The 53,821-nt window shown below is 39.2% G+C and overlaps 2 protein-coding genes and 2 long non-coding RNA genes across 4 annotated transcripts; 2 read left to right on the forward strand and 2 right to left on the reverse strand.

Annotated features, from left to right (window-relative positions):
• On the forward strand, nt 16,347-28,383 carry LOC109208479. Its single transcript, XM_019371625.1, has 11 exons — nt 16,347-16,764; nt 17,542-17,666; nt 17,754-17,936; nt 18,011-18,110; nt 18,201-18,228; nt 20,002-20,044; nt 20,156-20,308; nt 22,733-24,776; nt 24,917-26,327; nt 26,895-26,978; nt 27,970-28,383. The coding sequence occupies exons 2-11, from the start codon at nt 17,608-17,610 to the stop codon at nt 28,032-28,034; spliced, it is 4,170 nt and encodes a 1,389-aa protein (XP_019227170.1). The 5' UTR covers nt 16,347-16,764; nt 17,542-17,607; the 3' UTR covers nt 28,035-28,383.
• LOC109208640 lies at nt 31,739-40,018 on the reverse strand. Its single transcript, XR_002065230.1, has 4 exons — nt 39,927-40,018; nt 39,622-39,822; nt 39,370-39,512; nt 31,739-32,323 (listed from the first exon to the last, which is right to left on the reverse strand). It is a non-coding gene; the product is annotated as an uncharacterized LOC109208640 (long non-coding RNA).
• LOC109208558 (ABC transporter B family member 19-like) lies at nt 34,245-42,366 on the forward strand. Its single transcript, XM_019371708.1, has 8 exons — nt 34,245-34,297; nt 34,389-34,564; nt 34,741-34,905; nt 35,242-35,537; nt 39,205-39,521; nt 39,612-39,835; nt 39,935-41,854; nt 41,940-42,366. The coding sequence occupies exons 1-8, from the start codon at nt 34,255-34,257 to the stop codon at nt 42,285-42,287; spliced, it is 3,489 nt and encodes a 1,162-aa protein (XP_019227253.1). The 5' UTR covers nt 34,245-34,254; the 3' UTR covers nt 42,288-42,366.
• Nucleotides 41,336-43,535, reverse strand: LOC109208687. Its single transcript, XR_002065242.1, has 3 exons — nt 43,391-43,535; nt 42,852-43,224; nt 41,336-41,419 (listed from the first exon to the last, which is right to left on the reverse strand). It is a non-coding gene; the product is annotated as an uncharacterized LOC109208687 (long non-coding RNA).

A 53,821-nucleotide genomic window follows, 5' to 3' on the forward strand; every position in this document is an offset into this window, starting at 1 on the left:
TGGACCCCCAGATTCCCCTACGCGATCGCATTACAACCCACGCGATCGCGTTGACCATTCCGTGTAACCCTTCGCGATCGCATCCCTATATCCGGGATCGCGTAGGGCAAATTCACCCAGTTATTTTAAAGCCTAAAAACAGAACCAGTGACGGGATTTCTTCATTCTTTTCACACGGGCTCTCCTCTTAAACCCTCCATAGACGAAATTCAAGCTCTCCTTCCTCCATAACTCTTTGGGTAAGTAATCTTAACATCTTTCCCTCATTATTTCTTCATCTAATTACTGAAATCCTAGCCCTAAATCATAAAATCAAGGTAGAAATTATGGGTTTTGGGTAGAGTTAGGGTTTTGAGAATTTTGGGTGATTCAACCTCAATTTGAGGTCGAATCTTAAAACAAATTATATATTTGCACTCGTGGGGTTATGGTGATCGGGTTTTGGTCCGAGCCTAGAGTTTGGACCATGTGGGCCCGGTGTCTAATTTTTGGAATAATGCTAGAAAAATTTATATCTAGGCTATGAGAAGTTGCCATTGAGTCTTTATTGATATTGTTGAATAATTATGCCTAGATATCACTGTATTGGAGGTGGAATCACGAGGTAAAGCGATAGTTGAGGATTAAGTGGATTTCAAGGCTTTGAGGTAAGTGTTTGGTTTAACCCTAGCTTGAGGGAATAGGAGTTGAGTCTTGTTGCTAATTGCTATGTGATCGAGTACGATGTATAGGCATGGTGACGAGTATCTATACATTGGTGTCTAGCATGACCGTGAGTCCTTATAATGTGATTATCATGATTTGGTTGTGAACTCCGTGTTTACTGGAGGATTTCTATATGTTGTGAATAACATGTGAACGGTAGTAGGATCATTTGATTCCTGGAGCATTGGTTCGAATTGTGATACGAATATTGAAAGTATACGAAATGACTTGATTCTTTGGAGCGTTGGCTCAAAATAGTAAAGTGAATTATAAGATAAGGAAAGTAAGAAAGAGAAAGCGTTGTTGATTATTCCCTTGTCGGGATGTTTGGTTGAACTTGTTGGATTCTTTCCCTTGCCGGGATGGTTGTCAAATATTTGCTTATTTTATGCCCCTTAATTGTGACTGTTGTTTGGGAAGTCAGACTGTTAAATGATATTGAGGATCGGGTTGCACGCCGCAACAATGATGTTGAGGATCGGGTTGCGCGCCGCAACAATAATATATGAGGATCGGGTTGCGCGCCGCAACAATGATATATGATAAGTGATATGGGTCGGGTTGCATGCCGCAACAATGATATTGTGGAGCGGGTTGCACGCCGCAACAATGGTAATTATGGAGCGGGTTGCACGCCGCAACAATTATTGAGGCTATGTGTTTACATTTGAGTATTGATTCCTTGTTCACTGTGAACCTAAGTTGCTTTAGTTGTTACTCTGGATTATTGTTATTATTGTAACTCCCCATAGCATGTTTCCCCTCCCATGTTGGTAATTGCTTTGTATTCGATTTCTGTTGTATATCTATAACTGCACAGGTTTATGTGGTGTCCAGTCTAGCCTCGTCACTACTTCGTCGGGGTTAGGCTAGACACTTACCAGCATATGGGGTCGGTTGTGCTGATGCTACACTTCTGTGCATTTTTGCACAGGTCCAGGTTTTGAGGAACAGCAGCAGCAGTAGTTCGGAAGCAGGCGATTCATATTCACGAGACTGAGGTAGCCTTGCAGGCGTCCGCAGGCCCGGCGTCTCTTCTCATTGTTTTCTTTTAGACTGTTGCCTCCTTGTTTCAAGACAGACAGCTGTTATATTTCTTTCAGACCTTTGTATTTAGTTTATTCTTAGTGGTTCGTGAGTAATGTGACACCAAATCTTGGGTAGAAGTTATTTTTTTTGACTATTCCGCTATTGTTCTTATTAGACTTTGTGTTCTATATGGATGTTATCAACTGTTAAAGATAATTGCTAGTGATGGAAAGGTAATTAAGTTGGCTTGCCTAGCTACCACGAGTAGGCGCCATCACGATCCCGATGGTGGGAAATCCGGGTCGTGACATTAATGTATATTCACGAAAAAAAATATAATCTTAAATACCAAATATAATATTATTTATACTTATAAAAATTTATAGGCATATATTTATTATATTAACTTTTAAGTTTTGATAATTACTTTATTTAAAATTTAATCTAACTGTGTAATTATACTTGTGCAACCAAACAGTAAACTTGTAATTACACTATGACAAACAAACCGGCCGTCGTAATTACACAACTGTGTAATTACTACCCCAATAATTATAAGAATTTCAATTACCTGGTGAATTTCCAAACCGACTCTAAAGGTCTTCAGATAGCTTTGCTAATAAATTAAGTTTCATTAGTTCGTGGGTTAAGATAATGAGAAGAACATGATCTTTAATTAATGAAGTCAAAGAAAGAACATCTCCTTTGCCAGCATGTCAGAAAACTGAAGAAGCAGATACAATTAGTTGATACTGCTACGAAACATATCATTGCACGTTAATATATAAATTTTTAGTGTCTGTAATACATTTATCTTAATAAAAATATCTTGGACAGTTACTAGTTACTACCTAATACATACATGGCGTAATTTTATAAAGCCCCATTTATATGTTAAGATTAAAATCTGGTAATATTCTTTCCCAAGATGCAAGTTATTGTACTCCTAAATGTTTGTGGTCTGTGGATAATGGATATTTATTATTAAGGCTATTAGCAATTTAATAGTAAAGAACTGCAGACTAAGTACACTGTGTATGTTTCAAACCCGATTAAAAGTGTATAAAATAGTTACTTTATACTAGCTAGCCGTTAATAGTTGATTGGTAATTTTTATAACATGGTTTTGCATTCTTAAGTTGGCCAATTAAATTACTCCCTCTGTTCACTTTTACTTGCCACGTTTTGACATTTCACGCCCCTTAAAAAATAATAAATAAAAAGCATAATTTACCATGATATCCATATTAATTGATGCATATTTTATTGTTCGAAAAAAAGATTTGAAATGAGTAATAAATATTGTGGGTATAACAGGAAAAAGATTTTTTGTCTTCTCTTGATATGCGTAAAGTGACAAATAAGAATGAAAATCTATTTTTAGTATACATGTTGTTACAAGGTCGATTTTAGCACAATTGAAACTGCACGACAGTAGCCAAACTCTCAGCCACTCAACCTTACTTTTTTCGCACACAGTTTGACACTTAGAATTATTTCAGACTTAGCAAAACGTAAGCAACACACAGTAATACGGGTAAAATCCAACCTTTATTCAATTCTCGCATAATGTACAAAGGAAACTCGGTTGGAAGGCTCACATATGCTTCTCGCCTTAGACCAACGAAATACAACATATAAAAGGGGGCTGCCTATGGCAGATTACAAGGGCAGTTATACAATGTGCCTTGCACATGCTAAGCCTAAAAACAAGCATAACTACTTAGTCATAATTTGAATTCAAACTTTCCTACGAAATGAATCCCTCTTCAGCACTCTGGCCAACTGCAACACGTGCATTGCACATGGCAAAACTTCCACAGCACATGCACAGAACACTTCTTTACAGTCACATGACTTGCACACTTGTTCCACAGTTTTTGCCACATTTTACTTTCCTGCCTTGCCTTGTCTTTGGACCATGCCTCGCCCATAAGCTCATGACAATTTCTTGTCACAACCTTTGCTGTCCCACTGATCCGCACGCATGCCTTAGTCAAGTGCCATGCACCTTCATTTGCCATAGCTGTTGCCCACAATCAAGGTTGCCTTGCCATCACCCAAGACACCTTGCCTAAGTCCATGCACTAACATAGACATACCTCCAGCTCCGCACATTGCTTGCCAACACCCACACAAACCTATGCCAAGGGGCAATGTACAAGCCCTTGACATAGATTCTGCCCGACATCCGTCATGTCTCAATATTAGGGGCTAACAAACCACCCCCACTGGTTGAACTCGACGCCCTCGTCGAGGCTGATTTCAAGTAATCCTCTATTTGATGTTCGAGTTGCCACAAAGAAGCACCCTTTTCCCAAGTTGCATCTGCCTCGGGCTTCCCTTTCCACTGAATCAAAAATTCTGTCCGCCTATTCTTCTTGTGCATCCCTAGAACCTGGTGGTCTAGAATCTTTTCAATTTCTTCCTCGAGCTGAGTGCACACCTCAGGATGAGCTCTCTTTATTTTGTGCATGTGCGGATCTTCAACATAAGGCCTCAAAAAACTCACATGGAAAGTTGGATGTATCTTTATTCTTTCCGGCAACTTCAATCGGTAAGCAACTTCACCCACATTTTCGATAACTTCAAAGGGACCATTATATCTTGAAACCAAAGCTCTATGCCTTACCCGGCTATCAATCTTCTTCCAATTTGAGGAGTAAGCTTCAACAACACTTTGTCGCCTACTTTGAACTCCAATGGACGCCTGTTCTGGTCAGCATATTTTTCATTCGTTTTTGTTCCACGTTCAAACTATCTGTTTCTTCTTCCATCATGACTTGTCGATCCCAACCAAAGCGATAGGCAGCTGGACATTTACCTCCAGATTTCTGTTGCGTAATCGCCATTGGAAGTTTAGGCTGCTTCCCCAAAACAATCTCGAATGGACTCTTCTCTGTTGCTGAAGACTTGTGCAAATTATAAGAGAATTGTGCACAGTCTAATAAATTTGTCCAGTTTCGTTGACTAGTAGTCACGAAATGCCTCGAGTATTCTTCCAGCAAATGATTGATTCTTTCGGTTTGGCCATCGGTTTGGGGATGATTTGCCGTTGAAAACTTCAAGTTTGTACCCATCAAGATTGAACAAATAAGTCCAGAACTGGCCTGTAAACCGTGCATCCCTGTCACTAATCACATCCTTTGGCATTCCGAAATACTTAACCACGTTTTTGAAGAATAACTCAGTAGCAACCTTCGAGGGACATTCAGTTGCGGCAGCAATGAAAACAACATACTTTGAAAACCTGTCAACCACAACCATGATTGAAAATAACCCATTAACCTTAGGGAATCCGCTGATAAAATCCATAGATACAGATTGCCACGTTCTTCTGGAATAGGCAGAGGTTGGAGCAAACCCGCCTCCTTCTTCCGCTCGATTTTGTCAAGTTGACACACAAGGCATCTCTTCACATAAGCTTCCACATCATGCTTCATCTTTGACCAAAAGTAGTATCGGGACAACAGAGCCATCATCCTTTCAATTCCCAAATGATCATCCCATAGAGTATCATGCGTCTCTTTCAACAGTTCGTGACGCAACCCATCACCAAGTGGCACCATGATTCTCCCCCATTTGAAATAGAGGAGATCGTCCTCGATCCAGTACCGCCTTATTGTCCCTTCTCTCACATGATTCATTATTTTGATGTACAATGGATCATTAGCAGCACACGACTTGATTTTATTAAGAAAATCATATTCAAGTCGAGTAGTTGAATAAACAGCAGCAAACACCTCTTTCCGACTCAATGCATCAGCAACTTGGTTGTGTTTTCCCAGCTTGTGCTCCCAAATAAAATCATATTCTGCCAAGAAATCTTGCCAACGAGCATGCTTTGGACTTAGCTTTTTCTATGTCTTGAAAAATGTATTAGCCACATTATCCGTTCTCACAACGAATTTAGTTCCAAGCAAATACACCCTCCAAATCTGCTAGCAATGAATCACAACAACCATTTCTTTCTCATGAGCCGAATACCTTTGCTCCGCTTCATTCAATTTTCTGCTTTCAAACGCCACTGGGCGGCCTTCTTGAACCAGCACACCTCCAACAGCCTTGTCGGAAGCATCGGTATGAACTTCAAAGGGCGGTTCAAAATCAAGAAGCCGCAAGATAGGTTCTGAGGCAATAGCTTCTTTCAGCACATCAAACGCATCACTGCATTTTTCAGACCATGCCCACCTAACATTCTTCTTCAACAAATCTGTCAAAGGAGCAGCCTTCTTTGAATAGCCAACAATGAATCCGATAATAGTTAGCTAACCCGAGGAAAGACCTCAACTCTTTCACTGAATTGGGTGCATGCCATTCCACAATGACCTGCACCTTATTCGGGTCCATCCGCACCTGATTTGGCTCACCAAATGCCTAAGAAACTTTATCTCCTGTCTTGCAAACTCACACTTTTCCATCTTCACATAAAGTTGGTACTCCCTCAAACGAGACATCACCTTAATCAAGTGTGACATATGTTTATCCAAGGTCCGACTATAGATAACAATTTCAACTAAGTAGACAACGACAAAATCATCCAAGTACTCATACAACATCATCATCGGGTTGCAAAAAGTAGCAGGGGAATTTGTCAACCCGAACGGCGTAACAAGGAATTCATATGAGTCATACCTCGTAACACATGTAGTTTTAGACTCGTCGCCTTCAGCTATCCATACCTGCCAATAACCAGACCTTAAATCAAGCTTCGTGAACCAGCAAGCGTTGCTCAATCTGTCCATCAAGTCTTGCACCAATGGAACCGGGTATTTGTTCTTCACCGTCACCTTATTCAATGCTCGATAATCAACACACATCCGTAGCGTCCTGTCCTGTTTCTTTTGAAATAAAACAGGTGCACCAAACGGAGCTTTTGAAGGCTGAATCAGTCCCGCATCAAGCAAATCATTTAATTGTTTCCGCAACTCAGCCAACTCTTTTGGCGCCATACGATAAAGAGGTTGAGCAGGATGCATTGAACCCGACAACAACTCTATCTTGTGATCAATAGCCCTCCGTGGTGGCAAGTTTTTCGGCATTTCAGGTGGCATTACATCAGCAAAGTCACTCAATATTTGAGCGACGCAGTCCGGTACTTCAACCTGCACATCGGGCTTCACTTCAACCATAGCATCAAGGAAAGTATCATCTCCCTCTTTCAAACCCTTTTCAACCATCATGGAAGAAATTAACGAAGCCCTCCATTGAGTCTCTTCTTTTTCATAAGGATGAACAACCTTTACAAAACCAGGAGCCGTTTCATTCATGATCATCACTCCGTCCAAGTAAGGCATTGGAACAAAGCGATTTTTCTGCATAAAGTCAATTCCAAGGATCACCTCGAAATCTTTTAGGGGAATCACCATCAAGTTAACTTTCCCTTTCCAGTTCCCAACAGACATAGGAACATTGTAAGCCATACCCACAATGACTTGTGCTTTGGCATTCACTGTCTTCATGTAAGAGGGACATTTGCTCACACTCAATCCATACTTATGCACCAAATTGGCCGAGATAAAGGTGTGAGTAGCGCCAGTATCCACCATAGTTATTGATCACGCCCAACTATGCCTTATAAAAAGGACTAAGCGGTCGTTGCAAATATAATCCGGTTTACAAGTCCGGAGTCGAATCCCACAGAGAACTAAGGCTTAGCTACAACTGTTCAATATTGCTAAGAAGACAAGCTCGAACAAATCATATGTTATAAATATTAAGATTCTTGTATCTAATTAACTAACAAATTAAATTAGTAGATTAACAACTACAGATACTAAGGGTTAGAGACAAGATCAAGGAGGTCTAGAGTTATGATTTCCCCAATAGTCGGAATCCTTCCTGCTACATTTTCTATAAATTCGCCTAAGTATTCTCTACCGATCATGAGCGCTCAGACTGTCGTAACTCTCTCCCGAGTAATTACCACAATTTACTAGACATATTCTCCCGAATTATGCTAGCTGGCATTAAGTACGGCTCACTCAGATCGCACCCAAGGTTTCGTTATCTCTAATTCCACCTTTAAACCCTCCGTATTGATCCCTCGTATACGTTAGGAGTGATGTTGTTCAACAACTGCCTAAATATGCACTCTCTCCCGATTAATACACACTAAATAGGCACAGTCAATTAAGAACTCTTCAACCAACCACAATAATAACGTAGTTGAACAAATAGAGAAAATACTACAATAAATCTATATTAACGTAACAGGAAAATCATCCTCCAATAGGTTTCATCAAAACCCTAGATAACAAATTAGCTATTCATAATAGTATGTATAACTATAATACTAGAATTCATAGCCAATAATAGAAATAGGAAGAAGGAATTGAAAAATTCGTAGAAGAATTTTCCACCTCGCTCCTAGTGTGTTCTTGCCTCCGTAGGTCTCAAGTGTGTCCAAACTCGATCTCCCTCTCGGTCTGTCTAAAAACCCTCAAAAGTGACGTTTTTAGGTCTATTTATATGTTTAGGACAAGACCTAAACATGTAGGTCAACTCCTAGTCAAGCCGGAAAATAATTAAAACCTTCAAAACTCGGACTGGACCTGGCCTTAAGTTGGCCTCGCCTGGATAACGCCAGCCTAGGCCTAGCTTTAAGCTGGCCTCGCCTGGATAAAGCCTGGTTAGGCCTGGCTTTAAGCTGACCTCACCTGGATAAAGCCTGGTTAGGCCTGACTTTAAGCTAGCCTCACCTGGATAAAGCCCGGTTAGCTGACTTTTGCCCGGCTTCTCGTTTTCACCGTCCTCGAGCGTCCTTTCGACATTTAAGCATCCCTTTAGCTCTACTTTCATATCCGATGCACCTACACATAAAATAGCCTCCATTACGCTCAAACAAAGTGTACTTTAACATTAAAGCATGTAAAACGCAAAGCATATAAAATGCAAAAACCATGAATTATAGCCACACATCAATACCCCACACTTAAATATTTGCTCGTCCTCGAGCAATCAAGCTACACTTATGGACACAATCTTTTTAAATAATTCTCCTAACTCAACACACCAAGAATCTTTAAAATAGACTAAGCACAAGGGTGTAACATCTCCACCTCAGGATTTGACTCGCAAGTACCATGCATTATTCACCACTCACTCACCTACTCTAATCATAGAGGTCAATGACATTACCTTTCCTTCATGAATCAAGTATCCTCACAATACAAAAGAGAGTAGTTCCACACACACAATAAAATTTAAGAACAATTAGGAACTCAAGATAGAAAGAATTCACTGACTCTCAGAAATAACATTCATATGCCACAAAAGATGCACCATAGGCTTGCCCGTAGTGTACTACTCTACTGATCGAGCTCATTCAGTCTAGGATCAAGTATGACTTTATTTGGTTGTAATGTAGGCTGGGTAGGATACATTTAGGTATAAGAGTGACTACACCTCCCTAAGAACTTTAATGCATATACTTTAACATTCAAGCTCGTACTTATGTCAAACCATAACTCCACCTTCACTTCAATTTATATAACTCCCAAATTATTTAAGCACAATTACATCAAGAGTTACCACTTAGCAAGGACTGTTTTTTCCCCCACAACAATACAACTATTTTTTTCCTTTTCTTTTTCAACTCAAGTGGCTCTTACTTCTTTTTATCAACACAGCGCACCTTTCTCCTTATTTCATTAGTTCCACTTAAAAGTCAAACCAACCACCCCACACTTTAACTTTTACATAAATTATCACAATTCAAGTGCTCGTGAGAGGTGACAAGGTTCAAGTATATATTTAATAAAAACAAATGGGTAAGGCTTGTAATGTGGTTGCCAAAGAAACATGATTACAAGCTCAAAGGGGTTAACTACGATACATAACAATTAGGCGGGTAAAACATACATATCTGGCTCAACAAAGAAACGCCTATATCATTTCCAAGACTGAAGAAAACTACTATTTCGTTTTGCAAACACACGGGGCAAGTTCTAGACATCAAATGCAATGCACAGAATACAACAAACCTTACACGCACATGGCACATGACTCACTCAAGATTGGATCATCAAGACACTCTAGTCAAAGCAGTTAAGCAAATTAAGGTCATACAATTTAAGGTACTTCTACAAGAGTCAAAAATTGAGCCTAAGCGTCACAACCAAAGTACTAACTATTCTCAAGGCATAACAAAGTTAAGAGATATCGCTGCAATTCAATTAATCTCACACTAGCTCCTACTCCTAACAAAAATAAAACTAACTACACCCGGTTCAAACAAAACCCTTGGAAAAGAACCGCGGCACAAAGAAAAACCAAGGGGGAATTACTACACTACCTACAAAAGAAAATCTTTTTGTCCTTTTTTTTTTCTTTATACTTAAATCCCTCAAGAAAATTGTGTAGGATATCCATCGTCGGGAAAAGTCCAATCTTTTTTTTTCGTTTTTCTAAAGAATAAAAAAATTTATTCAATTAAACTAACACAACTAAATAGCATAGAATGTCACCCAGACAATCTCCTCACCCCACACTGAAAATTGTGCATTGTCCCCAATGCACACCATACTAAGAAGAGAGTAAAAGAAACTCCCTGGTAGGCCAAAGGCCGAAGCACTAGCAACTCAAGGGGTACTCAGACTACTCCCAGGCTTTGTCCTTCGTGCGGGTACCTCACACATAGTTCCAACCATCTGGTTTGCTGTTGCATTCTTCCAATAGCTTTGCTTTCCATGCTCCTAGAAAATCAAAAATTGGCACTACAAAGATAATACAATTAAAAAATAATAAAAAATAAAAATAAAAAAAAACTGTAAAGCTGGGTTGCCTCCCAATAAGCGCTTGATTTAACGTCGCGGGCTCGCGGCACGGCGTGAATCACTTTCTGTCTCGACTTCGAACTTATGAATTGGACCCCAAGTTTTGATTCTGCTCTGTGATCATGCTCCTGAGGTGGTAGAACGAATCTGACTGGCCCAATAAACAATGTAGTATTCTGCACTTCTTGGCCTTTGGATGAGATGTGTATTCCCGACTTTTCTGGCACGAAGAATTCCAGAGTGTATGCACCTTGTTCCTCATTCCTTGACTCCTCAAGTGGCTCGGATGACTCTATTTCTATATCATAATCCACAAACAATGTGGAAAAATGCTTGGAGTGTGGACCAATGCGCTCTACTACATGAACATTGGGATTGTCAACATCCTCAATATCGATGACACTAGAGTCAACTAAATATGTATCCTCAATATCCTTGGTTGACTCTAGTATCTCTTCTACGACATCGATATCCTTAAAATCTAGTTCGATTGATTGTTGGTGTTCTACTCTGGCCTTCTCCTCTAGCTCATCCCCGTATTTTTTTAAATCCTCCAGTATAATGGCAATTTCTGCAGCCAATTCATACTCATATTGGCTACTATCCACAATGTCAACTTGTTGCGCTTTACAAGGTTCAATTAATTTATTCGCTTGAGCCTCCGAGTTGTGAATAGTTGCCTCTTGCCTTTGTATCTACCGTGGTTTCTCATCATATTGTTCCACATGGCACTTTGGCATATCCTCGATCTTTTTCAGGTCATCATCCCTGGGTTCTTTGTTCCTATTAACTTCACAAGAAAAAGAAGAACCATCAAAGTAAGGGGTTGGGGAAGATAAGAAATATAAGCACAACCATGAAAGTGACCATCTTGACCACCACACGTATCGCACACATTCCACATATAAGATTGAGTTGGTGCACATAACTCGCTCTTGGGAATATTTTGATAATTTTGCCCTGGGTGGTTTCCTCCACAATATGCATAAGAAGGATCAAAAGTAGAATTACAAACATCAAAACTCTCATAATTCCAAGATGTCATGTTTCTTAAATTAACAAGTAAAATAAAAATAAATTAAAAAATCAAATACAAAAAAAAAATAAAATAAAATAAAAGTTCAAACTTGAAACCTAACAATATGTACACCTACAGCTACACCGTTAGTTCCCCGGCAACGACGCCAAAATTTGATCACGCCCAACTATGCCTTATAAAAAGGACTAAGCGGTTGTTGCAAATATAATCCAGTTTACAAGTCCGGAGTCGAATCCCACAGAGAACTAAGGCTTAGCTACAACTGTTCAATATTGCTAAGAAGACAAGCTCGAACAAATCCTATGTTATAAATATTAAGATTCTTGTATCTAATTAACTAACAAATTAAATTAGAAGATTAACAACTACATATACTAAGGGTTAGAGAGAAGATCAAGGAGGTCCAGAGTTATGATTTCCCCAATTTTCGGAATCCTTCCCGCTACATTTTCTATAAATTCGCCTAAGTATTCTCTACCGATCACAAGCGCTCAGATTGTCGTAACTCTCTCCCAAGTAATTACCACAATTTACTAGACATATTCTCCCGAATTATGCTAGCTGGCATTAAGTACGACTCGCTCAGATCGCACTCAAGGTTTCGTTATCCCTAATCCTACCTTTAAACCCTCCGTATTGATCCCTCATATACGTTAGGAGTGATGATGTTCAACAACTACCTAAATATGCACTCTCCCCAAGTAATATACACTAAACAGGCACAGTCGATCTAGAGCTCTTCAACCAACCACAATAATAACGTAGTTGAACAAATAGAGAAAATACTACATCAAATGTATATTAACGTAACAGGAAAATCATCCTCCAATAGGTTTCATCAAAACCCTAGATAACAAATTAGCTATTCATAACAGTATGCATAACTACAATACTAGAATTCATAACCAATAATAGAAATAGGAAGAAGGAATTGAAAACTCGTAGAAGAATTCTCCGCCTCGCTCCTAGTGTGTTCTTGCCTCCGTAGGCCTCAAGTGTGTCCAAACTTGATCTCCCTCTCTGTCTGTCTAAAACCCCCTCAAAAGTGACGTTTTTAGGTCTATTTATATGTTTAGGACAAGACCTGAATGTGTAGGTCAACTCCTAGTCAAGCGGGGAAATAATTAAAACCTTCAAAACTCAGACTGGACCTGGCTTTAAGCTGGCCTCGCCTGGATAACGCCAGCCTAGGCCTGGCTTTAAGCTGGCCTCGCCTGGATAAAGCCTGGTTAGGCCTGGATTTAAGCTGGCCTCACCTGGATACCTGGTTAGCTGACTTTTTCTCGGCTTCTCCTTTTCACCGTTCTCGAGCGTCCTTTCAACATTTAAGCATCCCTTTAGCTTTACTTTCATTTTCGATGCACCTACACATAAAATAACCTCTATTACGCTCAAATAAAGTGTATTTTAATATTAAAGCATGTAAAACGCAAAACATATAATGTGCAAAAACCATGAATTATAGCCACACACCAGCTATCACACCTTTTTCTCCAATTTTCATTTCGATGTGCATTAGCAAGGAATGAGGGTTCGTCTCGTTGCTTGTACCATTAACCAATGAGATAACATTCAACAATTGCAAAGGATTTATCAACGCAGCAGCAACTTCTCTTCCTTCTCCTTCCCGATTATTTACAGTAGCAAGCAAAGCATTAACACGTCCCCGATTCGGACAGTTTTTGACAATGTGAGGTCGCTCTTTTTGTTTGCGATGCCTTTGTTTCTAGCAGGTCCATCAACGACAGCCTTGCCCTTTTTCACGACGTCTTTTCGAACTTCCTTCCTACATTCCCCTTTCTTCTCCACCTTTTTCTTAGGTTTTGAAGTAGAGGGAATTTCAGAAAGACTCCGGGTAATGCGGTAATCCACCAAAGAATCCGCTGCAGCAATCGCACTCGGGAGATCCTTCACGTTATGTCTCCTAAGTTCGTTCTGCGCCCATGCTTGCATTCCAGAAATAAGAATTATGCAATTTGTCATCCTCCGACATGTTTTGAATATCCAACATCAAGGAAGTAGATTCCTTAATGTAGTTATGAACTGTTCCGGTTTGCCGCAGGCGTTTCAAGCGATCCCTAGCAAGCCAAGATGTGTTGCTAGGCAAGAACCAGTCCTTCATTTCCTTTCGGAGTTTCTCCCACGTATCTATCTTGGGTCTGCCCGTACTTTCGTCATCAGCCATGCGAGTTCTCCACCACAATTTAGCATCTCCCGTTAGGTACATGCTTGTAATTGTGACTTTCTCCCCGTTTGGAGCTTTGGCAGCAATGAAATATTTCTCCATATCCCACAGAAAGTTCTCCAGTTGTTTAGCACTATGCGCTCCACCAAACGCCTTCGGATCAGGGATCTTTACCTTAGTGCGTTCTTCACTGCCTTGGCTAAGAGCAGCCAACGCCCTCCGAAGAACAGTAATTTCCAAGTTCAGAGTTTCGATTTCCTTCTTCAGATCCACAACTTCAACATTCGTGGCCTTACACGTTTTTTGAATACCTTCACGAAACTGATCCATTCCATCCTTTAGACGATAGATCTCAGTAATTAGATCAGCCAGATCCAAAGGATCATCAGTCACACCAATCAACGCCTCCAACCTTTGCACACGATCACGCAAGTCTGAAGTGGATCCACCAGCCATGGTCCCGATTCACGAGCAAAGCTCTGATACCAGTTGTTATAAGGACGATTTTAGCACAATTGACACTGCACGACAGTAGCCAAACTCTCAGCCACCCAACCTTACTTTTTTCGCACACACTTTGACACTTAGAATTATTTCAGAGTTAGCAAAACGTAAGCAACACACAGTAATACGGGTAAAACCCAACCTTTATTCAATTATCGAAGCATGTACAAAAGAAACTTAGTTGGAAGGCTCACATATGCTTCTTGCCTTAGACCAACGAAATACAACATATAAAAGGGGGCTGCCTATGGCAGATTACAAAGGCAGTTACACAGGGCAATTATACAATGTGCCTTGCACATGCTAAGCCTAAAAACAAGCATAACTACTTAGTCATAATTTGAATTCAAACTTTCCCACGAAATGAATCCCTCTTCAGCACTTTGGCCAACTGCAACATGTGCATTGCACATGGCTAAACTTCCACAGCACATGCACAGCACACTTCTTCACAGTCATATGACTTGTACACTTGATCCACAGCTTTTGCCCACACTTTGCCTTCCTGCCTTGCCTTGTCTTTGAACCATGCCTCGCCCATAAGCTCACGACAATGTCTTGTCACAACCTTTGCCGTCCCACTAATCCGCACGCATGCCTTAGTCAAGTGCCATGCGCCTTCATTTGCCATAGCCGTTGCCCACAATCAAGGCTGCCTTGCCATCACCCAAGACATCTTGCCTAGCTGACTTGCCTAAGTCCATGCACTAACTTAGACACACCTCCAGCTCCGCACATTGCTTGCCAACACCCGCACAAACCTATACTAAGGGGCAATGTACAAGCCCTTGACTTAAATTCTGCCCGACATCCGTTATGTCTCAATATTAGGAACTAACACATGCCAAGTAAAAGTGAACGGAAGGAATATGTTATGTGATAGAAATAGCAAGGAGCTGAGGCAATTGCATGCTTGAGTACACGACACGCAATTAGTCCCTGTTGTTAAATGCTACCATTGCTCTTTCTTTCCGTCTTAAAATTGAACTACTAGTGATGATTCATCCACTTCTTGATCCTGAATTAATGACTACGTAAAAAAATAAATATGACTACGTACGTCAGTGTTGGGTGTGTTTGTGACATCTTAATTCTAAGTATGTTAAAAAAAAATAAAATTCTAAGTATTTATTAAGTATATTAAACCAAAAATGACCCCCTTGGTGTAAAAAAAAAAAACTCTACTACTTCTTTCCATGCGGAGAGGAAAAAAACATGCCAGGTTTATGAAAAAAACACGTACTCAGTTACAAAATTTATTTTGTACACATGCCAGGTTTTGTTTTTCTCTTAATGAGAGTTTTGAGTGTTGCTTTATATGGTTCTATGAACAAACATTAGATTTTGAAACATAAGTTAATCAGTTATATCCTATGATTTTAAAAATAATATTCTATATTGAATTTTTTATTGGTTGGTGTCAAATCATCCATTATCCTAGACACATGGTGCATGAGTTGATTTTTTTTTTTGAAGAACAATTTTTTTTAAAATATAAAATATTGTATTTAACCTAGACTACATTGAACAATCTAAATAAAAATTTAATTTTAAAATATAAAATGATGGCAAAGATACATTCATAGAAAAATATACTTGGTTCTTCATAATGACACATCTCACATATTATGACATGAGTAATTTGAAAATTGTTAACATTAAATTTGCTTTTTTATTATCATGTTTTATCGCTCGTTTTGATATAGTATCGCAATAAAAATGGTTCATTTATAATTAGCAATTTTCTTAATATTCACCCATATGAATAATTTTTCTCATCTTAAAGAGACAAAAAGAGTGCGATAGAAAATGTATAATAATTAACTATACGTCCAACTTTTTTAATTAGGAAACCAAATGCAACAACAATAAAACTTTGAAATAAAAAGGAGCCAAAAGGAGTAATTTAAAAATTGTTGGTGTTGATTTTCTTTCCAAAAGGGGATATAATAAGTTAAACCTTAAAGCAAAAACTGTACACAGCTTGCGAATAAAAATATGGGCGACAAATGACAGATGTCACTCAATCATTGGCTAATTTGAAAACATCTACCCGCATGAGACTTTTCTCCTTTGTCTTTCATCTTAGTTAAAGATGAGTACAAAATACTGTAAAAGATTGCTTATTTTGTCCGAAGCACTGCACTCTACGCCTCCACTCAAACTATTTCTTCTCTCTCTACTGTATCTACTATTCACTCTCCATTTTTTTCCTCTGTAACTGTGTGACTGTGTGTATATACATATAAATAAAGGGAAAAAGAAATAGAGAAAGAAAAGATCATTTGAGAAAGGAGTAAAGCGAAATCCATTTGACGACAGCTAGAAGTTAGTCAGAGTACATTGTAGGGTTTTCCTGAAAACCCTTGAAAACACAATCTTTGGGAAAAAATTATAAGGGTTTTGAATTTTTTTTTTCTAACTGACATTCAGCTTAAAGAAAATCAAAATGTCGGTTCGGATATGAACCGGATATCCGCCGATCTAGCTCGGCAATTCAAGATCTCCGCCTTCACATTGCTTATGTGAGTTTTGATTTCTATGTTCCTCTATCATTTCTCGCAATTCCTAATTGTTAGGGTTTTTGTGTTCAATGAATAATTTGTTTCATTTTTGCTCGGTTTGACTTGTGAAGACTTCAATGTTTTACTTTATATATTTACAATGTCGTACATTGCTTTTTTGGCATTTGAAATTATGTTTTGCCTGTAACTGGATCTGAAGAAAATGTGCTTTTGAGCAATGCATATTCGGTTATCACCCATTTTCAGATAAGATCTATCTATTAAATTGTCCCACATTGGTTGAGGGAGTGGGATGTTGTCTATTATATGGTATTGGGAAACCGCCCCTTCACGAGCTAGCATTTGGGTTTAAGTTAGGCCCAAAATCCATTTTCCTGACATGGTTCCAGAGCTAGACCCATCCATATTCTCGGTTTACTCAATGCTGGCCCCTTATATTATGCTTTCCACGCTCCAATTAACTAAGGCCTGAGCATGCAGAGGGTGTTAGATTGTCCCGCACTGGTTAAGGGATTGAGCTGTTATCTCCTTATATGATCTTAGGCAGTCTCCCTCATGAACTGGTTCTTGGGCAAAGGTCCATCTTGTTGACACTATTATCTTTTTAAAGCATGTCTCATTTCCTTCTTTTGTTATGCTTATGAAACCACTGAATACTACTGCTTCTGAACATAAACTTTATTTTCTTTCTATTATATACCTGTGGAACAGTTGTGTGCTTTAGATTTGGAAGTGGCTTATGCTCATTGTTGACTATATTTTTCTGAAATTTAAAAGGTGGGGAGGTTATATGAAAGAAGCTAAAGGGAACATTGTGCTGATTTAGTGAGGGTGAGGGCAAAGATGGAATCTGATTCACTCCTTGATTATGCGGTCTTCCAGCTGTCACCAAAGCGCTCTCGGTGAGTGGTAGATATGCTTTTGTTTATTTATGAAAAAGGTATATGAATTCGCTAATATTTCTTGTATTGTTGGAATTGCTTGGGCAGATGCGAATTGTTTGTTTCTCGTGGTGGAAACACAGAGAAACTGGCATCGGGATTGGTAAAGCCCTTTGTGACTCATTTAAAAATTGCAGAAGAGCAAGTTGCATTGGCAGTTCAGTCTATCAAGCTTGAAGTTGAAAGGCGCAGAAAGGCTGAATCATGGTTCACAAAAGGAACCCTGGAGAGGTAATGGCTTTTGTAGCTTGCCCGAAAAAAAATGGGAAAATGGAGAATGATTTGATTTTGTTTCTTCTTTGCAGGTTTGTGAGGTTTGTCAGCACGCCAGAAGTTCTGGAACTTGTCAACACATTAGATGCGGAGATGTCTCAGCTTGAGGCAGCCCGAAAATTATATTCGCAGGTGGCGAACACTATCATGAACTCACTGTAACCTTCATTTAGAAATGACTAGAATTATCAGATAATAATAGAATTTTATCCTTTATTTCAGGGAACGGGCGACCAGTTTAATGGGACTGGTAAGATTACCTCATAACCAAATTTGGCTTTCACATTTTATTAAGTACTTCATGCCTGTAACCTCAGAAGAACAAGACTGCCTGTGTCACCTCAAAATGATCTTCTGTGCTGGCTAAGCTACCTCCCTCCTCGTCTAATTAGTCATCTCCTTAAATTTCTATGCATTCTCTCTTGGTGGTTGTTGCTGTTTCCCTTTTAGTATCACATCATGCTATTCATAATTTTCACCAAAAAGCATATGTAATTACTGAAATAATCTCTAGATTCTGGTTCTCCATCTTACTAGGGTCTACATTATAAGCCAAGGTTAGGATTGTCAGTCGTGGGAGATGTGATGGTGTCTGCATGGTTTATATGTCTGTTATCTGCTGAGATATGTTGAGATCAGACCATAAAACCTAAATAAACTACCAAATCAATTTTCATAAAGAAATATCTTTTACTTTTAGTTTGATAGAGGAGACATGGAAAAATTACTGACAAATATAGTTGTGTTTTATACCTCTAACTGATTTTGTTCTCAAAAAAAAAAAAAAAAACGGGGGGGGGGGGGGAGGATGAGGAGACCTAGTCCTCCTCTATTTATTCGTCCTCATTAAGAATAAAAGTGGCATAACTTATTTTTGGTTGAATAAATTTTTTTACTTTTACCAAAAAAAGGTAGCATAACTTATAAGGGTCATCTATTGCCTGCTTTTTGTTAGTTCAAATTTTCAATTGAACAATAAGAAGAATGAGAACACAAGGAGTTTGCTGGGGCATTCTCTCTTGAAATACCTGAACTAGGTATTTTCCTAAAGCATCTATCCTTTAGGAGTGATTATTAGGTATAATGCAATCTTCCATAATATAATTGCATCCATGGAGGACTAGAATACTGTGTCCTTCTACCTGTGCCAATCTTGTTGAGAAAACTGCAACCTGCTCCTCATGGATTGGCAAACTCATTAATTACCCTATTGGTAGAGAAGAGGTTCACTATCTCCAATACTTTAGCATTTTTCGCTGTTCTTATATCTTAGCTGCATATGTGTTAGATCATGCATCCCGTGCACTGTCTTCACGACCAGGATTCTTAATACCTAGAAGCTGCATAAGTTTGGGGCTTAATTACTCTTCTCTTCCATAGAGATCAAAGGTTAACCTTTGTCTATAAATGGATTAGCCTCACCATCCATGATCACTTTGATGACCAAAGATGCCACGGGAACTAGCATTTTCTTCTATTTCTCGTTGTTCCCTGTGGACACTAAACAGTATTGTATAGTTGAACTGTAAAGATCAGCTTACAAAATGAATAATCCTTGTATCACACTGGTAATTAAAGGTTAGAAATAGATTGCATGTTGTTAGATCCTGTGATCAAGATGATAAAGCTTACAAAATGAATAGACCGCTTTTGGCGTATTTGGGTAGTCGTCAACGTCTTTTATAAACATCCAATAAATGTTAGTTTTGATTAGTCTTTGTTTTCTGTAATACTGTTGTAGCAAACCGTGAAGTAAGTTTTTTCTTTATGTAGCTGTACCAACTCTATTGATTCCATTTTTCATGTGGAAATGATCAAGAAAGAAAAAATTTCATGCCTCATGTGGAAGCTTTGCTGCCTGGCCCCCGAATTAATTGTTTCATCTTATATATCGCTGTTGTTAAATTTGGGCATGAGAAGTGAAGACTGAATTTATTAAGAATTATCTTGTTTAAACATCACTGATTATACGGCCCTATAGTGATCTTTATCTGACAACCTTTTTGCTTTATTACTTATCCAGGTAGTGGTGGATCTGGGGTTACAATAGCAGCTGATGCGACAAAGTAACTTCCTCACTCTGCTTCTTCACACATCGATTGCTTGTTACTGTTGGTTTTTTGGTTTGCTGCCCAGTAAAGCATCTTCATTTCATGTTCACTACTACCTATTTACAGGAAGGAGCTACTGCGAGCCATTGATGTGAGGCTTACTACAGTTCAACAGGACTTATCTACTGCTTGTTCTCGTGCAGCAGCTGCTGGTTTCAATCAGGAGACAGTATCTGAACTTCAAACTTTTGCAGAACGGTTTGGTGCCCCTAGATTGAAGTAAGATTCTGGTGCTTTGACTTTGTTCATAGATTTTCTCAGCCCCTCCATCCCTCCCTGCGTATCTGCTCGCAGAAGAATTATGGCTTGTCAAAATATTCTAGTTTTTGTAGTTCACGTAGGAGGGCATTGCTGTTCGGATTCTGTGTTTCTGCCAAATGGCAGCCAGCTGACCATTGTGTTTAATTTAGCTGGTTAACAAAGAAAGGGGAACAATGTTTAGTTCAGGGTATTCCTGTGAGATGCAATTTTGGTGGTTAGGTGATGTTGACTGAGAAAGCAAATAACTGACCAAGTGCAGTTGCTTCCGAGGCGCATTAAAGCTTCTTTTTTCCTGAAGGATCCTTGACCTAGTTCAAATGAAACTTGACTCGTTGAAGCCCAAAATAGACTATAGTGATGGCCAAGAAATAGCAAAGTGTTACCAATATTGTGTCCTTTTATCGCATGGTAAGAATAGATATATAAAAGTTCTCGTTCTTGGTTTCAGAGTGGTAATATGTTTTCTAAGATCAACAGGATTGGAGAACTGTATACCTCTCTAGTCCAGATGGTAGTGAATTAGTTAGATACTCAGCACCTAGATAAAGGTAGGTCAAACCCTGGGAGCAGCTGGAAGGGGTCACTGAAGCAAACCCTGTTTCCAGAAACTCCAACTGAGCTATCTCCAAGGTCCAGGGTAAAACACACCGACAAGACCTGAGAGACCTTAATCAACACATCAAAGATAAAAGACACCTATCTGATTATGAATGTTAGAACAAGACTGAGGAAATAAAGTGAAATTAAGAAAAACGAGATCTGCTGTATTTTGGGCTTAGCTGGCAAATGTTCATGGGGAATTATTCAAGGTCATATAGCTCTTAGTATTCTATTTTATTTACATTAATATAATTTGTGCCACATTTTGATTTTGAAGTAAGATGCTGATACGGTGATACCAACCACTTTAATCATTTGATGAGTGGGTTTTGCTTCTTAGATGATGCACAAACTAGTGTCCATGACTATTTTGGATTTAAAACATCCGTTGCGAAGTATGGTGAATTTAAAATGAAAGGGCGCAATTAAGATTCTTTCTCTGATGTCGGGAATGCAGAAGGTGTATCTGATTTTCTCTTTGTTCCTAGTTTTCCCCACGTAAAATTGGAAGAGTGATTCTGACGTGTCTATAAGGACATCCACTGCACAGTTGAACTTAACCATGAACGCCAAGTCTTTTCTTTACTTGCACAAAAAAGTTTGGTCATAGCAATAGGATAACCTTTCTTGCTCTGCTGTTTGTGTCGGCGGGATATATTCAATCTAGAGTTGACTGCTGAGATTTAAAGAAATGAAATCTTCTTGAGCTACTTTATGTATCACTTTAGTGTCAACGCCCTTTGGTTGAAACAACTGATTGCACTGGTTAAACTAGTGAGAGGCTATAACCCTCAGGGGTTGGCCTGGTGGCAATAGACTTGAGCCTTGGGGTTTGCTCCCTTTCAAGGTCTCAAGTTCGAAACCCACTGGGTGCAAACAATTTCTGAGGGCCATCGGACTGGGTAAAACCTGAATTAACCATGGTGCACTTGCGGGAAACTCCTTGCCGAGGGCCTGTGCACCCCCGGGATTAGTCGAGTCTCTTAGAGACTCGGACACCCGGTGCAAATCAAAAAAAAAAAAAAAAACTAGTGAGAGGCTATACTCCTTTAGTTTTTATTCCTGAGTATTTAGTTTATCAATGAAGTACTAGTACATTCCTTCGGTTTGACAGATTCTAGGGATGGTGCAGGAAAAGATAGTGGAGACTGAGAGAGGAAAGAAAACTTTTACTATGTTGTTTTCTTCCTGGTCAGTTAAATAACTGGAGAATAAGAGAGTGATTTAATGCCACTTTCCTGTCTATTTGGCAAATTGATAGGAAATAAATGGATGAAAAATTAAATAGAGCTAAAATTGAAGAAATTATATGTTGTTTGACAGGGGGAATTGAAACAAATAGCTTCTTTTTAATCAAACCTATATCTGCTTTATATAATACTGTTTTTGCCTCTCTGCCTCTCGGGTAGGGGGTAAGGTCGGCATACACACTACTCTTCCGGACCCCACTAGTGTAATTTCACTGGTTTGTTGTTGTTGTTACTGTGCTTGTTTTAAAAAAAAAGAGATTATTGCTTGCAAATTTTAGCTTAGTTTTTTTATATTACAAACGTCAATTAAGAATCATAAAATGTTTTGATAATAATATTTTCCCCCTATATTTGTTTGTCCTATTTTTTTTTGTTTTTTCGCACAGGGTTAACACTAAAACAAACTAGGGCGTATATATTTTTATCCGTAATATATTTCTGGTGATTGCAAAATAATTTTTGCACTGATTAAAAAAGTAGATTTGCGTTGACGACTGATCAGGTTGTATTGTTTCTATTTTTTTTTTTCCAGCGAAGCCTGCAACAAATTTTTAACATTAAGGGAAAGGCGACCAGAATTGATCAAGTCACGAAAGGTGTCTGAAAGAGATGACGGAGCCGTACGTTGCTCTTATGGATCCGACATGTCTATCGACGAGGACCCCACTACTCCAGACCAGCGACTTTCTGGGTCCCACTCTGCCGGCCCCCAGAAGTCCTCAACGTGTCAGCAACCAAAACCTCCTTTGGTTGCCTCCACTTCGCAATGTAATAGCAGAGAGTCCAGCGTGGAACCATTCGAGAACAGCAACGAAAGAATCTCCACTGCTGAAAAAGGGAAGGAGGACGAGAAAGAGGAAGAGAAATCCTCTGATCAACCTCAAGGTCCTCAACTGAAAAGGAGGCTAAGCGTGCAGGAACGAATCAATTTATTCGAGAACAAGCAAAAGGAGAATTCTGGGGGAAGTGGGAAAGCTGCTGTGGCGAAAGCCCCAGAGCTTCGTAGGTTGTCATCTGATGTGTCAGCCCCGCCGGTGTTGAGAAGATGGAGCGGCGCCAGTGACATGAGCATTGATTTGGGTGGTGACAAGAAGGATATAGAGAGTCCTCTATGCACCCCATCTTCTGCCTCTGTTTCTCAGTCTAAGTCCAATGAGCAGAAGTCGTCGAGTTTGACTGATGCAGCAAGTCTTGAGACTAATGCTAATCTGCAGGTTCCATATACAATTGGGAAGGAGGAAGCTGATGGGGTGAAGCTTTTGACTGATTCTTCTAGGAGTATTCAAGATTCTATCAAGATCATATCAAACTCAACTTCGGGCATCTTTGATAGTGATCAGGGTCGTGGGAAGATCAGGTCAAGCTCACATATCAGCGGGGCTGAGGATAGGAGTGCTAAAAATCAACTGGATTCCGGAGGGTCATTTGTTGAGGTTGGTTTGACTAGTAACGCAAACTTCAAAGTTTCTCAAGGCGGTAAGGAGCTTGGGCGGAGCAAAGGACAAACTAGTCATCAGGTTATTGGCCTGAAGGATCAGAGTACTCTACTAGAGCAATCTGGAGCTGTGCAGGCTGAGATTTGGCATCAGAAGGAGGATAGTGTATCAACTGATCATTTGGTTTTTAAGAGCGATAAAGCTCCTCAAAGGACCGCAGTGGCCTCTGCTCAGTTGGTTAGTGGTTCAAGCTCAACAGTTACAGAAACTCCCGCTGCTCAAGTCCTTGAAGGTAATACACCGTATCTGCAGTCAAGACGGCAATCTCTTCCTGAATCTGAGGAAGTTGAAAAAAGTAAGTTATCTCCATCTGAGAAATTAGCTAGTGTTTCTCAATCAAAGGTCAAAGAGCTTGGACATGTACCAATGAAATTTAAGAAGCAAGGTGGTGCTACTGAATTGGTCAAGAAGACTCGAGATAGGATGGACGAGATCATGGCTGGAACTAGCAAAACACCGCTGTCAAGTAAAATGGTTTTGGAGCCTGAGGGGCTTGACTCATTTTTGACACCTCCTATTGAGCAAGTTCAGAGGGTACGGCAGCCCAAAGCAAACCAAGAAATGAATGATGAGTTGAAATTGAAAGCTAATGAGCTAGAAAAGCTTTTCGCTGAGCACAAATTACGTGCTCCTGGCGATAAATCTAATTCTACCAAGAGAAGCAGGCCAGGTGACGTCCAAAGCCGTCCAGTTGCTATTTCATCCTACAGGAAATCTGTGATAGATAATTCTAATGTCGGAATTTCTGACAATTACACGTCCAATGAACCTGCCTCAAGTTCCAATGATGTTTTAAATAAGAGTTTCTCTGAACTAAGTTTTTCGGATGGTTCTCGAGGAAAATTCTATGAGAGCTATATGCAGAAAAGGGATACCAAACTCCGGGAAGAATGGAATTCTAAGAGAGCAGAGAAGGAAGCCAAACAGAAGGCTATGGAGGATAGCCTTGAGAGGAGTAGAGCTGAGATGAAGGCCAAGTTTGCTGGATCTGCTGATAAAGACAGTATGGTTTCTAGTTCTCGTCTGCGTGCTGAGAGACTCAGATCATTTAATTCGAGGTCTATTCTGAGGAGAGACCAGGTATAGTTCTTTTTCTATTCTGTAATAGATGCAGCAATACCTACTCGTACAAGCATAGCCATTTCTATTTCTTGTTCTGTCTATTGGTTTGGTTCTCTTGCATTACATGTAATTGACCCTGAAACAATTTGTTTTTGCAGCAACAGTTAGTTTTTGAGCAAAGTGATGACGAAGAAGATATGTCTGAATTATCAAAGCTGAAAAAATACGGTGAAGACAGGTCTTTTGACGAAACATCTTTCGGGGATGATGTTCGTAAGAACACTCGGAGTAAGAAGCCTTTACCTGTCAAAGGTTTGTCTTCATCAACACCTCGCACTACAGTAGCACCTGTTCCGAGGTCTTCTGGGAAAGCTTCTAGTAATACATCAGGTAGGCGAAGAATTCAATCTGAAAATCCTCTGGCGCAGTCTGTCCCAAACTTCTCTGATATGAGAAAGGAGAACACCAAGCCTTCTTCCACAGCTGGTAAGACAACTCGTTCACAATCTAGAAACTACACCCGTAGCAAAAGCACAACTGAAGAGATACCCCTTGTCAGGGAGGACAAATCTCGAAGATCACAATCCTTGAGAAAAAGCACCGCCAATATGGTGGAATTTAGGGAGACATCCACTTTTGATTCTGAGGGTGTTGTTCTGACACCTCTCAAATATGACAAAGATGAGATGGAGCGGGGTATCATTGAAAAATTTCCAAAAAGTTCAGGTTCAAAGACTTTACTAAAGAAGGGCAAGAATACTGACTTCAGCTCTAGAGGTGGTCTGACTAAGACAAGACCTTCTGCTGCATCTAAGATTGTGGATGACGATGACGAGTACGATGATATGGTATTTGAGCCGGAAAACTCAGAAGGCAGGGGCCAGGATGAAGAAGAGGAAGAATTTGAGAACCCGACAGCTGATATTCAGGAAAACTTTGACAATGGGGAACCAAGACTGAGCCATGATTCAGAGAAATTGGAAAACTCCGGATCAGAAAACGATGGTGTTCTGAGATCATTTTCTCAAGTGAACTCTGCTTCAGAAGCTGTATTGCCTTCTGTTGTCACTTCCAAGTTGTTATCTGGTGGACTTGTACAAGATTCACCGGGGGAAAGTCCTGTCTCATGGAATACACATGCTCATCACCCATTTTCGTATCCTCATGAGATGTCTGATGTTGATGCATCCGTGGACTCTCCTGTGGGAAGTCCTGCGTCCTGGAACTCACATTCTCTAAGTCAAACGGAGAGTGATGCAGCTAGAATGAGGAAGAAATGGGGAATGGCTCAGAAACCTATGCTCGTAGCAAATTCTTCTCAAAATCAATCGCGCAAGGATACAGCCAGAGGATTTAAACGGTTTTTGAAATTTGGGAGGAAAAATCGTGGCACAGATAATTTAGTTGACTGGATTTCTGCTACAACTTCTGAAGGAGATGATGATACAGAAGATGGACGTGACCCTTCTAATCGTTCTTCAGAAGATCTGAGAAAGTCAAGAATGGGCTTCTCACAGGAGCATCCATCTGATGATAGCTTTTATGAGAATGAGTTTTTCAGTGAACAAGGTGAAATAATATGTTTCACTCCCTAAAACAAAACATCTAGTTTCTGTATGGTGAATATTTATTGTTGCCTCAAGAATAGCTTGTGATGCTTGATTCTGTTTGTTGAGTTTAACAGTTCCTATTTCTCTTTTTGTGGGTAGATTAATACCCGGAAAGTTAACTGCCAGCACCTGACAATAGTACAGATTGTGCTGTTTTCTTGTTTATTAAGGGAAGATCCAGGGAGGATATCAAAATTCTTTTACATAATAGAAAAATAATAGGAAATGTCGGGAAGCAAAGGCGGCACTCAATTCTAGCTTTATCTGCTATTGCTGGTAGTTTTGCAAGTGGTCTTTGTGGAGAATGAAGCATATTAAAGGAACTTATCAATGTGGCTTGAACTTTAGTTCATACCTTAAACTAGGATAACTGGAATTGAGATTGTTTGGGAATTGCTCAACTGGTGCTCTTGCTTGTTCACTTTGCTTTTGATTCCATCTTTTTGTTTGTTTGTTATTCTTCAGTCTTTCAACTTCAGCATAGAGGTTCTTCAAGTCAGTAATCAATGATCTTTTCTTCTGGCAGTTCAATCCTTGCGCAGTTCAATCCCGGCACCTCCAGCTAACTTCAAATTGCGGGAGGATCATTTATCAGGGAGCTCAATAAAAGGTGACCAGCTAGTATAAGAAGTTTGTCCTTCCTGTCTTATTGCTTGTGTTTTGTGCATAATAAAATGTCATTATGTGAAGAAGTCATCTCGGCTGAAGGAGAAAAACTAAATGTAAAAAATTTAGAAAGCCTCTTGTATTTGGCCTATTTGCAACTTAGCTCCATGAAATTGTAACCATAAAGTTCATTTTCAATTTATGCATTTAAGTCACAATCCTGACTTACATTAGGAGGAACATGGACTTACATTAAGAGATTAAACACGGAGGAAAAATAAAGCTTTGTTTTGTTTGGGTTGGTCAAGAGCACTCCTTACTAGCTTCATCTGACAGAGATGGTTTTGACGCTTCTTTTTGGTCTTGTCAGACATATTTTGTTGGGGTTTGCTCCTTTAATGGAAACTAATCTGTTTTTAAACAGATATCCTTGTGTTTATGTCACCAGCTTAAATTATATGGAGTCTATCTTGCTCTAGTTCTGATGGGAGTATGGCAAAATTTGGATTCTAAAAGGTAATGATTATACCATCGCGAACTGTTCACAAGAAGCAAAACTTAGCCAACAACCTAAACCTTGCAATATTCTGCTTAGAACTCAAGAATAAAGTTGTATGAGCCTATAGACAGATCCTGTTCAACTAAGGTCGTAACCTTGCAAAAGTTCTGCTTACTACCAAAAATGTTCTCTTTAAGACATTCTTCTTATTAGCAACACACATCACTCTTAATCATCTGTGTGTAGTGTTAGCATAGACAAGCAGAAAGTTGGACATAAACTTGTGCGAATCAGACTTGGTTATTTTCTTCCACCATGAGTTCTTGTGTAGCACTGATCCAATCAGAGGTGATTATCAAAATATATAATACACGGAATATATAACTTACTTAATGATCACACTAGTTCTGATTTAGAATTTATAAATAAATCTTAATGCTTCCATAATTTGAGAATACGCACTCTTAACTTTTGTCACTTCCTAATTATTTTACAGCTCCAAGATCCTTCTTCTCCTTATCGACATTCAGAAGCAAGGGAAGTGACTCAAAGCCAAAGTGACTATCCGAAGCCAAAGATAACTATTTCAAAGGATCAAGTTCCACTAATGCATGCTTGGAATTGCCAGACAATATTTCTCAGTAAGAGGTTGAGGTAGATGAGCTACAATCATCCAAATATGATGTATACTTGTACTTAGTAATCACCGGGCTTCTGAAGCCTTTCTTGTGCTTAGCTGTTTCTAGTAGTTGTCTCAGAATATATGTTGTATATTGTCTTGAGAGGACACTGGCGGAATATTAATGTGATTTTGGTAGTCATAGCATTCTTTCTTATGTTGTTATTTTACTCTCGATTTATGGTAAATATCAGAAGCTAAATTTTGTTCAATCAAATATTGACAGTCTAGAAAGGTCCAGGGTTGAACTATTTGATTATGCTACCTTTACCTTTGTATGATACATACTATGACAGATTTGATGTCCTTGTTATCTGGTTGCACAATTTTGTTGCCTAGACGGACAGACCTAAAAAAAAGGAATTTTCATAAAGCACTATAGTTTAGAGCGTAGCAACTATAGTTTGCCTAATTACCATTTGTAGCTACTGTTCAATTGATACCAGCTTGTATCACTTGTACGCGCAACATGTACCAATTGTATTCGTTCGCGTAACGAACACAACATGTATCAACTGTATTCGTTCGCGCAATGAATACACCAGGTAAGAGTTGAACTCAAGACCTCCGCTAACTAAGCAGACACTCTAATGCTCTAACCAATTGAGTTACGAGAGTTTGTTGCTCTCTTATTTCAGTTCAAAATAATTTATCTCTTGTTTAATGGATTTGCTATAAATTCAAATATAGCTACAAATGGTAAATTGCTAAAAGTATAGCTATGAATGATAAATACAGTGTATATGTTTTATGTGTCGCGCAATTTTCCCTAAAAAACATTTGTGTTCATGCTAAGTACAACATGCTGTCCAAATTTTGCATATATTGTTGAAGGAATGTCTTAAAATTATCTTTTTTTTAATCCCAATTATAGAATGCTGTTCAAATTTGCATAGAAATTGTAGATGAAATCTCTAAAAATTATGTTTGTTTTCATACCAAGTATAGTATGCTGCCAAATTTGCATAGTTGTTGAAGGAATGTCTAAATCATCCAGTCAGAGCCTTACTCATGTTAGGGAAATTTCTTTAATCCTTTTTGCATAAGTTAATTAGAGCTGATTCTAAAGCATCTCTACGGAGTTATTGAAGGGTGCTTTGTGAGGATTAATTATTTTTGTGGTTTGTTAATTTCTATGTAGAATAATTTATTTACGTTTAGCTCTTGGATTTGAAATATGTTGAGTCTCAACGCCAGAAAATTGCCAAATTTTATGCCAAGTGCAGAAATAGAAGTGTATAAATTGACCACTTAAATGTTGTGTATTCGAATGATTCGAACTCTTCCAATTTAATGCTAAGTGCAGAACTAGAAATGTTAAATGCACCATCGAAATGTAGTGCAGTGAGATAATTGGAATTCTTTCAATCATTAGTTAGAAGTTTTGAGTTTGAGCCCTTACCCCTCGGTGGGCTCACCTGGCACGCACAATTATTGGACTTATTGATTTCGTGAAAATAGTATGGGCTAGCCAGTTTTTGGACTGATAATTGAAAAATAGCCAATATTTGTAAAGTCATTGAAAAATAACCACTATTTTGCTGCAACACAGAAAGTTCCAGCATAATATACTGGAGATTGGTGCACATGTGTATGAACTTCCACCATATTATGCTGGACCAGTATATTATGCTGGAAGTCCAGTATATTGTATTGGAATTCCAGTATATTATACTGGAATATTTTCCGGATTTTGAACAGTGTTTTCGTTCAGATTTATCTTTACATGAAATTTCGATTACTTTTGAAACTGTGGCTATTTTTTAATTACCACTTGTAAATCCGGCTTTTTTTGAATTTCACCGATGGATTTCATGTATCCACTAGTTAAATCGAAAAAGAGAAATATGTAAAAGAATTTTTCCCCCTTTAAAATGACTCCCCTGAGTCTTCGAATAAGATAGCGAAGTAACAAAATAAGAGTCCATTTCAAATGATGCTTCATTTACCACTTCCTATAATGAAGTTATTTTGACAAGAAGGAATTACAAAAATAGAAACAACGTCCTCTTTCAAGTGAAAATATAGGAAATGATCACTTCAAAAGACAAGATACAGATATGAGCAAAGGTAAACAAATAAAAGACAAAAAACAAACAACTAAAAAGACGCTAATTCACTAATTCCTAGTACGTTTTTGCATGGAAAGTTGACCTCATGAGTCATGCCAAAAGGCCGACTCCAAGAGGGACATCTTTCATTTTTTTTTTTATTTTAAATAAAACAACTGGAGTTAAATGCCACTTTAACCAAAACGACCATGCAACCAAATTACACATTTTCAAAATTAACAGAAGCCACTACCTTGTGACTTGTGACTAAGGGCTCGTTTGGTACGAGAGATAAGGAATAATTAATCCCGAGATTAAATTTAAGAAGAGTTTATCCTATATTTGGTTGCGAGAAAATTGCGGTATAATTAATTCCAGGATTAGTTATACGGGGATTGTAGTGCCGCATGGAAATGTGGAGTAATTAATCCTGGGATAACTTCTTTCCAATCAACCCTGAGAGTTTGAACTTAACATCAACATATATAAAAAATAATTTGGAGTACTAAGCTCTCATTATATGCGGGATTCAAGAAGGACTGGACCATATTAGATCTATTATATGCTGCCTTGCAATTTTGCAAGAGACACAAAAGTTAATTCTTAATATTATCTCACATTATGAGATAAGTATTTCTTCCATCATGATATAAGTACACACTTATTACGGTCCAAAGCTTCACTAATTGATCTTTACGACGCTATTTCCACAATTTGAATTCAGATCTATTTACGCAGCCTTATCTTGCAATTTTTGCTAGAGGACGTTTCTATGTGAACCTGTAACTTCATGGTTATATGACGATAACTCTTACCATTGTGCCTGCTCCTCTCGAACTTAACATAAATATATATATTTCTAAAATATTCACCAATTGTGCTCCATATACATCTGCCCAATGTCTAGACCACAAATCATTCTCATGCCGGCTGGTCAGTATATCCTATAGACTAGAAGCCGGCCTACCAAATGTCACCAAGTGTGTCTTTGTTTTTTTCTTAGATAGATTACGAGAGCAGTAGACAGTAATCAGCTTTATTTATAGAAAATGATTGATTTGTCAATCATAATATTGTCCTCAGCTATTTAACTTGACAAAATTTGACAAACACAAATGCAAAACCACTTATTGTTGGTCTTCGAGAAGTCAGAAGGGATCTTAATAAGGCGGATTGATCAAAGGCATTTTGTTGTTCAAAAAACATTCATCCTAGGGAAAATTTGCTAAGAGAGAGCTGTAAATATACCTTTTTATATTCATATTTGTCTACCATCATGCTATAACTTGAACAGAGCCACAATAAAAAATTCTTCATCATCAACAGCATTAATCCAAATGGCTCATTCTGAGTTTTCATCTTCCACTAGGCAGAGACGCCATACTACACCTGTGGTGTCACAGCAACCTTCCACATCATTCTCAATGTCAATGTCTACCTCCTACAACAACTTTAGTCGTGCGCGCAACCCCACACCCGCTAGTCCTTTTGCCTCTGATGATGACAGGTCAGTCGCATAGCTAAGTGTATTGAAATAGGTTCAATTGAATTCCCATTGTCGGAAAGTCATATTGTACAAATAGGCTAAAACAATGTTTTTTTTCGTATATATAAAATTGTTGAAGTAAAAGTGACACAAATATTTTGACAGGTCATGGCAAGGCGAGCTCTCTTGGCAATTTGAGCCAACAGGGTGGCACGATAATCGCAACCTTAGTGCAGCACTAAGTCCATGGACAACCACTGATGCTTCTTTCACTTCAGCAGCAAATGGGAGTAGGATTTTCAGGAAATCAGCTAATGATTATTACTTATCGCGGACGAATAATGGCGTTTTTCATAGCTTCATTAATCCATCATATGATCATTCTTATTCTGGCCTCCAGCCTTCTGGAAGGCTTGAGCTTCAAAGTTTTGATTCCAGGGCCAACGGGAATTCCTGTGCCTCTCGTGATTATAAGGGCAAGCCCCGCAAATCTTCAAAATTGGCAACTATTACAGAAGGGACCAGTGCTGGGAAAAGTGGTCCTTTGGCCGTGAAAGACGAGCTCCATTCGATAGAGTTTGACAGAATAGAAGATCTTGAAAGGCAAATCCAGATTGACGGGTCAGATACCAACCTATATCATCAGTAACAATGTTAAATTGTGTGACTATATCATCTAAAAGCTAATACTGTTAGAAAGAGCACACATTCATTTACGTGCATGTCTGATTCTTTTTACATGGGCTAAGCATGTGGAAGAGCACACTTTTAATCACCCCTTACTTAATGAAGAATTAACCTAAATAGCCACCCGCCTAACCACTTAAAATAGGAATAGCCCACGGATGTATAATATATGTATAATCCATGTATAAAATGTGTATAACCGTGTATAATCAGTGTATACAGAGGCTAGAAAAAGTAAACAGTGAATCCAGTCGACTATTTGTGTAAAGATCCACTTAATTATATTATGTATTCAACAAACACAACGACTCAAAATGGTTTCAGTGTCAAAAGCTTATACACAGGCTATAATAATCATGCTAAACTACGTTGCAGGTCAAATGCTCATAATCATGGCATCGTTAGAGATCATCATGGACACTTTGATCAGATGGAACATAGCTTCAATATTAATGATACCTCTGATTGTGACGTGAAATGTGTTGATCATGTTTACGATAAACACAGCCACCACGTTCAATATTCTAGGCAATCAAATTTCCAGCCGTATGGAAATGATCTGTACAATGATATTGACAAGAATCCTATAATACACGAAGAAGAAAATGATGCAGAGGATGAGGCAGCAGCTCCTAAGCCAGTAGGGTTGTTGAGCTTGTTCAAATACTCAAGCAAGTTGGATATACTATTACTGCTGTTGGGTTGTATTGGGGCTCTAATAAATGGAGGATCTCTTCCTTGGTATTCTTATCTTTTTGGTAATTTCGTAAACAAAATTGCCCTGGACAAAGACGAAGACCGGATGATGAAGGATGTGGAAATGGTAATATATACTTACTATTTCATTGTATGCTCCCCCTCAGGGGCGGAGCTAGCCCATGAGCTACGGGTTCGGCCAAACCCAGTAGCTTTGGTCCAAACCATCTATTTGTCTTATGAAATTCATTGAATATGTACTATATTAATTTGGAACCCAGTAACTTAAAAGGATTAGAACTCCGAACCCATAACCTTCAAATCCTGGCTCTTGCTCCCCCTTCCCTGCAATTTTTTATCCGATATAAAAGTTGACATAGAAGAATGGGAACCCAATAACTTAAAAGGATTAGAACTCCGAACCCATAACCTTCAAATCCTGGCTCCACCTCTACTCCCCCTTCCCTGCAATTTTTTATCTGTAGAAAAGTTGACATAGAAGAATTTGGTAGAGGTGTAGGTGGCAAAAGGGCGGGTTGGATCAACGGATCAAATCAATAAGCTAGTCATAACTCAACCTACTGAAAGTTTGCTTGGGCCAAAATGGGTTAAGTAACAAGTCATAATCCAACTTGTCTAAGATGACCCAACTTTCCCTCCTTTTTTATTGTTTTTTTGAGAAAAAATGTGAAGCTATTCCTTGTCAAAATAAAATAAAATGTGAAGCTATTATATTTTTCTGAAATTATTAGTTTAAGTTCTTTTAAATTTACATAATTACCGATCTCCAAATTATATTGTATATTTGGGTTTGAGTTGCTACCCGTCAGTTATATTGTTTTGACCCATTTTGGATCAATAGTTTGATCAGCCATTTCGGGTTCAACCTGTTCAGTCTAGTCAACAAACGAGTCAGAAGCAAACCACTTAAACTTGGGCGGGTTACTAAAAATGGGTTGATCTTGACACCTCCATATGGAGGATTTTAATAGAGTTAGAGTAAGAATGAAGACTCTGTCAAGGATCTCAGTAAATAACTCCTTTCTCTCCTGCTAGCAGTTAAAAGAGAAAAATGAATGAATATTATTAATCCTAAATAGAGCAACTAATTGCCTATAAATTCATTATCTAAATCTCAAGAGATCTTATAACAATTGATATAATCTTCAGGTGTGTGTGCTTATGACAGGGCTAACAGCAGTAGTCGTGGTTGGAGCATACTTAGGTAATTTAGACATTTGTATTCTCATATTATTCTGGATTTTAGAGTTTAAAGGAGAGTAACCACAGTTGACACTTTAATCATCTTATGCCAGAGACAACTTGCTGGAGATTGGTGGGAGAAAGATCAGCTCATAGAATAAGAACAAAGTACCTAAGAGCTGTTTTACGACAGGACATTGGATTTTTTGACACAGAACTGAATACTGGTGAAATTATGCATGGAATTTCCAGTGATGTGGCACAAATCCAAGAAGTGATGGGAGAAAAGGTACTGCTTTTTGCCCATTGATACTCTAAACTGATAAGTTTCACTTCTTAATAGTGAAATAAGCTGTGTGTTAACCTTTACCACACTTATACAATGGCTATACTAATCCAAAGAGAACTCACACCAAATGCATACAACAGCCTTTGTGATCCTGTGTAATTTTGTACTTCATGCAGATGGCACATTTTGTTCACCATATCTTTACTTTCATCAACGGCTACGCAGTTGGTTTTAGAAGATCGTGGAAGGTTTCCCTGGCAGTTTTTGCAGTCACACCACTGTCTATGTTCTGTGGCCTTGCTTATAAAGCCATCTATGTTGGCCTAACACAGAAAGAAGAGGTGAGAGGCATGCAATGCAACTCAGCGTAACTCCTCCTCTCCCAATTTATATGACACTCTTTCTGTTTGGACCGTCCAAAATTGTTTCGCAGCATTCCTAAAACCTTTACAAGTTCCCAAAATCAGCTAGTATTGACGTGGCATTTTCTCCATCAAACTAACAATTTCGTTGTTATTTTAATACTTTCGAGTTTCGTCTACTATTATTTCTGTGATAAATGCATCAAAATGTCGTCCCTATTCAAATAGTTTCACAAAGAAGTATAGTATAAGTTAATATTTCTCTGTTTAGTTCAGTTTAAACTGCACACTGAGTTTTGTTGTTCTTTTGTAAAGGAATCTTATAGAAAAGCTGGCAGCATTGCAGAGCAAGCAATGAGTTCAATTAGGACTGTAACTGCTTTCGTAGCAGAGGACTTTTTAGATGCAAAATATGTGGAATCTCTGGAGAATTCGGGGCGTTTGGGGGCAAAGGTTGGTTTTGCTAAAGGAGCAGGAATTGGAGTTATTTATTTAGTTACTTATGCGACATGGGCATTGGCTTTCTGGTATGGTTCAATCCTTGTAGCAAAGGGAGAGCTTTCAGGTGGTGAAGCCATTGCTTGTTTCTTTGGGGTTAACGTCGGGGGCAGGTAAATAATTCTGTCATTTTTCTCTCTATCTTCCCTCCACCAGAAGAAGATTTAATAAGCTAATCAACTTAAATTAATAAATGAAATTTGAGGAAGTCTCAAACTTTAAAGGAAGCAAACATTTAACAATCATCAATGTATTGCAGCAGAATTCAGCTTATTGACAACTATTCCATAATAGGGAAATCATAATAATTTACCAATTGATGTAAACAACAACTACAACTACCCAGTATAGTCCCACAAGGTGGGGTCTGGGGAGGGTAATACGTACACAGGCCTTACCCCTGCCCGAAAGGGCAGAGAGGCTGTTTCCAATCGACCCTCGGCTCAGGAAAAGGAAAACAAAAACAAAAAACAAAAAGCAAAAGAGCATTAGTAACTCCAGCAGAAATCACGTAAATAATTATCTAAACATAAACCATAAATAAAATGACATGCAAATATATCGACCAGTAACTACCATAAGGGGGCACAATACAATACACACGATCATCTACTGAGAGCCTACTAACCCCACACCCCCCCCCAGTCCCGGGATAGAAGTACGAAAAATTCTAGACGCCCCTATCCTGCAATCCTGATACTAGACCTCCAGACTTTCCTATCCAGGGCCATGTCCTCGGAAATCCGCATTCTAGCCATGTCCTGCCTAATCACCTCTCCCCAATACCTCTTGGGCCTCCCTCTGCCTCGACTCGCGCCAACCGCCACCAGCCGCTCACAACTCCTCACCGGGGCATCGGGGCTTCTCCTCCGCACATGCCCGTACCACCTGAGCCTCGCTTCCCGCATCTTCTCATCTACTGGGGCCACCCCCACCTTCTCCGGAATAACTTCATTCCTAATCCTATCTAACCTGGTGAGCCCGCACATCCACCTGAGCATCCTCATCTCCGCAACCTTCATTCTCTGGACATGGGAGTTCTTCACCGGCCAGCACTCAGCCCCATACAACATGGCAGGTCTAACCACAGCTCTATAAAACTTCCCCTTGAGTTTCTGTGGCACTTTCTTGTCACACAAGACTCCTGATGCAAGCCTCCATTTCGACCACCCCGCCCCTATACGGTGAGTGACATCCCCGTCGATCTCTCCGTCCCCCTGAATCACCGATCCAAGATATCTGAAACTGTCCCTCTTGGCGATGACCTGAGATCCAAGCTTGACGTCCCTGCCTACTTCGCTCGGCTCGGCGCTAAACTTGCACTCCAGGTACTCTGTCTTAGCCCTGCTTAGTTTGAAACCCTTGGACTCGAGAGTCTGTCTCCAGACCTCCAACCTCTCGTTAACACCGATCCTCGTCTCGTCTATCAGGACTATGTCATCAGCAAAAAGCATACACCATGACACATCCCCTTGAATATGGCGTGTTATAGCATCCATCACCAAAGCAAATAAGAGAGGGCTAAGTGCAGATCCTTGATGAAGCCCCATTACCACCGGGAAATGGTCTGAGTCGCCACCCACCGTCCTAACCCTAGTCTTAGCTCCATCGTACATGTCCTTGATCGCTTTGATGTAGGCTTCCGGCACGCTCTTCGCCTCCAGACATGTCTTTTTTCTAAAGTGAGGGATTAAAAACAAATGAAGAGATATAGTATCATTGACCATGTTATGGATAGATTTAGAAAGGGCATAACATGCACACAATTACTATATTTGTTGTTTCTGTCATGTTTAAAAAAAATGATAGAGCCTCACCCACCTTATAGTATATTTTAGAAAGATGCTTTTACACCTTGCTATTATAAGTAAAGTATTTATGGCGGGGTGTGGGTGGATTGGGGGCTTAGATTGTTCTTATTGCTACTCTAGGTTTATTGAGATTTGAGACAATACTTATCTTTATTCTTATTTTAAGCTAGTATTAGCAAATAATTGATAAAGATTACACTAATCGCACATTTTAAGACGAGATACGTCAAGAAACTTTCTCTTTTTGTGCATATATATACATGAAAAGAATAGAGCACCTTACATGGTGTTTAATGCCTTAAATTAAAGAATTGAATGTAGCTCAATAATAGAGTGTTGTGGTAGAGCTACTACTTTACACCTTACGAGTTCAAGGTTTGATACTCACATTACAAGAAAACTGGCATTTTTCGTCCAAGGCTTATCGACCGAAATCGGCCAGAAATTAAGTATTTGGTCGTAAAAGTCAACAATTTTTTTTCTGACAACGAAAATAGTGGTTCCACAGCAAAAAAAAATAAAAATTTCGTCCGATTTCGGGCGAAAATTGGTCAATATTTGACCAACACCTGGTCATACTTGTATATAATGTACAAAAATATTTTTTTATAAAAGTTTTCCAAATTTCCGACCGAATTCGGTCGGAAAGTTTGAAACTAATATTTCCTGCCCAAGACAAAATTTAATATAGCTTATAATTAAATATTTCCGACCGAGTGCGGTCGGAAACATGATTTTAAAATAATTAAAATATAAATTTAATAATATTTTTGTGTATAAATAATAAATATCTTTTAAATAAATAATATTTAATACTTATTTTATATATATATATATAGAAAGCTACTCATATGAAAAGTCATGACTGTCATATCTTCATAAAAACCTTAATCCCTATTGCATTTTGTGGTTTGCCTGAAAATATATGGAAACCCATCACAGAGATATGTTTGTTCTTCAAAGACTTATGTTCTACCACATTAAAGGAAGAAAACATATTTCAAATGAATCGGAACATTCTTGTAATCAGTAATAAGCTGGAAAGGATTTATCCATGTGGTTTCTTTGATGTGATAGAACACCTTCCAATTCACCTTGTACACGAGGCGCGACTTGGAGGCCGGTTCAATGCAGGTGGATGTATCCATTCGAGAGGTAATGATCAAATCTTAATTTATTCTTGTAATTTTCTTTAACGTTATCGTCTATATGACGATGTGCAGGACTATCGACAAGTGTAAACGATTTGTTAAACAGAGGAATATGATTGAAGGATCCATATGCGAAGCCTATCTTGCAAAGGAAACTGCCCATTTTTATTCTTACCACTTTGACAGTCATGTGCCATGTGCTAGAAATAGGCCCAATCGGCACAATGTCGTGATTGAGATTGATCCATTATATCCACCAATGTCCATATTCAATCAACCAGGCCGAGGTTCTAAAGATCGAACAAAAAGGGGCCTAAGAAATTTTCCTTCTTTCTTATATGGATAAATGTTTTTTTTATAGTAAAAGATCTCGGTAGCAAAAACAGCGAACGAGGGCACGGGGAATAGGAAAGATGTTAATACATATCCAGACAGTAAGACTAGCTTAATAAAGCCTAGAAGTCTAGTAAATTTGGATGATGGTAACATACACTTACTTTTGTAAAGTAAGAGGCTGCAAACATGGATGATAAATATCTTCAATTTCCAGCATTTATGAAAGTCAAGAAAACAGTGGAAAATGAANGATGCCCACTCCATTCTTACCCCTCACGACCCCAGAATACCACAGCTTAAACCCGTCTACATTCCTCGCCTTCGACCCTTTCCACCTAGTCTCCTGCACACAAGCTATGCTGACCCTCCTTTTCTGAAGAATCTTCGCCAACTCAATGGACTTACCCAACAGAACTACTAAATTTTTGCCATTGGCAGCATATCTAGTCTGGCTTAAGTAAATCATATGTCTATTTGTGCAGGGGCTTGGCTCTATCCCTATCTTACTTTGCTCAGTTTGCACAAGGAACAGTTGCAGCTACTAGGGTGTTTGAAGTTATAGACAGGATTCCAGAGATAGATCCCTACAGTCCAGACGGAAGGAGGTTGTCAACTGTAAGAGGGAAAATTGAATTTAAATGTGTTACCTTTGCATATCCGGCTCGTCCAACTGTCCAGATTCTCCAGTCTCTTAACTTAGTCATTCCAGCTTCTACGGCATTAGCATTAGTAGGCACCAGTGGAGGTGGAAAGTCGACGATCTTTGCTCTTATAGAAAGGTTTTATGATCCTGTTCAGGGTAAGTGTATGAATATTTCTTATATAGCAAGTATAACTGTTTGTGGATATTTTTCATGTCTGATTAAGGAAATTACAAATATCTGGGCAGGTCTAATTACCTTGGATGGTCATGATATAAGAACATTGCAAGTGAAGTGGCTGAGAAGTCAGATAGGTATGGTTGGTCAAGAGCCGGTACTATTTGGAACAAGCATACTTGAAAATGTGATGATGGGAAAAGAAAATGCTACCAAGAAAGAGGCTACGGCTGCTTGCGTTGCAGCAAATGCTCACAGCTTTATTGCAAGACTTCCAGAAGGCTATGATACACAGGTGCAGTATAAGGATTATCAGTTCAAATTCCACAATAATCTAACAAGATAACGATATACATATTAAAAGGGTACTTGTAAACTTAATGTACCTGTACAGGTTGGAGACCGAGGAACCCAACTCTCTGGAGGACAAAAGCAGCGGATTGCTCTTGCTCGAGCAATGGTTAAAGACCCAAAAATTCTTCTGTTAGACGAACCAACAAGTGCCTTAGACCCCGAGTCTGAGGCCATTGTACAACGGGCCATTGACAAGATCTCCAAGGGCAGAACCACGTTAGTGATTGCCCATAGATTAGCTACAGTAAGAAATGCTCACACTATAGTCGTTCTTGATCGTGGTTCAGTTGTTGAGACAGGTAACCATGATCAGCTAATGGAAAAGGCTGGGGTCTACTTTGGTCTCATCAAGCTTGCTTCGGAAGCAGTCCCAAAACCTATGTCAAAACAGGAAGACGTGGAATTCTCTGCCTATGAGAAATCAACTTATGATGTATCGAAAGTGAAAAGTGTATATGAAATCTCAAGATCAAAGTACCTAGAATCTATGCAAGAAGGAAGCCACAGAGAAGAGGTAGAAGAAGGAGAGCAAGCAAAGATGAAGAGCTATCGTCTCTCAGAATTATGGAGCCTGCAGCGACCGGAGCTGATAATGCTATTAGTAGGGCTAATATTGGGTATGCTTGCAGGTGCAATTCTCTCCCTCTATCCCTTAGTTCTAGGGCAAGCACTTAAAGTCTACTTTTATACGGACATGTCAAGATTGAAAAGGGAAGTTGGATACCTCTGCTTGATACTAGTTGGTCTTGGATTTGGGTGCATATTCACTATGGTAGGACAGCAAGGCTTCTGTGGTTGGGCGGGTACCAGGCTCACCATGAGAGTTAGAAGTTTCTTGTTTAAAGCTATACTCAAACAAGAACCTAGTTGGTTTGATCTTGACGAGAATTCAACTGGAGTTTTAGTGTCAAGGCTTTCTGTTGATTGTGTCAGTTTCAGGTCTGTTGTCGGTGATAGGTTTTCTGTACTGCTAATGGGGCTGAGCTCAGCAGCTGTTGGACTCGGTGTGTCATTCAAACTTGAATGGAGATTAGCTCTTTTGGCCACTGCTCTCACACCATTTACTCTAGGAGCAAGCTACCTCACTTTGATTATAAATGTAGGAGGAAAACTAGACAACAGCTCTTATGCGAAAGCTAGCAGTATAGCTGCAGGTGCTGTGTCAAATATAAGAACTGTGGCAACATTCTCAACTCAGGAGCAAATAGTTAAATCATTTGAGCAAGCTTTATCTGAGCCCAAGCGAACATCAGTAAGAAGGTCACAAATGCTTGGTCTAGCACTAGGCCTTTCTCAAGGTGCAATGTATGGAGCATATACCCTGACTCTATGGTTTGGTGCTTACCTGGTAAAGCAAGGTTATACCAATTTCGGTGACGTATATAAGATTTTCCTAATACTTGTGCTGAGCTCATTTGCTGTTGGACAACTTGCTGGACTTGCCCCAGATACTTCTATGGCTTCAACTGCAATACCTGCTGTTCTTGCTATCATTAACCGTAGGCCATCAATAGGCAATGACCGTCTGAAAGGTAAAAAGATTGAAATGTCAAAGCCATTTGATATAGAGTTTAAGATGGTCACATTTGCATATCCGTCAAGGCCAGATGTCATAGTAATGAGAAACTTTACACTTAAGATCAGAGGTGGGACGATGGTAGCATTGGTTGGAGCAAGTGGATCTGGAAAATCAACAGTGATATGGATGATACAGAGGTTTTACGACCCAACACAAGGGAGAGTACTAATGGAAGGGGTTGATCTGAGGGAGCTGAATTTGAAGTGGTTGAGAAGGCAGACAGCTCTGGTCAGTCAAGAACCAGCCTTATTTGCTGGCACCATTAGAGAGAATATTGCATTTGGTGAGCCTAATGCTTCATGGGCTGAAATTGAAGAAGCAGCAAAGGAAGCTCACATTCATAAATTTATCAGTGGGCTTCCTCAAGGTTATGAAACAGAGGTAAGCCTCACATATATTTTTTATTTTAATGAGTAAGCTGGGCATGACTTGACTAATCTCTAGAGTTTGGCATACTATTTTACAGGTCGGTCAGAGTGGTGTTCAGTTATCAGGCGGACAGAAACAGAGGATAGCAATTGCAAGAGCCATACTGAAGAAATCAAAGGTGCTCTTATTGGATGAAGCTAGTAGTGCACTGGACTTGGAATCAGAGAAGCATGTTCAAGATGCACTCAGGAAGATTTCCAAGAGGGCTACCACAGTAGTGGTAGCTCATCGGCTTTCTACAATTAGAGAAGCCAGTGTGATTGCTGTTGTGAAGGAGGGCACAATAGCAGAACATGGAAGCCATGACAAACTCATGGCTTCTCAACTTGATGGTCTATATGCTAGCTTAGTTCGGGCAGAAACAGAAGCCTTGGCATTTTCTTGAACCCGATTATGAGTATTTGGAAGCTCGTCAAAACATTGTCCTTAGGAATTACTTCATCATACAGATTAAAAAATCCATTGCTTATTCAGTAATCTCAGAAAGAAAAATGTAAACTAACCCAGCTAGTCTAGCCAAAGTTTACGATGAACAACAGTCATTTTTGGCTTTAAGGATGTTCTTGATTCCTGAAGATTAAATCAAACACATTGTACACTCAGGGCGGATGTAGGCTTTCACATATGGGTTCTACGGAACCCAGTAATTTTGGCTCAAACCCTCTATATATATAAATATGTTAAGAAATTCACTAACTATGTAAGAAAATTAAATTCGAACCTAGTTATTAGCACATGAGGTCACTGTCCTAGAATTTAGAACCCATAAAGTTCAAATATTGGATCCTACTCTCACTGTACTTAGTGTCAACTGTCAAGTATGCAAAACAGGTTAAGGCTTTGAAGAAATAAGCTCGGAATACTATATAACTATAAGCTGAAGCTCAGATATGAAAGTAAATTACATGTTATATACAATTGCAAAGTCAAAATCCAATACTTTTCTTACCTCTCGAAATAGTTACACCTCCTCTTCCCGGAAGTGACCCTGCGACCAACACAACATTCAAGAGCAAACTGATCGGATTACCCTCAAAGTTCCACCACATCATATTCATGATTGGGACAAAAAGGGTCATCTCAAATCAAACTAGATATGGAATGGCCGAATATAATTGTCGAATAGGACAAGAAAGATGGCGTCTTGGCTTAGAAGCTGAGGGAAGTTTCAGGCCTGCAATGGAAAAATATAAAATTTGCTCCTTGGCTTGGTTTCCACATCGTTCCGGCTCTGGGATTCCCCTCCGTCTTCAGTCTTTGTTTATTCTTGGCCCTTATATACTTGAATATGGTAAGCTTTAGTGCCTCCCTCCTTCCTCACACTGGCAAAAACACAAACAGGTAAACTACATTCTTGGTCATAACTGGAATACTAGAAAACCAAGAGTAGAGGTCTTATATGCCATCGGAAATATAATTTGCGTAATGTATAGGTCTTATATCTGTCGGAAATATAATATGTGTAATGTATAGGTAGTATATGCTTACCGGAAATGTCATTTTCCTCATACTTTTCACCATTGTCTGATGCTCTGCTTCCTGTGAAAAAAAGGATTTGCTGTTTTAGTTAGAAACATAAATGATTTTCTTGTCACAGTTCTTTTTTCTTCTTTTTGAATGTGTCGCAGTTAGAACTTAGAAGCATACATGTGCAATTCGATAAAAAGTGCACATTTCAATTATTTGAACCTTAAATGTATTAACTAATTATCAAAGGACCAGAATCAACATTTGTCAATATTTCAGGGACTAAATATGCAAATTTCCATAGTTGTGCTCTTGTCCAGTACGTAGGCAAGAACTACACTTCTATAGACTACTTGGAAAGAACATAGTGCAGTTTATGATCAAAGAAATATGGTAACTAAATAGGCAAAATACATACTTTACCCATTCACCTTGTACTCAAATCCCTCTTACACACTTGTTAAATACGGGCATAGTATTAAACACCAAATATTTTAAAAGTGTGTCAATTACACACCTCTTTTGCCATGTGTCACACGCGTGTATTACACATAAAAGAAGCGCGTGAAAACTAAAAAATTCACCTGAAATTAAGTTTTTTTCCTTTTTATACTATTCCTTTTCAAATCAAGAAAAAAAATATAATCCATGTCTTCTTCCCCAACCCAAACCCTAGCATCCCCCCTCCCCCCCCCCCCGTCTTCTTCCCCAACCCCCATCCTAGTTTTATCTACCCCTCATGTTAGCTTATATGAGTCCACCAAACTATAGAGTACCTGGTCCTCTATGAGATGATGCCTAGAATGCAGTAAAGACTGAAAGTAAAGAAGGCAAGAGATTTTCTACGTGGAAAAATCCCACACAAGGGGATAAAAAAACCACGACCTACTCTTGTAGGCTTTTAACTCCATTAACTTGCAATCTGCCTATTACAAGCCACTTTGCAAAAATCCTATTGCAAAGACTTCAAACTAACTTGTGATTCAACCACCACAAGCCACTTTGCAAAAATCCTATTGCAAAGACTTCAAACTAACTTGTGATGCAACCACCACAAGCCACTCTATAACTATCCTAGTTACAAAGGCTTTAAACTTATAACTATCCCTAGTCACAACATAAACTCAGAAGTTTACGAATTTTGGTTTGTTCCTAAGACAACGCTTCTAAGAAAGCAAACTAGGAAATACAATGAAGAGCAAACAACAAGATTACAACTCAACTACGGATGTACATAAACTCATTAAGAAACTGATCCTTAATGGAGTTGTCTTCTTGTTCTTGACACACCAGTGACTTCAATGAAGGATGAACGTTGTTATGCTTGAGAGAATATCACTGAATGCACAAAGAATGGTGTGTCTTGCACCAGGTTGTTTTATCACAAAGATAGCACACTGGATAGTGATGTCAACTCTTGGTGCACGCTTCTTCCCAATGAGAAGTGACTGCTGTACAGTCTGCACAACCACTTCTGGGCAGTTGCGTTCCAGCTGGATAGTGGACTTTGTACTTCTTGTCTGGACACACCAACAGACCAGGTCCTAGTTGTGTTCCTCTTCTGTGACAGCTGCTAGATGGTCACTTTCTTCTGCTACGTTCCAGCTGTGTATTTGACTTGTACTTCTGTCAGAGAACTCTAAGGGAACAGGTCCCTGTTGTGTTTCTCTTTATATTGATTGCGTACAGTCACTGACTTGTGCTTGTGTCGGAGAACCCTAAAGGACCAGGTTACCAGGTCCCTGTTGTGTTCCTCCCTGTGGTTGTTCATCCATTTGCTGATTTTCATACTTCAACAAAGTCACATGAAGTGTATACCCTGTGGGCCAGGTTCTCTATCTGGTTCTTCACGACAAGTTTGTTAAATCATCAAAACATAAGACGCATAAGGCCAAGACATTAAAAACCCATCACCTCATGTTTCGTCTCTCCAACCCCCATGACTAAGAAGAAGAAAAAAAGACGAACATAGGAGCTATTGGGTCTTGTAAAAATCACCATTATTGACTTTTTGAAAAAGCTTGAAAATTTAATCGGGTCTTGTTGATTTTGGTGTTCCATGACCTAGAAAATTAGTTTGAATTCGTGATTATTGTTGAGTAAAATTTACTTCGGTAATTAATTTTGATAAAATTTAAAAAACACCATTAACAAGTTTGAAGCTTTGGGTTTGAGCTTGAATTTGAAATTTGTATAAGGATTTGTGATGGATGTTGTTAAAACTTGTTCAAAATCGTCAAAGAATTGAATCAATAGTCAGGGAAGAATGTTCTTGTGGTGGAAGGGTTGGTAGTAGTATGGTGAAGGTGGTGAAGATGATGGGGTTGGGAAGATGAGGAGAGGGGGAGGGGGGGGAGGGGTTTCTTTTCTGGTATTTTTTTTCTTTGGGAAGATGAGAAGAGGGGGGTTTTAGGGGGGGGCCAGAGTTTTTTTTTCAGTTTTTCTTTTTTTCCTCGATTTGACACGTGTCAGATGCTGATTGGCGCGTGTAAGAGCAATCTTTAAGCAGATGTGGTCAAACATCGAAGTGGTGTGTAATTGACACACCTTTAAAAGTTTTGGTGTGTAATATTATTCCCGTATTTAAGAGGTGTGTAAGAGGGATTTGGAGACAAGGTCGATGGGTAAAGTATGTATTTTCCCTAACTAAATATGTAAGGATTAATCAATGAACCTTTTTTCATAGACACTTACTAGTTTTTTTTTGATAAGGTAAATTATAAGACACTTAGTAGTTAGTAGTTAGTGGTATGGTTGTATGGAAATGCAGTAATGCCTATCTTGTTTTTCTTAGGTTCTTCTTGATTTGGATTAGTTTTATTTAATTTAGTTAACATACATTATCTTATGTTTTAGTGTAACTGGGAGCAAGACAAAATGGCATCCCTCGTACCAGGAGTACTGATTAAGCTTCTTCAGATTATGAATACCAATAAGAAAATTCGTGGGGAATAAATGGATCTGAATTGTGGCCAAACCACGGTTTCTTTGTTAAAGTTGTATAGGTCAAAATCTGAACCAAAGAATTCTACTCAAGAAAGAATGACCAAAAGTCAACCAAGCCGAGGTCAAGCATAGGAAGCAATATACCGGCGAGTGATTCAGTTACGGCCGAGGTCGAGCACTCAATTCGGCCTGGACGGCTAGTACAATACTTAGATATTTTAGAGGAATATTTTGTGGGATATTCCAAGAACTTAGGTATTCCGGTCAAGGACCACTGGGTAAGGAAAGTGTTTGGTATAAATATCATGAGAGTGTGATATGAAGGAGGGGGAGAAGAACACACACACAAAAACATATACATCTCTCAAAAGATGAAGACGTTCTCTAACCTCAGGCTCCTCGCCGAACAAGGAGATAAGAGCTTAGAATCTCGGTATTCATCTGTAATTCAATTTTATCAAATGTACGGAAGTCGGTCTTGTTCAAAAATGGTGATTCTTTTCCTTTGTGTATTCTTAATTATCATTTGATATTATTGGAGCAATTATCTATTTCTTACATTGTGAAGATTCAATCACATCTGTAATCAAATTTTATGTTCAGTTATGCTTATGTATTCTTATCCTCTAACTTAGATCTTGAATAAATTATCTCCGGCCAGGATTTTCCCCAAATCTTTTTATTTAATTAGTTTAACAAAAATGCCTAATACTTTTTAGTCAAACAATTTGGCACCGTCTGTGGGGAATTTTCTAGCCAAAATTTTAGTGTCCTTTAGAGCCAAAGTCAGTCAGAGTTCCACTTCCCGGTTGTCGTAGCCTCTCCCTCTCATTACAAACGCCAACTTGAGAAATTTGTAGGCAAGATTTTGAAATAACCGAACCAACCAAGGTCAGATCTTTGCATGATATCGAAATTATGTTTGATATCTATACGAAAGCCTCGTCTTGATATAGTGATAGGTTTGGTACATCATGAGTATGAGTTGTCAAAGTAGGATTATGGCCACTATGCACTGAGCATGTCCGCAATTCTAACTTGTACACATTTTAGTCCAAAACTCAAACAAAAAGGAGCATAAAATAGACTAGAATCCCTAGTTATCAACTCCCCCATGTTGATACCCAATTTTTTTCCTATATATATTTTTTATGCAGAGTACCTTCAAAATGGAATATGTATGCATATATAAGTATATCCAAGCGTTTCCTTATTTTTCCTTAATTTTAAAGATTTTTAAATCAATTTATCCCCCTATTTTTATCCATAAAAATCCAATAATTATTTCTAAAATTTTCTTTGGTGATTCATTTGTTGAGCTTTTATGTTTATGCTAAAATATAGCTAATGGATTTTTTGCATATTTTGTACAAAATTATGTAGTATTTTTTAAGGCTAAAATTGTATAATTGCAACATTAGCCTCTTTTGGGATTAATTACGTTTATATTCATAAAAATTAAGTCCTGTATTTTTAAATAGTCAATTTTGTGTTATAAATCATTTTAGTACCTTTAATTTATTTCCAAAAATTAGTTTATTATTTTTTATAAATTAAATAGGAAAAATTGGCTATTTAAACGTTAGCCCAATTTCATTTCAATTATAGCCCAATTCTGACCCCAATTGAACCCAATTGAACCCCGACCCAATTTCAATTAGACCGACCCAAACCCAAACCCGCCCACTTGCCCGTTTTAATCCAGGCCGTTGATCATTCAAATCAACGACCAATAATCACCCTTGCCTTAATTAATTCCAAACGACCCCCTAAACCCTATCATTTCTCACAATCCACCGCCTTAGAACCCCTTCCCTCTCAAACACTCTCTGCAACACCCCAAACCCTAGCCGCCGCCACCCTAATCCACCCTAATCCATGGCCTTCCGAGGTCATCTGAGACCTATACCGGCCTTCCATGGCTTCTATGTGTTTGGTTCTGTGGTCTCATGACCAGACTTTGAAGGGATTTGGTCCAGTCTTTGCTCGATGACCTTTCTCCGGTCATCCCTGACCTTTCTCCGGCCAGCCATGGCCATTCGAGTCTGACCTTTTACTCTCCTGGTTAGATCGGTAACTTTCAAGGCCTTTCTCGTTGCTTTTGGGTTCTTCTGAAACCCTAATCTTTGAGACTTTTCGATTTCTTTCAGATCTACCTTAGATCCATGCTTGCCATGAGTTTTTAAGCATCTTCTCGAAGTTTCTTTAACTTTGCTTTCAAAAAGATTCTTCATCTTTTCCGATTAGGGTTCTTCTTTTAAATTATTTGAAATCACTTCTCTGATTTTAACGTGTTTGTGGTTTTGCTATGTTTTGCTCATGTTGTTCTCCTATATGAGTGCAGCATGTTGAAAACCCTAACCTCTTTTGGGTTCATTCGAGTTTCTGAGACTGTTTGCTAGTAGCTGTTTGATTTGTCTGTTTATCATCTTTAAACTCGATTGTTGTTAAAACCCTAATTTCTTTTGGGATCATTCGATTTCTTAAACTGTTTGCTAGTATTTGTTCGATTTATTGGTTTATCACTTTTTAAGTTTGACTATTGTTGAAGAAAACCTATGTCTTTGGGTGTTAAACTGTTCGTGTGAATACCTGACTCGATTTGAAAGTTCCTTGTTTCAGAACCTCTTTTCTTTATGTGAGTCCTCTGATTCTGGGTTTTTGCTATCTTTAAAACTCGACTCTGCTTGAAACCCTAACTTTTCAAAAGGGTTTTCTCATCTGCTACTGTGAGATCCTTTGCATGCCTCTCATACTCTGTTTCTCTTCACTATTGATTCAATGTGACTTGACCTACTTGATTATTGTGCTTCGAGTGTTTGCTATCTACTGAACTTTGTGCTACTATTGCATGCTGTTTCTTTTGCCAATAGGTTTGGCCTCGCATGTCTAGTGTTGTTCACTCTATTTATATGCTGAGGTTCCTTCTTTGATTGACCTTCAATCTTGGGATTGATTTCAAAACGTTTCTTTTGTGAACTCTAATTTCACTCGCCTGTTAAAGTTAATTGATCCCTGTCCTTATTATGCCTTGTTGAATCTTTTTCCAAAATAAGTATATTTCTGTACTTAGACTCGATTGCTTACTTAATGTTTTTACTACTTCTTTTATGGTAATAATCAGTCTGCCTACAAACTGATTTTCTTTCCTTATTTTGAATATGTTAGCCTCGTTAAACAAGTGATTCCTCAATTAAAGGGGAATCACTTGGTTGATTGATTCTGACTGTTGATTGTTTCCATATTTGTAGTGAACTTTACTTATTACCTTATTTCTCATATGTTTTCAAAAGGCTATAAATACCCTGCACCCCTCTTCTTTCAAGGACACGAACACAAGGAATAAAATACTTGAGTTCAGAACACACACTCCACTAAAACTGTCTCTTTTCTCTGTTGCTAGTTGTGTTACTGCCTTACCTAGCCGGCTGAAAGCCAAGGCTAGGCTGTGGGAAGCTTGCTTACTTTTTTCTGCATTTGCATCTTTACTGGTATGTTCTAACTAAATTTCAGCATCAACAACAACATGTTTCTTCACTATTTCCTTCACCCTTGCTTGTTTCTTGCTTGTGTTTAATCAAGTTCCATTACTAAGCATGCTGTAATCTGCCTTTTCTATTCTGAATCAATGCTTTCTTATGTATGAATTCTGTCAGTCAATTATTATGGCTTATGAGTCCTAAACCCCCATATCCCCTATGTGTTTGGTATCTTTGGTTGGTTTGGGGCATGATAACATTGGACATTGCTGTGCATGACCCAAACCTGACCCCCCTGGAGTCATAACCCCCATATCCCCTCTATATGTTGTATGTTCTGGTTGATTTATGGGCATGCCAGCACCATCTATTGCTGTGCATGCCCAAACCTGATTCCTGCCCAAGGATATATGCTCTTTGCAATGTATTCCCAAACCCCTGACCCCTTTGTATGGAAATGCTGATTCTGTGTTTTACTACTATTTCCCATCACCCTACCCCTCTCTATTCTCCACTCAGTTTTAAATCCCTATTCCTGCACTTCCACCATATTCTGCCCCTCTTGTGTGAGCCTTGCCTTGGGACCCATGAGCTCCCTCTGAACTTGGACACATAAGGGCTGGCCCTTCCACACTGCACTCATCTCTATCTGGTTCTGCAAACTTGGGTGTAAGCACTGCCCGGGGTCCTTTGATACCCTTAGGGAACTCTGACACACCCAGGTCTGGGAAAGGTTTTGAAACAAATGGCATTTTGAGGTGGTTTATTCCCTAACTCAGAGAGGAAGTCAAGAATCAGGCTTCCTCTGGTTTGTAACCTCTTCTTTTACATTTATTCTGATGCAATTCATTATTTTGGTTTGTAATAATTTGTAATAAACACTCGGGGTGGGCTAGTGGATCCTTAGGGGTGCCTAACACCTTCCCCTTAGGATAATTTCAAGCCCTTACCCTATCTCGGGTTATCAAGCAAACTTAGAAGTAAACCTTGTAGGTGTCCTAATGCACCATAAATCATTAGGTGGCGACTCTTCAAAAGCAAAACCCAGTTCCCAAAAGGAACGAGTTTCCCTATACCCAAAATGTCATAAACCCGATCTCCCGATGCAAAGAGGGAAAAAAGGAGGTTGCGACAGCATGGCGTCTCTGCTGGGGATATTAGGCTTTTACCATTTCAGATTGTTCTTGTGAATTTGTACCTCCCCTTTATATGCAATTACTTGTTTAAATTTCTTTAAGCGTTTAATTTCTTTTACAAGGCAAACTGAGTTATCTTCTCCGTTTCTTTTCTTTATTACTGCTTCAAATTATAAACTGCTGTATTTACTGCTTTCTTAACATGCAAATACGTGATAACATGCTTTTTAATTATTGCATAATCATGCTCAACATCATATTCCACTCGTGCCAAACAAATACCATAACAACGCTTATAATGAGTGGTTGCGCTCTTCCTATATTATTACCCCCTAAATTCGGAAAGGCACATTTGCGGTAAAACCAGTCGATCAACGGTGTAGTCGACGGTTCCGTGCCTTTCCCCCTTGAGTTGTCCGCTTAAGGGTACCAGTCTAAAACCCCATAGAAACCTTACTCTGTTCAAACTGTGCATGCATCTTGGTCAAACCTAGCCGGGTCAGTTATGTTGTCCACATAATGATCCTTTAAGATAGCCTTGTCCAAAGTCCACTGGGTTTCCCTAAACCCAAACGGACATCACCACGTTCTGTGCATTTATTTGGAGAACTAAAATGTGTCATGCCAATTATTGGTATTAAATAGTCGAGTCTGGTGGGGGTAAGGGCCTAACCTTATTTGCCTTGCAGAAATATGAGGCACGAAGTGCCTAGATTCGGCATGGTCACCAACATCCATCCAAGGTTGCTAAGCTGGTGGAAAGATCTTCACTCTAGTGATCATCTCGTCCGAAAATATCTGGGAAATCTACCATCCCTTCTGGAGATCCAACCTAACAACAAGATCATAGAAGCTGCTACACTGTTCTGGGATTGTGAAAGGGCTGTATTCCGCTTTGGGGACATTGAAATGACACCCCTGTTAGAAGAGATAGGGGGATTAGCCGGTCTAGTCTGGGAGACTCCGGGTTTGCTAATGCCTGAGAACCGTAAAGGCAGGGGTTTCCTCAAAATGATGGGTTTAAAGAAGAATCCAGAGTTGACATGTCTGAAAGAATCCTACATCCCTTTTAACTATCTGTATGAAAGGTACGGTCACAGCAAATCCTATCGTACCTACCCTGACGAGTTTGCCATCACGTCCTTGGGGCACATAAATCGAAGGGTCTTCGTATTTATGTTTTGTTTCCTGGGGCTGATCGTGTTTCCAACGAAGAAAGCAAGGATCCACACCAGGCTAGCCATGGTAACTGAAACCCTTATGGAAGGGATTGGTGGGCAACCATTCAGCATCGTGCCCATGATCATTGCGGACATATACCGAGCCTTGGAGAAGTGTCAATAGGGAGCAAAACACTTCGAAGGCTGCAATTTATTACTTCAACTCTGGCTTATGGAGCATCTCCAAATGGGTGAATACCGACAAGAGATCCAGCGAAGGGACTGGGATGATCACATCGCTTTCCATCACCCGAAGCGGATGAATTACATGCCCAATATGTTCGCTCAGCCAGAAGATGCCAAAGGATGGGTAGAGCTATTTGATAACCTAACCGAAGAACAGGTCCAGTGGATGTTCGAGTGGTTTCCGACCGAGGAATTCATCACCCGATCCAGAAATGCACCTTTTCTGATACTGATCGGTCTGAGGGGAACATATCCTTACGTCCCTCTCCGAGTTATGAGACAAGCCGGTAGAAAGCAAGTTATACCCAGGGTCGACAAGATGAGTCATTTCCGAGCTGACTTCCAGGATGATGATAGTCCTTACAAATGCCAAGCTCAACATATGTGGATTGCAAGATCTTAATGGGGAGAGTTACCATCGAGCCAGACATGTATCATGCTGGTTGCGCTCCTTTCTAATCAGGTTGGTTGAAAGACAATCATGATGGTCTGGGCCAGCCAGGGTTTGCCCGAGGTCACAAAATCATAGATGAAAGGGCCGAGGTACAGGTCAAATATAACCAACTGCGCAAAAGGATCCGTGGGTACGAAAGCGAGCACCGCGAAATACAAGAGTCCAACCAGAAGCTAATTGAGGAATGGAAGGACATGGCTGTCAGTGCCAACAAGCGACTAGGATACTTGGAGCGAGGCATGGTGGAGTTGGAGAGAAAGTTTCTCAAGAGGGTCGAAGATTGCCAAAATGCTGAAGGGACCGAAGGTGGACATCTAGCCAGGGCCTACCTATTGCTGGGACTTCGCGAGTTGGGAAAGCTGTTCGACGGAGCCAGGGATGCCGAATCTGGGGAAGGTCCTTCTGGGGCCAAATAGATAGGGGTTTTCTTTTCTATTTATAAAAATGTATCCATTTCCTGTTTATTTAATGTCAATTTGGGATTCGTCTATTTCTTGTCAATAAAATGAGGCATTTAGCATTCTAAGTTCTCCAAATCAATTTGTCGCTAGGCCTACCTCGGGCACAATGAGGCCCCCAAATTAGGACACGCTTTATATTCCTGCACTATATGTTTAAAATATTGCAACATTTTTTATATGATCCTCACTAACTTTGTTACCTTTTTGTTTTATTTTTTGTTTTGTTATTCCCCTCCCCAAAGGTTAGTTCGTGCACTCTGGCAACATCATCTTATTCCACAAGATCCAAGGGCCCTCCACCCACTCCTCCTCTAAGTCCTGTTAAGAACAAGAACAAGGGCAAAATGGAAGATTTGAACATCAGAAAGGAGAACACAACAGCAGAAGCCATTGATGGCCATGATATTCGGGTTCCCAATGAAAATGTGTCACAACTCGAGCAGGAATTGCTGAAGTTTCAAGAAGAACTTGATCAGGTTCGGAATCTGGCCAACTTGTCCTTCTCCCTCAGCACCCCAGACACCATCTTCCCCAATGGCCAAAATCCCACACCTCCACAAAGCAACCAAA

Source organism: Nicotiana attenuata, chromosome 1, assembly GCF_001879085.1.
Source record: "Nicotiana attenuata strain UT chromosome 1, NIATTr2, whole genome shotgun sequence".
In the NCBI taxonomy this organism is placed as follows: domain Eukaryota; kingdom Viridiplantae; phylum Streptophyta; class Magnoliopsida; order Solanales; family Solanaceae; genus Nicotiana; species Nicotiana attenuata.

Bases quoted from the DNA above. Each gene is read 5' to 3' on its own strand.
- LOC109208558 (XM_019371708.1), top strand. From the start codon at position 34,255: ATGACAGGGCTAACAGCAGTAGTCGTGGTTGGAGCATACTTAG. The intron at 34,565-34,740 runs GTACTGCTTTTT...TACTTCATGCAG, and splicing joins AAGAAGTGATGGGAGAAAAG to ATGGCACATTTTGTTCACCA. The intron at 35,538-39,204 runs GTAAATAATTCT...CTATTTGTGCAG, and splicing joins GGGGTTAACGTCGGGGGCAG to GGGCTTGGCTCTATCCCTAT.
- LOC109208479 (XM_019371625.1), top strand. From the start codon at position 17,608: ATGGAATCTGATTCACTCCTTGATTATGCGGTCTTCCAGCTGTCACCA. The intron at 17,667-17,753 runs GTGAGTGGTAGA...TTGCTTGGGCAG, and splicing joins CTGTCACCAAAGCGCTCTCG to ATGCGAATTGTTTGTTTCTC. The intron at 20,309-22,732 runs GTAAGATTCTGG...TTTTTTTTCCAG, and splicing joins TTTGGTGCCCCTAGATTGAA to CGAAGCCTGCAACAAATTTT.